General features: G+C 44.5%; 1 protein-coding gene and 1 long non-coding RNA gene across 3 annotated transcripts; one reads left to right on the top strand and one right to left on the bottom strand.

The window, feature by feature from the left end:
• The first annotated feature begins 21,366 nt into the window (after positions 1–21,366).
• Positions 21,367–21,860, top strand: LOC147625262 (uncharacterized). Its single transcript, XR_015268842.1, has 3 exons — positions 21,367–21,408; positions 21,578–21,619; positions 21,723–21,860. It is a non-coding gene; the product is annotated as an uncharacterized LOC147625262 (long non-coding RNA).
• Positions 21,861–25,388: 3,528 nt separating this feature from the next.
• Positions 25,389–66,790, bottom strand: LOC147625261 (protein CHLORORESPIRATORY REDUCTION 6, chloroplastic-like). Of its 2 annotated transcripts, XM_086818566.1 has the most exons (5): positions 66,520–66,790; positions 38,980–39,111; positions 38,610–38,842; positions 37,827–37,932; positions 25,389–25,932 (listed from the first exon to the last, which is right to left on the bottom strand). In XM_086818566.1, exons 1-5 carry the CDS (start codon positions 66,737–66,739, stop codon positions 25,826–25,828), a joined length of 798 nt encoding a protein of 265 aa, XP_086674692.1. In that variant the 5' UTR covers positions 66,740–66,790; the 3' UTR covers positions 25,389–25,825. The 2 variants fall into 2 exon arrangements, with proteins under 2 accessions (XP_086674692.1, XP_086674693.1); XM_086818567.1 differs by lacking the exon at positions 37,827–37,932.
• Positions 66,791–72,089: the final 5,299 nt, after the last annotated feature.

Raw genomic sequence — 72,089 nt, 5'->3', positions numbered from 1 at the left:
TCTATGTTATTTGCACTCTGATTTCTTTTCCAACCACCTCCACCTCTTTGCCTCCCCTACCTCTAGACTAGCCTCTTCCTGTGTATGATTGCTCTACTGTTGCAAATTATTGGACTATTGTTGTCCAAATTTCTAGTTTCCTTGTCGACCACCACCTTGGCCTTTACCACGAGCTCTACCTCTACCTCTACCTGAATTAGAGTAGAAGGCATGTTTTGATGTGTTCTTTATTTTTGAAGAAGAGTCCTCACCTAGAGACTTTTCTTCTATTATCAACATAGACACCAAGTCCCAAAAGTTGGGAATATTCTCTTTGACTACAATGGAGGCCTTGAATGGCTTGTACTCTTTGCCAAGCCCATTCAAACAGACACTCATCAAATCATCATTCTTCCACGCCGATACATTGATAGACCCAAGGGATTCAACAATGCCCTTGATCTTTAAAGAATACTCATTGATCGATATACTTTTCTTTTTCACAGTATGCAGCTCTTATTTTAGCTGCAATTTCCTTGCCTTTGTGTTGTTCTGGAACATCTGCACCAGATTCTTCCACGCAAATGTTGGAGTGTTGGCATCCTGTACGTGTCCTATCATTGTGTCTATGACATTGATTGAAAGCCAATACATGACTTTATTTCACCTTGATTCCAGTCCTTGAATGCCTTTATATCTACTAGAGTTGGCATTCTCTTCACACAACTATGGAGACTCCTCATTGTCTCCTTTGACATAGTCCCAAAATCCTTTACTCATTAGGAAATTGGTCATTATGAACTTCCATGCATGGAAGTTATTCTTATCCAACTTCTCACTAACAATCTAATTGAGTCTGTCAAACATCTTTGCCAGCACAACAATCAGAAACCTACAAACATAGAATTTATGTATGCAAAATTTTTCTATCTTTTTCTCTTCTCTACAACCATATAACTAAAAGATAAGAGTAAATAAATAAAGGGAAAGTACTCTCCTTCTGTTAACAACATACAATGGTTGGTCTATAGTGTGAACCTGACTATATGAGCTGGCACTATACCTATGACATAACTCTAGTACTCAAAAGTGGCTTTCACACAGTCTATAATCTATTGGCGACATATCAACCATAATCTCACCAACCATATGAGTGGAATAAGTGCGGAAGCTATCACCTAGGTGGTTCATCAATGTCCGGTAGCACTAGTTGAGCTCGATATCTCAACACAAACACACAAAAGCAAGTAGGGTAGGCCACCTAGTACATGGTGTACAAGTGATTTATGTTGGAAAATGTTCATAATTGCTTCTTACGTGATATTTTTCTTCCAATCATTAGTTTTGTGTTTCTTATCTTTCTTATTGGACTGGATTTGCAGGTGGAGTAGGAAAAATAATTTTCACGGTAAATTGCCTTGTCTTGCTAGCTAGAAGGTACCAACCCACAAGGATCCTTGCCTTGCTAATTGGAAGAATAATATTCATGCTAGAAGGATCCTACCCACAAAGATAGCATGTTCACAGACACCCAACAGCATGGGATGTGGGATGAGAGGTGTCGCACACCCAGGAGTTCAGTGTGGCAGTAATAGAGCACTAAAATCAGTTTGACCACCTTCCACGTCGTGAGCACCACCTCGATACTGTACGTGCAAAGATGGTGGGTTGTCACCACCGAAGTATCCATTGTCAAGATCAAGAAGACCGAGATTAAAAGGATGTTGTGAGAGGCAAGCAATGCGAGAGGAGAGAGCGCCAACTAAAGATTCTAAAAGGGCATGTTTCTTAGTCTTGTGTCGACCAGTTACTCAGTTGTGAACTTGTATTGATTCCGAAAGTAATACAAGAGTAATGTTGCTATTCCCTCTATCTCTTTCTAATCTTTGTAATGTATTGGATAGGAATGTTGTAACTCTGTCTCTTAAGAAACATATTGTGTACTAGAGAGAGAGAGAGAGAGAGAGAGAGAGAGAGAGAGAGAGAGAGTTATGTGGTAGTGTATGAGTTGAGCTTGAGTGTGTGTAGTTATAAAGCCAAGCGTGTTCTAAGTATCCCCATGACCACTCAAGAGTTGGTGTTCGAATCCAAAAGCTCGAGCGGGTGCCTATATGTCTCCCATGGCATTACATGATTGGTCCGCTACCCCGGACTGTTGTCTTGCCATTCTGCTAAGAGGAAAAACAGTGAGAAACACCTGGGGCAATCCTATTGGGGAACCACTACGGCAAATTCGTTGGGAAACACCTGCTGAAAGATCTCTACCGCGCAGAACGCTCCTTTGTGGAATACCATGGTGAAGCGAAAAAATCTCCACTAAGTAGCATTTTGCACCGTCAAGAAAAGGAAAATTTGGAAAGGAAATTCTGGTTCCACATAAATAGCTTTAAATCAAGCTTGCGGAAGAAGCCAAAGCATGCAAGGAGCACAAAGAAGACCCCCATGAATGGGAAGATATGGGAGCAGAGGCCACAGAAATTACTCAAGAAGGAGAAGCCAAGGACATGCTGGTAGATCTACCACCTTCACATGCTACTATTGTGCCAACAACCTAGGCACACCAAAGCAGAATGTGCCATGAAGAAAAAACATGATGAAGAAAGATAGGCGGAATTGATATGCAACTCAAAGAAAATTTGTCAAGTGCCAACATGATGTAGCTAGTTGACATACAGTCGGAGGTTCAAGACATCTGGGCAGTTATAAGGGCTAAAACTAATGAATCTGGTGTAGTAATAACTCCCGTGGATAAACCAAACTCACCTAAAGCCCAAAAAAAGGCAACTGTGGATTGGAACCAGCAAGAGAAGGTGAGGATTCAAACCACCAAGAAAATAGAAAGAAGGCAAGGAAAGCAAAATGAGGATAGCTCATGTGTGAAGTCATCACAGATCTCCCGGAAGCAAGCAAAAATCTACACAAGATGCGCACAGAGCATAGCAAAGAAAGATGCTTGGAAGAAAACAAGAAGGATGCTGATTCGTTGCAAATCAATGTAGTATCAATGCTACTCGACAGATAGGTTGTATTAAGATAAGTGATGGATTTGTGCCCAAGATTCAAAGCTAAAATCTTGATGGCAGGCATTGAGAAGGACTGAGCAAAGAATTGAAACACTCAGAAGAAGAAGAAACTCCGGAATGTAGTAGAATGCAAGCTGAGGAACCCCCAAAATCCAAAGATAATGAAGTAGCCAAAGTCACAATCCAATTGAGCAATGTGCTCATCAATGATGCACTGTTGGTGGATGGTGGATCCGGAGTGAATGTCATTATGGAGGAAACTGTAGTAGGATTGGGTCTCAAATGGGAACCCATTCCATTTAACATAAGAATGGTAGATAATAGAATGGTGGTTCCTAAGGGAATTGTCAAAAAATGTCTTCATGAAAATCAAACAAGTAGACTTCAGGGTCAACCTAGTGTTCATAACCACTGAAAACCACACCGGGTCCTACCAGGTGTTATTGGGAAGGCCCTGATTGAGACACGGCAAAGTGGAGCAGGACTAGGCCAGAAACAGAATCTCCATCAGAAAAGGGAAGCAAAAAGTCCATGTCGACCTTTCCGGAGTAAGGGGATCAGTATAACTTGCCCAAAGGCTAGTTCATGCAAAAATATTCAATATATCATAAGGCTTTCACGATGATGAGAGGAGGACAAAATACTCCACAAACATCCAGACTTGGTGCCTTGTACATATTACATGTAAATGAAGTGATGAGTCACTATGCATAAGCAAAGGATGGGGAAGCGGAAGAAGCAACCGAAGAAGTAAAGGAAAAATTCCGCAAGACCAGAGGGCTCAAGGAGAACCAGGCTGAGCAAAACCATGCAGGAGAAAGCTTTGGAAGAGGTTAAATGGGCTTGGAATCTGGAGCAAGAGGAAGAAATGCAAGAAATCCGTGTCGGGTGCAAAAGCAAAAAGAAAACCAAAAGGGAAATGCCGCCAAGAGTAAGCCCAGATAGACTATAAGATGTAAATCTGGGAAATGAAAAAGAACAAAAGCCAATGAAGATTAGTCTGGAACTAGAGGAATAATTCAAGCAAGAGTTGTTGTCCTTACTGAAAGAGTACCAAGATGTTTTTGTTTGGTTGTATGAGGACATGGAGGGCATTGACCCCAAATTCTTCCAGCACAACATCAATTTAAGGGAAGGAGCCATACTAGTCAGACAGCAGAGGTACAGAATGAATCCTAACTACACAAAGCAAGTCAAAGAAGACATTGACAGGCTACTAAGGGTAGGATTCATTGTGCCAGTAGAGAAAGCTACTTGGATATCCCCAATTGTGGTGGTGCCCAAAAAGAACATGAAGATCAGGATATATGTGGATTACCGCAAGCTGAATGCCGCAACTACCTCAGACCCCTTTCACTTTTGTTTACATACTCCTTGCTTGATGAGGTAGCTAGGAAGGAAATGTACTCATTCTTGGATGGATTTAGTGGGTATAACCAGGTAAAAATGGCGCTCGAATATAGGGAGAAAACAGCTTTCATCACCAAGTGGGGCATCCTCCTCATCATCGTCAAAGTGACTGTGTTTGGTTTGAACAACTTTCATCACCAAGTGACGATGTTTGATCTGAAGAATACGCTGGCTACTTTCCAAAGAATGGTGCAAGAAACTTTCTATGATTGCCTGACAGACTTCATGAAAGCCTTTGTGGATGACTTCAGTGTATCTGGAGATAAGGCGAAGCACATTCATCATCTGAGGCTGTGTTTGCAGAGTTGCAGAGATACAATGCTTAAGTTGAATCCGACTAAGTGTGCATTAGCAGTAAAATCAAGAACACTACTAGAACACATAGTGCCAGCCCAAGGATTGGCTAGAGATCTGACAAAAGCGGAGACCATATCTAGAATGTCTGCCCCTAATAACATCAAACAGATTCCTTGGTAAAGTCAAGGGACATGCTAGATTTTTGAAATATTTAGCACATGGCTGACCCATTGTATGCACTCACCAAGAAAGTTGCCAAGTATGAGTGGAATCTGGAGTGTCAAAAAGCATTCCAATGGCTAAAGAGAATGGTGTCAACAACACCATCCCCCAGATTGGAATGAAATATTAGTAACCATCCCCCAAATTGGAATGAAATATTCCATGTATATGTAGATGCTTCAAACAAACTAGTGGGCAGTGCACTAATGAAGGAGAAGCAAAGAGGGGTACATGCAACCCTTCTATTATGCTATCAAGTCCCTCACAAAGGTGGAAAGGAACTACAGCACGACAGAGCGGGAAGCTGTCTCTATGATTTATGTTGTGAACAAGATCTAACACTACCTCTCTTGGGAAACAAATCTGTTTTCCATGTGGACCATCATGCCATGATTTATCTGGTGAACAAAGCTTTTTTGGTAGGGAAGATGGCAAGGTGGATGCTCCTACTGTAAGAATTTGAGTTCACCATCCAACACACACTCGAAAAAGAAAATGCAGTAGCGGATTTTTTGTCTAGACTGGATTCTAGAGAACTAGTCCTAGATATGATCAACTCTCGGCGGATACCAACCTCTTTATTGCAGGAGTGGAGGAGAATTGGTATTATGATATGATGTAGTTTCTAGAGGATAGAACATTCCCATAAGGGTACACTGTTGACAGAAAGAAGAGAACTACCCTGAGGAGCAGAAATTTCACCATGATTTCCGGACATGTGTACAAAAGAGGCATAAATCAGATCTTGTGCAGGTGTGTCTCGGATCATGAGCAACGAGCAGTCTTAAGAGAAGCACACTGTGGCATTACCGGAGGGCACATGGGCGGGGAAATCATAGCCCGAAAAATTTTACAAGTAGGCTTGTGGTGGCCAATGGTCATGAGAGATGCCAACAATGAAGCAAAGCAATGTGATTTCTATCAACGGATGGGTCAACCCAGTGATTCTGATAGATTTCCCATCTCACCCATTCTACTGTTGTTTCCATTTATGAAGTGGAGATTGGATTTTGTTGGACCAATCAAACCACCCATGAAAGGCAGCAGGTGTGAATACATAATTGTGGCAAATTGATTACTTCACCAAGTGGCCGGAAGCTAAAGCTATAAAGAGCAATTCCGCAAAAGAGGTGGTGAAGTTCCTCTTCAAGGAATCATTGCTAGGCATGGATTGCCGATGGAGATAGTCAGACCAGGGCACACGTTTCATGAACAAAGTAATGAAAGGGTTGATGGAAAAATACCTTATCAATCACAAGAAGTCCTCAACCTATTACCCGTAGTGCAATGGCCAGGGATAGCCAGAACAGGGCACACATTTCATGAACAAAGTAATGAAAGGGTTGATGGAAAGATACCTTATCAATCACAAGAAGTCCTCAACCTATTACCCGTAGTGCAATGGCCAGGAATCCACTAACAAGTTTCTGACCAAAATTCTAAAGAAGATCATAAATGCCAACAAAAATGATTGGGACAAGAAGCTGGATGCCGCCTTATGGGCATTCCGTACAAAGTCTCATCATCAGGGCAAACACCATTCAAGTTGGTATATGGGCTAGAGATTGTAATGCCCATGGAATTTGCGATACCCAATCTGAGAGTGGCTATCCAAGAGAAACTACCAATGGAGGAATCCCAGGAGCATAGAATACAAGAGCTCTTAGCTTTAGAGGAAGAAAGGCAACTCAGCTCTTGATAGGTGGAGATAGTGCAACAGAGAAGGAAAGCTTGGATTGACAAGCTTCTCAAGCACAAAATTTTCAAACAAGGAGACCTGGTATTGGTCTAAAACTCCAAGTCGGGATCACACCCGAAAAATTCAAGATCCGGTGGATTGGGCCATTCATGGTTAAAAACTTGGTAAGTCTGAATGTTTTTACATTAGAAGGCTTGGATGGCATACCTTTCCCCAAAACAGTGTGAATGGCTTCAGAATGAGAAAGTACATGGGCCAACCGGTGGTAGTCACATCGGAAGAAGAATAAGCGGAGGACCAGGAGCCGGTCCGGAGCATCTATTGTGGCATGATCTCACTAGCGAAGATTAATCTGGACAATCCAAGAAGAAAAAAAGCCACGGAAGAATTCTGCAAGGACGGCTAGTCTACGAAAGAACAAAATTCCGCAGCCAAACAAGGCCACGTTAGCAAAGAAGCAAGAAACCAAGTGTGCGCCAGCCACATCCACGTCAGCAAAGCAAATGGCCACTATGTTGGCATAAGTGACTTCATGGAGGACAGCTATCACAACATCATTAAAGCTTCACATGCAACAGTAAGAAAGGGAGGCGGTGAGCAAATTTTAACGCCTTCAAGCCAAGACGGTGGGAATGATACAAATCAAGAGTGAGGTCACATCGAAAAGCAGGAAGGCAAAAATGACAACACCCCAAGAAAGGAAGGGAAAAGGAAAAAACATCGCAAAAAAGAGCTCAAGGAGCCAAAGTGCGCACACTCTCAACCTGCTTACTTGTTCACAGCTTTCTCACCAATTCACAACACTCTATCTGAAGACAAAGCCATGCCAAAGATCAACAAGAATCTAAGGCTAGACAAAAGGCTAGAGAAAAGCCTCTACATGTCTAAGTTAGTCCCTAACATCAGAAAGAAGGAACACCAGGAGTGGGAGAAGAAGTGCGACTTCTCAAAGCTACTTAATCGCCAATGGGAGGACCTTCAGGACCCCTGAGGATGGGGGAAAATTGATTAATCAATTTCTCGAGACAAACATGGTGCATGTAGAGGGGAAGGAGCCCATAAAAATCTCAAAGCTCGCAATGCACCACGCACTAGGACTGCTGATGGATGGTGCGCTAGACACGAACATAAAGCCTAGGGTGGAGGAAGACATCCCGAAGACAGGCAACATGCACTAGGTGAAGGATGTGGCAGACGAAACCCAGAGAGAGCAATTTGTCTTCTTCTTGTTGCAGAATGTAATGTTCATGGGAAAGCCGGAGAACATGTCGAACAAGAATTACACGCTACTCAGAGCGATAGAAGCAGCAGAGAAGATAAATTGGGCAGCCATCTACAAGGAAAATTTGGCAAAACGAGCAGCCACATGGGCCAAAGAAAAACAGCTACTGGTGACACTTAAGGGCAATTGCAGAGGCTGCAAGATGAGAAAAGCTAGAAGAAGAGAAAAGGGAAAAGGAGGAAGAAGAGAAGAGAAGAAAAGAGGAGGAAAAGAAAAAGAAAAGAGAAGGAGAACAAAAGAAAAAGAGAGAAGAGGAGGCACAGATGTACCACCAGAACTTCGACCCTAGGTGGCAGCTTTAACAAAAAAAATGTAGGAAGGTCCAACGTTGCTCGGTGAACTAGAGGTGCAACTCCCCACTCAGCAGCAGCTGAGCATGAACAAAGGGTTGATGACGGTGGCCTAGAACATTCTTTCTCAAGCCATCACTGCGGTGGATGATTATGAGTCAAAGGCCCAGAACACCATTCACAAGATGCGCGCCCTGAATCATCAACAACACGGGCTGCTCAAAAAAGCCACCAATAAAGCCAAGGATTTGGAGAACAAGGCACAAATCATGTCTCAGCAGAATGTGGAGATGGAGAACAAGCTTGCCATGGCAGAAAAGGCCTTGGTCTAGTAAAAAGAGTTGAGTGAAGGGAAGCTCAAAACCCTCACCAATGAGAAGAATATGCTTCAGGCTCAGGTGGAAAGACTCAATGCAGAATAAGTGGAAGCCCAAAAGACAGTGGCAAAGTCTGAGGTGACACCATCCAAGGGCTGAAAGAAGTGCCAGAGAGAACTACAGCGCGTTGGGAATCGCTCAGATGGAGGTCCAAGCCTTGAAGAACCAGGAGGAAGAAGAGATATTGCGCCTTCTATTGGATGCCAAAACAACAATTATAAAGACAACAAAGGCCAGACTCAGCAAGGTATGGGACCAAGCCTTAGAAACTCTGATTCCAATACAAGAACAGATGGCTTGTAAAACACAAAAGGTCATCCATGACCTAGATGAAGATGATGATGCTGACAAGGAGCAGCAAAAACAGCAGCACCAACAGCCCACAACAACAACAGCAAACACAGTAGCAACAGCCACAGCAGCATCAGCAGCCTCCAGGCCAAGAATCTCATAGGCCAAGTACTTCCAGAAAAGAGAAGCAATCGGAAAGCGAGGAGCATAGCCTAGTGTAGCCCTGAAGACTGCCATGTGGAAGGCAGCTCGTTGGGAGAAGGAGGCCAAGAAACTAGCAAACGAAAATAAAGAATTACAGCAGCAATTGCAAGATGCCACACCCTCCCAGGAGTATGCAGAAATTCTGAGAGAAACTTACAAAGACAGAGACGAGGCCAAGTCACATGCAGAAGGGTACAAGGAGAAATAATCAATGAGCTGAACACACCGGAATTAGAAATGTAACATTATCTGGAGAACGAGGATCGGCTCATAAGAGAAAGGCCTAGAGATTGGGAAGAATATAAGACAGCCCTCCAGAGGAGGCACGGCCAATGGCGCAAAAAATACAGCTGCCCTAGAAAACAAGACTGCAATGGAAACTGGAGCTGAGGGAAGCAAAAGAAGCAATCGCCAGGCTACAGCGGAAATGGCCAAGGTGAAAGATGATGTAGAGCTCGCCCCGGCAAGCACAAAAATGCTATCGATTGGCGTGCCAAGACAGGAGCGAGGAGAGCTACTAGTTGGGGTCCGGAAGTTGCAGGACGCCAACCAAGACCTAAACAAAGAAAATGAGCACCTGAAGGACAGACTAGTCAACAGCTCAGCTGCTTCATGGGCCAGCACAGATAACCCATTTTTTGAAGCCTCACATGTGATGTTCTTTGAGCTACTGAAGGCCAACAAGGAGTTACCAAAATACTTCCAAAATGCAAATAGAATAAGGTCCATATTGACCAAGAAACCCCTTCCTCCAGAACATCCATGCTTTCAATTTTTGTTCTCTTAGACTCCGAAAGGAAGAAAGATGCTCCCACCAAGGATCCAAGCAGTGCGAATGTCTGTAAGTTAAGCGCTGGAAAGCACAAAGCCCAAGAATACGAGGAAGCTGCACAGGTCCAGTGGAGGACTATTCTAATGACAGAAAAGAAAATTCTAGGCAAGACCCCACTCCAACCTGTGGTGAGAGTTTTTGACCAGTAGAGTCCACAGACTGATAACAAGGGTCTTGGGTGTTCGGAAGAGCAAGAAGCAAAACTAAAGAGGATGCAAAAGTTCACCACATACTCTCATAATGTATACATCGCGGATTGCACTCTTCCAAAGATTTTTGTGAAGTTTAAGGAAAAATTTGTCAAGGAAGTGGATTTCGGAGCAGAAGCTCCAGCACCAATAGCATGTTCACAAACACCCAATAGCATGGGATGTGGGATGAGAGGTGTTGCACCCAGCAATTCAGTGGTGGCAGTAGAGTGCTCAATTTGATCAGTCTGACCACCTTCCACATCGTGAGCACCACCTCGGTACTGCATGTGCAAAGATGGCGGGCTAGAGTAGTCGTTGCCAAGATCAAGAAGACCAAGCTTAAAAGGATGCTGAGAGGCAAGCAACGCGAGAGGAGAGCACGCCAGGTGTGAAGATTGTAGAAGGGCATGTTTCTTAGTCTTGTGTTGACGAGTAGTTGCTCATTTGTGAACTTGTACTGATTTCAGAAGTAATACAAGGGCAATGTTGTTATTCCCTCTATCTCTTTCTAATCTTTGTAATGTATTAGATAGGAATGTTGTAACTCTTTCTTGAGAAACATGTTGTGTACTTGAGAGAGAGAGAGAAAGAGAGAGAGAGAGAGTGAGAGTTATGTGGTGGTGTGTGAGTGGAGCTTGAGTGTGTGTAGTTCCAAATCCAAGCAGTGTTTTGAGTGTCCCCATGACCACTCAAGAGTTGGTGTTCGAATCCAAAAGCTCTGGTAGGTGGCTACATGTCTCCCACGGCATTGCCTGACTGGTCTGTTACCCCAGACTGTTGTCTTACCATTCTGCTGAGAAGGAAAACAGCAAAAACAAGAGTGTACGAGTCATGTCTGTTGTTCTTGGACTACCCGGAGAATGAGCACCCACTCGAGGAAAGGAATCAATATGTAGACACGACGCTGGAACTAAAGAACCAATGAAAATTGAAGGAGATAAAAGGCTCCTACTGTATTATGGCCATTCTTTTAAAAACTTTTATGTGTCAGGGGTCAATCCGACTGGCAAGACGGAATCAGTCCGGCTGAAAACCCGTCAATACCTTGTGCCCATAGGTTCGCTCTGTGCCTCACACTACAATCCTATACCAAAGATACTGTGGACAACACATACTCTCTCTCTAACAACATAAGCGCGAATGACACACAGAGGAGACAATGTTCTTCTCTCTTAATTCAGATATCAAAAGTTACAAGAAGATCCTTACTGTTGTCTCTTTCTTTCCCCCCTTGTATCCCCTTAAGTCTCCAATTACAAGATGCCTTTAGGCTGTTATGCTCGGCTATTACAAGATTGCATTACCAGTCAGTACAGTTACAACTACTCATATGATTACATAGTAGGGTGATCATTCCGCCGGATGTGTTTTGTGCCTTCATACCCGTTGAGGATCATCCGGCGGTCATTGATGTATGTCCCACTACTCGGATGGACCGTCAACACCTGGCACACCCGGTGGCTCTGCGACAGCAGCTTGTGCGGCTCTGAAGCTCTGGTATAATGGGGGTGGGGGTTCAGGATCTTTGGGGGGCTTCCAGGCAGATCTTCTGGTCTTCCTTGCCTACTCTTTGTGGTACCTCTTTGCCAATCCTGGATCACAGCCGAGTCCCCCTTGATGTTCATTGTGTTGAACATGATCAAAAACCCAGAGTGCATTAGTATGCTGGATTGTATAGTTCATGCTTTGCAAAAATATGGCAGCTGACAGCTGAATGCTTGAGTCAGCTGCTGCAGAGATTGGTCATCTTCCTTGTGTGGCTCTGCACAGCAGCTGCTAACCGTCATTGTGAAGAAGCTTTGGCAAGCTGAGGGGATGTCCTAGCAGATGCACTATTAGCAGGGAGGTAATCATGAAGGAAATCTTTTATTTTCTCCACTAACTGGTCTGCCTTCTGCAGCTGATTGTCTTTGTCCTGTATCTTCTGATGTAGCTCGATCAACTGCTTTCGTAGTAGTGACTGAGAGATTTGGATAGGGCCTCCTTGTTGCGGTACAAGCTGATTGTCAAATTGTGTTTTAAGCTCCATGGTGTCTTTCTGTGCCTGCTGCAACTTGTCCTTCAGATCTGCATTCTCTTCTTTAAGCGAACGAAGCTGCTAAGTCTTCATGTGTGTGCTGCCTCTGCCTCCTGGATCTGCAACTCCCCTCTGGCTATCAGTAGTTCCTTGTGTGTGGTTTCTACTGTAGTCTCCACATTTTTGATCATCTGTATAGCATGGTCAGTGATTTTTGTGGCCTTTTCTTTTGCAACTTCTGCGGTTTTTTCTGCTTCAATAAGTTTGCTTGTGACTCTGCATTTCTGGCTTGCATGATCATCTGTATAGCATGGTCGGTGATTTTTGTGGCCTTTTCTTTTGCAGCTTCTGCGGTTTTTTCTACTTCAATAAGTCTGCTTGTGAACTCTGCATTTCTGGCTTGCAGCATCCACGGCGGCCTCCAGCTCCAGGGCCTTGCTGGTCTACTTAGTTACTTCAGCTTGAAGCTGTTTTATTGTTTGCTGTAGTTGGAGCTGCTGCTCAGCAGTAGTCTTTTCGTTCTCCCTCAGCTTAGCCGGTTAAGGCTTGAATGTGGTTTTCAGCTTTAGCTACTTGGGCTACTGCCTCTTCATTCTCCAGATTGTCGAGCATACAATCTATGATGACTGCTAGTGAGGACAGCACCTTTTGCGCCTTCGGGCCTTCTTTGTGTAGCAGCGTGTTGAGGTGATCCCTAAGGCAGCAAAACTTGCCTGATTGGTGGGCCCCTTTGTTACTGTGACGGTTTCTGATATTTGGATGTTGTGAGCTGACATCCGAGGGCACTGGTCCTTCAACACAGTTGTTGGTTTGATCAGGGAGGCCCCTTGGGCTGCCAAGAGTTTGCCGATTTCGGAGAGTTGCTGCTTCTCCTGCTGGGTAGCGGTTGCAACTGCCCCTTTTGCCTTTTTGGTTTGCAGGGTCGTGGCACAGGCAAACCAGTCTACTTGTCTCTTTGAAGACTTCGGGCCACCTTCTATTGGCTGCTGCACTGGTCTAGCTTCCTCTTGGGCTGTTGCCTCTACTTGCTTCTTCCTCTCTGCCTCCAGCCGTCTTGTCCTTTCTTCTGCTTCTGTTGCCTTCTTGGCGGCTTCCTCCTCCCTGGCCTTACGAGCCGCTGCTTCTTCGGCTTGTTTCTCTGCTGCCTCTTTTGTAGCCCTTCTTCCTTCCTCCTATGATTTTTGAGCAGTCTCCTCTTTGGACTGTTGTTGCTCGACCGAGCTTTGTTCTTGCAACATCCCCAACTGTGCAAATGCTTTGGGGTGGCCCACCATTTTGGAGTGTCCTCCTAACAGTACTAGTTTCTATGCTTGTTGCTGTGCAGATTTCGAGCGACCACACTTGCCCAGTTTACCTTGATGCCATCCTCTGCTGCCCTCAGTAGTTTGTAGTTGGTTCGGCTGATATTTGTGTTCTTGGCCAAGAGGCATAGCATGTCCAGATAGAACCTGAGTTCCCTTTGTCTTGATTGATCCGCACAGGTGGAGATTGAATACTCCCTACCGACCTTGTCAAGCTCTTTATCGATGTCGGCCTGGTGGGAGTCGGCATTCACTATGCCTCTTCTAGGAAGATGAAGAGCTTTCGTCACGACCTCGACCGTCACTTGTACAGGTCTGGCCTCTCCCATCTGCACCTTGTTGTGCGCGGCTAGGTCAGCGATCTGGACTTCTGCTTCCAGGTTGTGCTGTAGGTCCCCCCAGTTGAGCTAGACTTCGTCGGACCATTCAAACCCCCAAGCAGACTGGAAACAAGTACATCCTCGTGGCAACAGACTATTGCATGAAATGGGTGGAGGCGAAAGCTCTTAGGGATAATTCAGCACAATTAGTAGCCAAATTCTTGTATGAAAACATCATGATGAGGTTTGGATGCCTAGTGGAGCTAGTCAGTGATCAGGGCGGACATTTCATCAATGATGTGATACGACAGCTGACTCAGCACCACATGATCATGCACAAGAAATCCACTATGTATTACCCGCAAGCAAATGGTCAGGCAAAATCAACCAATCAAGTGCTCCAGCAGATACTCATGAAGATTGTAAACCAAAACAGAACACACTGGGATCAGAAACTTCATTTAGCATTATGGGCATTCCGGACAGCCTTCAAGGTAAGTACTAGATTCACACCTTTCTCACTAGTGTATGGACTGGAAGTTGTGGTCCCTATTAAGTTTGTGGTGCCTAGCGTGAGAATGCCGTGGTAGAAAAGCTTAACCCTGATGAATCCATTAACCAACGGATGCAGCAGCTGCTTTAATTAGAAGAAGATAGGCTCTGCAGTGCATGGATTGCTAAGGCAGCCCAAAGGAGGAAGAAGCTTTGGGTTGACAGAAACACTAAGTACAAAATCTTTGAAATAGGTGATAAAGTGCTGCTTTTCAACTCAAAGCTTGGTCCGCACCCAGGGAAGCTCAAGATTAGATGGATCGGACCCTACCAGATTGAAGAGCAATTGGGACCAGGAACATTCAGGCTAAGAACACTAGACGGGACGAGCCTCCCGAAAGCCGTAAACGGATTCCGACTCCGCCCGTACTACGAGGAGGGAGCTGACACCAGGCATTGGGCAGCAGTGGCAAACAGGGATGATAATGCGGATGCATGTGCCTTGCTTACAATTTCAATTTTCAACGTCCAGAAGGAGGATGACATGCGGCAATTTGCATCCGCTGAACTAGCTGAAGCAGCCATGCACAAGAACATGCAACGCCACCTAGTTTTGGAAAAGGCGGCCAAAATAATCTCGCAGCGACACGTGGGCATAATAATCTTTTTGGGAAGATACCTCACATTTAGTACAATCATAAGGAAGCGCAACAGTCACCTCGACCCTGTTGCAGATAGGAAGAGGCACGACGCACACGCCCCTAAACAAATTATGGCGTGGGCATCACATCACAACGGGCACAACCGCCACCTCGATTGGCAAAGATCTTATACTCCCCCGCTCATTCTTGCCTCACTTTTTCTTTTGTGCTCACCTCTTCACTCCCTTTACCCTCCTTTTCACCCCTGTGGTCCTCTTCAGCAATTAACCAAGTCCACCATGGTAGGAAGCAGCAAGTCCATCGAATTCGATGCTTGCACATCATTGATTGGCCCTCTCCAATCATTGAAAAGGAGGGTAAAGGGAGTGAAGAGGTGAGCACAAAAGAAAAAGTGAGGCAAGAATGAGCGGGGGAGTATAAGATCTTTGCCAATCGAGGTGGCGGTTGTGCCCGTTGTGATGTGATGCCCACGCCATAATTTGTTTAGGGGCGTGTGCGTCGTGCCTCTTCCTATCTGCAAACAGGGTCGAGGTGACTGTTGCGCTTCCTTATGATTGTACTAAATGTGAGGTATCTTCCCAAAAAGATTATTATGCCCACGTGTCGCTGCGAGATTATTTTGGCCGCCTTTTCCAAAACTAGGTGGCGTTGCATGTTCTTGTGCATGGCTGCTTCAGCTAGTTCAGCGGATGCAAATTGCCGCATGTCATCCTCCTTCTGGACGTTGAAAATTGAAATTGTAAGCAAGGCACATGCATCCGCATTATCATCCCTGTTTGCCACTGCTGCCCAATGCATGGTGTCAGCTCCCTCCTCGTAGTACGGGCGGAGTCGGAATCCGTTTACGGCTTTCGGGAGGCTCGTCCCGTCTAGTGTTCTTAGCCTGAATGTTCCTGGTCCCAATTGCTCTTCAATCTGGTAGGGTCCGATCCATCTAATCTTGAGCTTCCCTGGGTGCGAACCAAGCTTTGAGTTGAAAAGCAGCACTTTATCACCTATTTCAAAGATTTTGTACTTAGTGTTTCTGTCAACCCAAAGCTTCTTCCTCCTTTGGGCTGCCTTAGCAATCCATGCACTGCAGAGCCTATCTTCTTCTAATTAAAGCAGCTGCTGCATCCGTTGGTTAATGGATTCATCAGGGTTAAGCTTTTCTACCAGGGCATTCTCACGCTAGGCACCACAAACTTAATAGGGACCACAACTTCCAGTCCATACACTAGTGAGAAAGGTGTGAATCTAGTACTTACCTTGAAGGCTGTCCGGAATGCCCATAATGCTAAATGAAGTTTCTGATCCCAGTGTGTTCTGTTTTGGTTTACAATCTTCATGAGTATCTGCTGGAGCACTTGATTGGTTGATTTTGCCTGACCATTTGCTTGCGGTTAATACATAGTGGATTTCTTGTGCATGATCATGTGGTGCTGAGTCAGCTGTCGTATCACATCATTGATGAAATGTCCGCCCTGATCACTGACTAGCTCCACTAGGCATCCAAACCTCATCATGATGTTTTCATACAAGAATTTGGCTACTAATTGTGCTGAATTATCCCTAAGAGCTTTCGCCTCCACCCATTTCATGCAATAGTCTGTTGCCACGAGGATGTACTTGTTTCCAGTCTGCTTGGGGGTTTGAATGGTCCGACGAAGTCTAGCCCCCATTTTTGGAAAGGTTCTAGTGGGAGTAAGGGCTGGTGAGGCATTCTGTCTGCAGCAGTGGGCTGACCCAGCCTCTGACACACATCACATTGTTTTCCATGCATCTTTTATCACTAACGGCCACCATAGGCCTGCCTGCATGATCTTTTTCCCTGTTGTGTCTCCAAAATAATGTCCGCCTGATACTCCCTGGTGTGCTTCTGTCAACACAGCGGATTGTTCATGATCAGGCACACATCTTCTAATTACCTGATCTATTCCAACTTTGTATAAGGCTCCTGCTATTTCCAGGAAGCTCTTGCTTCGGAGGGCAATCTGCTTCCGCTGATCTCTAGTCATGCTAGCTGGGAAGGTGCCTTCTGAAACAAATTGCAGCATGTCATAGTACTAATTCCTCCCGGTGTCTATGATATGTACTCCAAACAGGTCTGCATCCGGGTACTGGTTGGGTACTCCTGTTGCCTGTTCTCCTATATCTAGCAGCTGAGAAAGTCAGCGACTGCATACTGATTGCCTGGTGTGTGCATGATTGTGAAATCGAACTCTTGCAGTAGTAGCATCCACCTGGCCAGCTTCCCCGTGAGGTTTGGCTTCTTACGTAGGTCCTGATGATCAAGGTGAAATGCAAATTGGTTGCCCAACAAGTAGTGTCTGAACTTATTGACAAAGTAAATTAGTCCTAGGTCTGGCTTCTCTTTCTGTTGTGCTGTAATTTTTTTCTGCTAGAGATAGCCTGATAACATAGTAGATGGGTTTGTACCATCCTTCCTCTGTCTGCTGCATTAGCACACTTCCTATTGCAGTGTCGGATGCATCCACAAACACGTCGAAGGCCTTATCCCACTCCGGTGGCTGGATCACCGAAGCGCTGCAAGCATTCTTCTTAGGTCCTGGAATGCCTTTCGGTGTTCTTCAATCCATCTGTATTCAACCCCCTTTTTGGTGAGATCATAGAGTGGGTGTGCAATGTCTAGCGGAGGAATCTATTGTGCCATTTGATCTAACCCAAGAATCTACTAAGCTCTTTCAGATTCTGAGGTGGCTGCAGCTTCTGGATCATGCTGACCTTGGAGGGATCTACGGCAATGCCATCTTTGGACAAAATGTGTCCTGGGAGGACTCCACTTGTAACTGCAAAGGCACACTTGGCGGGATTCAGTTTCAGCTGTGTCTGCCGGCACCTTTCTAAGCATATCAGCAAGTGGTGCAAGTGTTCCATCTTTTTGGCAAAAACACTGAAGTCATCCACAAACACTCGCATGAAGTCAGTTGAGATAATCATAAAAGATTTCTTGGACCATGCGCTGAAAGGTTGCGGCGGGTGCATTGCGGAGTCCGACTGTCATTACATTTGAAGCGAAGGCTCCCCATTCTGTGATGAATGCTATTTTTTCCTTGTCCTCTGGTGCCATTCTGACCTGGTTATACACCCACTGAAGCCGTCTAAGGAGTACATTTCGTGTCCGGCCACTGCATCTAACATTGGGTCTGTGAAGGGTAGCGGAAAAGGATCCGGTATAGTTGTAGCGTTCAGTTTCCTGTAATCCACACAGACTCTCAGCTTCCCATTTTTCTTGGGCACAATTACAATCAGACTCAGCCAGTGAGCCTTCTCAATTGGATATATGAATCCCACTGCCAATAGCTTATCTATTTCTTCCTTTACTTGTTTGGATCTATGTTTGGAACATCCTCTATCTCCACTGCCTGACATTCTGCTTCTTCTGCCTGCTGATTCAGCTTTGCTCTGTGAGTGGTTAGACTCTTCTGTTCGCTCCTTGGGACTCAATAGCTTCTTGATGAGCTGCTTCCTGTAGTTAGGCACTAATGACAGTAGCTGATCAAGGGTTATATCCAGTTTCATGGTTTTGAGGTTGTCCCACAGGTCATACTGCTCCTCATTGTTTAGTTTGCTGCCTCGTTGGGCACTTTTCTTTTCTCTCCTCTCTTCCTTTGGTTTTTTCTGAGGGGTCCACCTCTTCTGAGTGTTGAGGTGCTGTTTTAGTCCCTTTTGGGGATGCTTTCCGGATTTGTGTCCCGCGAGGATCATATTCTCGCATCAAATTCTTCTGTATGAATGCTTCATCTGGGGTACCCTTGGTCTTTATTTGATCTTGACCGGGTTGTGCGGTTTCTTTCCTACCCTTGGCTTGTGCATTTTGCACTTCTCTGACTACTTGATCCCTGACCTTCCTTTGTTCCTCCCAATAATCCAGGGGTTTTTTCTTTTGTTCCACCACTTTAGGTGTCAGATGCTCTACTGCATTTGCCTTTTCATTTCCTTTTTGGCTTCTGGTGACAATAGCCACCATCAGAGCCAACCCATCATTCAATTGTTTGATTTCTACCATATTCACGGCAGGTGATGCTGCTTCTGCTGAATCTCCAGAGCTTCCCTGAAGCTCCTGCTGATGTTTTAAATACATCGGACATTCGGTTTTCCTGTGTCCTGACTTCCGGCAGTAGTAGCACTAGAATGCATTCTGTTGTTGTCCACCACCCCTTCCTCTGCCGAATCCTCCCATAGTAGGATCTCTGTGGTGTCAGCATAGCAGCCATTGGATCTGCTCCATCAACTGCATTCATTGCTACTGCTACACGATTTCTTCCATTGTATTTGCAATTCTCTATCAGATGCGTGAAAGTTTGACAAATGGCACATGTTGGCTCTGCATCTTGCATTCTTCTTTCAGATGCCCCTCATTTTTGCAGATTGGGCAGAACACACCAGGTCTGTAGTCTCTCATGCTGGAGTGTTTGTTCGAGCCTGCGGGCGGCCAAATTTTCAGCAACCCTCTTGGCTAGGACATCCACCTCGTCCCTTTTGCCTTTTTGCTTACTTTTCTTGCTTTGCTTCCTCCTCTCAGCCCCTGACTCAATATCTGATTCCTCTGTGTCTCACTCACTGCCTGAATCGTTGTTTGATGAATTGTTGTTTTTGTTCTTTTTCTTCTTGGACTTTTTTGCCAAGCCCATGTTCCTTTCTACCCTTTTGGCTATCTCTACTAGTCCATCAAACCCATGTAATGCAATGTCCGTTGCAGCCACAGTTGGTTTGATTCTCTTGTGTAGGCCATGCAGAAACCAATCCGCCAGGACAGCCTCAGATGGCTTATCCTCCTGGGTCAGTCTCGCACATAATGTGCGGAACTTTGCGGCATAATCATCCACTGGCAGGGACTTCTGCCTAAGGCTCCTAAGCTTCTCTTGCAGCTCAGAAGGTGTTTTGACTGTTCGGAACCTTCTAAGGAATGCTTCCTTCAGTTCTTGGAATGTGATGAAATGGTCGTGTAAGTACTGGGACAGCCATTCTGTAGGAATGTCCCCGAATGTGGCTTGGAACTAATCCCTCTTCCTTTCATCAGCCACATTCCCTCGAGGATGGTTCACCCTCCACACTGCTTCAAACTTTGTGACATGTGTGTTAGGGTCCTCAGACTTTTTGCCCTTGTATATTGGATACTTGTGGTTGCCTCCCTGATTGGCCATTGGACACAGCAGTTGCACGTTGACTAGCCCGAGAGGAGTGGGCTGCTTGGGTAGTTGTTAGGAGTTGCCTTCGCAAGGATTTGTGCAAGTGCTTCTTCTTGGCCGCACAAAGCTTGCGCCAGAATGCCACACTGAGGGATGAACAGAGAGCCTCCTGTGTTTCTCAGAATTCCCTCTTCCCCAGCAGGATCGCCAAAGTGTCGGGGGTCAATCCGACTGGCAAGACGGAATTAGTCCGGCTGAGAATCCATCGATGCCTTGTGCCCATAGGTTCGCTCTGTGCCTCACACTACAGTCCTATACCAAAGATGTTGTGGACAACACACACTCTCTCTCTCGCTTTCTCTCTCACAACATAAGCACGAATGACACACAGAGGAGACAATGTTCTTCTCTCTTAATTCAGATATCAAAAGTTACAAGAAGATCCATACTGTTGTCTCTTTCTTTCCCCCCTTTTATCCCCTTTAGTCCCCAATTACAAGATGCCTTTAGGCTATTATGCCCGGCTATTACAAGATTGCATTACCAGTCAGTACAGTTACAACTACTCATATGATTACATAGTAGGGCGATCATTCCGCCGGATGTTTTATGTGCCTTCATAGCCGTTGAGGATCATTCGGCGGTCATTGACGTAGTCCCACCGCTCGGACGGACCGTCAACATTATGATGTCAACTGCTATGTGGCACAATCTTGACAAGGAAAGAAATTAATCCCCTTGGTTTCAGAAGGGAATTATATGGAGGAGGTGTTTGAGGACAATAGAGAAGTGGAGGAAAGTGGCCCCTTTCACACCCAGGATATGAGTGAGGATTGTCTTGACCTCACACAAAAGTAACTTGTAGCCTCTCAGCAAGTCCTACTAACATAGGTTTGCATCACAACACAAAGGCAACCTATAGCCTCTCAGCAAGTCCTTCCAACATAGGTTTGCACCACAACACAACCTCCTCTACTAGTAATAACTTTTCTATTCAATTTATGATGTGTGAGATGTTGCTATGTGGTTTGGAGTGTGTAGCAAAGTGTGAAAAATCCACGAAAGATATAAACTTCCTTCACAATCTAGAGGATAGCCCACACTGCACGTAAGCATGCCCCACACACATCTTCTTCGAGTACACCTAACACAAGTGCTCAACATAACACTAAATAACTCGAGAAGAGTAAACAAAAGAAGAAGAAGACATAAGCCACTACAAGCAAGGGAGGTAATTATTTTTGTACCATGGAATTAATACATAAATATCATTGTCATCTAGCGTTAACAATTATGAGGATGAATTTCATAGGTGCGGCCATACAAACTGATCATCCATCCACACATGAGGTTGGAATCAGAGAGAAGAGCCATAAGCGAGATAATGGTTGGTGTATGTTGGGATTCTATCATTTGCATCATCATTCAAAACTTGTGTTAATTAAAGTTCTTTATGAAGGGCTACTACTCGTGATGGGTAGTATGTACACCATCCCCACCATCTCATGACAGTATCAAATGACAAAGGTTTTTTCCTTGACCCACCTGGTGTGCAGGTTATGTGTGGAACACCATTGGGCATCACACGCTGGATTCATGTAAGTAATATTCCTAAAATTGAAGTTTTGTATTAAGCAAAGAAAGTTATTTGAGGAACTAATCAACCTTAAGCTAATATTAAAGTTTCCTTCTATGTAACAGTCATATTCTTTGATGATTGCGGTGTTTGTAAAGAAGGATCTACCAATGAGAGCAAGCATGAGAGGACGAAATGTAATAGTAGTTGAGCCAAATGAGGAGATAGTGGAGAAATGGCTAATGCCACGTGGCAATATGTAGCTCACCTATTGAGCATGGACATATGTAGCCATAATGGCTATTCACATTTTGAATCAATACTGACCTTCTCCAAGATTATTTTGACTATTGGCCATTCTTTTGTGTCTATTGTCAATGGGATTGTCTTGCGTTGGCTACTTTTTGAAGATCCATGTCTTTGTATATAAGTGAGTTCATGAGAGAGAGAGAGAGAGAGAGCGAGTGAGCGCGCAAGAGGGAGAGGGGGAGGGGGAGGGGAAGGGGGGAGACAATGTAAGAAAAGGGGAGGAGGTGTAGACTCCTACTATGGTGTGTTAAGATAGAGGAATTGATATAGAAGGGAAGAGGGAAGGAGAGGTGGTGAGCGGCATTATAGTTTAAGTTTGCACTCTCTCACCCATTGGATGGAGAGGGATTTGGGATTAGGGAGAGTGAAAGACGAGGGCACGAGAGCACACTCTCATGCTCACTCTCACTAAAGAGAATCTTTTTAGAATCTGCTCACCCGATTCCAAAAGCGCCAAGACTTGCTCACCAAACAATTCAGCCCACTTGGATTGCAGGATCCACCAAGTGCCATAATCTGTCTTCTTGGTGGATCCTGCAATCCAAGTGCAGGCTGAATAAAAGGTCTTTTGACAAGCCACATGTGGATGAGTCCAAGTTTGTGTTGGGAAGAAATCATGTGGGATTGCCTATTAAAAAAACAAGGAAGGCTAGGTTCAACACAAAAGGAGGACACGAAAGCACATGATAACTTATTTCAAGTTGCTTTTTGTAAAGGGAAAATGCGGGACATGCAGCAGAAGGAGATTTTTAAATTATGAGAGACTAGCAAATCAAAGGTCAAAATCTCATTAACGTCAAGGGGCCACAAAGAAGCCCATCTCAGAAGACATGAAGACCACACCATGATGTACACTATCGGAAATCCAAGAGAACTTCATCGTTTTTGTGTGTTATCAAAAGTTAAGTCTAATGAAATTTCCCAAATAGGAAATGAATTAAGTCCATCTCGGTTATGACAGCTCGATCTTATAAAAAAGGGTGCCAACAAAACTATAATTTATTTTTAAGTGAACATCTACATAACCGTGGCGTTGTTTTGCATCTATAGACAAAAAAAAAAAAACTTTTCTTCATATATAAAGGATCACTATTTTAAAAAAATTAATTACAAACTTTTCTTCATATGCAAAGGATCATGATTAAAAAAACTTAATTGGTTGGAAAGATTGGGAAGAGATTCAAAGGTTCCACCCATTAAGAGATACTTCTTCCTTTCTTTTAACGTGATAAGCTTAATTTTTATTTTGCTATGTTGAATTGGATTCTAGAATCCAAAAGGAATTTTTGTTTTATGTAGTTAGTGTAGTACCTTCTTAGTACTTTGTGTTTTTCTCTTAATAAAAATATATTCAGGAATCCAAAAGTAATTTTAGTGTGCTTTTTATCTCGTTTGAAATGGTTTTTGGAATTCATAAGTAATTTTTCATTTGTCTTAGTACTTTATGGCTTTCTCTTATTAAATGGATTCTAGAATCCACTACTTTCTTAATACTTTCTGCTTTTTACTTTTAGAAACAAGATCCACGAGTTACCACCAAGACAATTGTTCTTATAGAGTTTGAGCAACATTTGAGTCACGTCTGTGAAGAAAGAAGGAGATAGTAAAGATTCAAAATGTCACTCAACTCTCAACTTACATTTGAAATGATGTTGATACTCACGAGTATAGTGATGTGTGTATGAAGGTAGAGTTGAAGATATGTCTATATTTGTAACTCCTCATGCATTATTCTTAGGCATTGTAGATATTCCTTATGGGTTTAATTTAGACAAGTCAATTAATGATGAAAAGAAATATGACTATAGCGATATAGTCAAAGTAATTACAGCCTTCAAGAAGATCACTAGAAGTGATTCATGGAGAGGATTGTTTTCTTTCATTCACATGAGCAAACAACGACAATGATAAAGGTCCTCCTACTCCATTGTGTGGTAAGTATTATTGTTATCTGAGTTTTACTATTGGAACTTGTTTTTACCATTTTCATCCATTAAGTAGATTTTGAATTTGTTTTTCAAGGCGAAACCTAATATTCATGATTACAAGTTAGATGGACTTTCCTTTAATTTTGAAATGAAGAGCATCGGTTCTCATTCAATGGAAGGAAGACAAAGTCAGGGTACCTATAATTTTGCGATAATACCAAATTGCACAAATGTTTTTAATACGGGTATGTACAAAAAACTCAAGCACATGAGCAATGGATTTCAAGGTTTCATAAACCCTTATCAAAAGCCACAATTGTTAATGATGGACATTGTACTCCTTTCATATGAGGGAGATTGGATTTTAGATATGTTTACAAGCACAAGAATTACTACATTGAATGCACATAGCTAGTGAAAGTACTCTTGAAGAATTTCCAATATTGTAGTATAATTTTCAACAAGTTTGTAGTAGAAACCACTTTGAGATTTTCATCTTTGAGTAGCGTAGTTTTTTTTTTTAATAGCATGGATTATTTACTTTTTTAAGATAAGATAATAACATTTTTATTTTAGTCTTAAATTCAACATTTCCTTTCTTTTTCAATAGTCTTGTTCATATGATTTCACTGTCACACAAAGTTCTTCCTGAGCAAATGTTAAAATCTACTTTTCTATGCATAAATTGGATGAAGTTAAATATTAAAACAAGCATTATCTATTACTTGTCTTGTTTTATTATGATTTTTTAAATTTATATTTGTTCCGAAAGTGGCTTCTAAGTTGTCTAGAGACTACTTGATGGTTCAAGAAACAATTGGTCTACCTCGTCCTTGCGTTTCACCTTCCTCAATCAACCATTGTCAACAAATTCTTGGTAAAGCCTACATTGTAAAGAAGTACTCCAAAGTAATAAAAGCAAATACTCCTACTTGCAAGAGGGGGCCTTTAAGTAGGTAGTTGGGACCCAATCTGGTGTCAACTCTTCATCTGATCTCTCTACATCTCTATCTCCTTGAACAAAGATTAAATATAAAGGTATAAAGAAGGCCTTGTCGTGTGTTACACGATCATACAGGTTGCATCTCCCAAGCCATTTGTGAGAAGTCTGTGTCACAACAGATATCTTTCTGTTTAATGTTGAAGAACATACATAGTATTGCGTTGTCCCCATAATAATGATCCTAATCTTTAGTACATGAGCCAGGGCATAGTGGCCAAAGATGTTAAGCAAGTTGCATACTGTTAATGAACCGTAGGAGTCCCTGAAAGTTCTAATCACGAATAAGGACGTTAAGTAGGCTTCCCTTTTCTTGTCACATATACTCATGCATAATAATGCTTGTACATACATACTTGAGTCAAGGTTACTTTGAGAAATACAGAACTTCTCATGCATACATGTTTCATCTCACATGCCCATTGATTGATTGAGATGATCTGATGACTCCTAAGAGTCATAATATTTAAGTACTGGTAGTGAACGGAAACATGAAGTACTGTATTGAACAGGGGGTTGAATACCGGTACTATATGCAATCATGAAGCAAGGAGAGGAAGTAGGTGAGTTTGAGCCCACATTCAGCCATTCTACCTCATATTGTTGATCCATTCAAGCTTAACCAACAAATACCTCAACATCTTAACATGTTCAGGTTACCTTGCTTTACAGACTTGCTAGCTTTACATAATCATGACCTTGATAATAAAAAAATTCTTGCTACAAGATGTGCTCCATCCCTGTATAGAATTCACCCTGATTGTTTCTCTTTTAGCTGTACAAGGGTCCAGACTATTCCAAAAATTAAATTAATAAAAATCACCATTTCAGGCACTTGGCTGCAATGTTGCTTGTATGATGTGAGACCTTTAAACACCTACCTCTTGTTATGATTTACAACAGCCCCTACGGTGTCTCCAAAAGCTCAAAGAGCTCGTCGTCAACTTTAAAGCCCAATACTTGCAACATATCATTCACCTTGGCATCAGCTTTAGCCACCTTCCAATCTCCTAGCCATGGATAAATGGTGAACAACTTGTTCATTGCAAACAATTCCAGCCCCTCTGGATTGAACACAAGACCCAATTTTCTGTTCATCTGTCACAAGAATCACGTATTTTTACTAAAAACACAATCTTTTATGTATTGTCTCATCATTGTATGTGTATGTACGCATGTGTATGGATGCATGCATGCACGTGTGTGTGTATGTATGAATGTTATGTAAGAATGGATGGATGCATCATACACGCATGCACACTCGGACGCACATGTATACGCGTTGCATGTATGTGCCCGTAGGCATGTGGATGGATAAGATGGTTGGGATGAATGCATTCCGTGTGCATCTGTGTGCATGTGAATGGATGGGTTCATGCATGTCAGTATTTACATATGGATGGATGTATGCATGGATGCATGTAATTATGTAGGGAAAAATGCATGCATGTATGAACGAAAGAGGTGTTTTGTTGGAGCTTGTTTATCATCATTTTCTATAAAGAGTGAAAAATTTCTTCCCAGCCAGATCCATCATCCAAGAGAACAGTAAAGTGGCTTGGAAGCATGTTTACTGTGGCACTCTAGATTGGCCCTTTTGTCTGGTTCCCACTTTTGGACCATCACCCTCATTGTCACGTGCACCCGCTGTATTCGGCTGCCACATCAACATCAATGGACATAGAACACCTGTCAATTGCCTTTTGGATCAACACTGAGTATGTTGTGAGCCCCAGGCCCTTGTCCAGGGAGAGGTCGCTAGTTGCCACCTAGGTCTAGGTCATAGATATGTCAGGTCATGCATTGTCCTGCATATTTTATGCGACCCACCTGAATTATTCCTTGTACGAATGTCCAGAGGCTAATTAGGCCAAGAGCTGGGCGCACCAGAAATAGTCAAGCTAGTGTCTGCCATCTGGAAAGAATCTGAAAGCATCGGGCTGATTACCCACTGTCCGGGCAGCCACATGGATGAAGGGAACAGGCGTTTGAAAGCACTGGTATGGGCAGTATGGACAGCTTTGGGACAGTCTGTGGGGACAAGCAGGTGCCCAAACGGGGCAGAAGGCCGACCGCTGCGCACCATGTGGGAAAACGCAGCATTTAAGGCATTTTATAGATATTTTTATGCATAACTTTGCAAGTCCCACCCATATATAAGGGCGATTGGGGAAATTACTTGATCATTTAAGAATCTTGAAGCTAAATGCGAGTACGTACCAAGAGAAGATCCAAGCTGTCACAGATCTACAGAGAACAAGCATTTTCATCATCCAAGGCTCTAAAAGCCTCCCCCTAGGCAGCCCGTAATGCAAGCTCGCCAACAGTCAGCCCAGAGCAGCAAAACTCAGCTCTCACAAAACCCAAACATTCGGGCAAATCAGCAAAACTTCGGTAGTATCTTGTACTTTGAATAATTAAGCATTATAAGCAAATACACTGCTTGTCATTGGGGGGACCCTATTGAGTGTTGCCTCTCTCTCTCCTTCTCCCTTCTCCCTTCAATCACGCTTTCCCAATTACATTTGAATGCAAGCCTTCATCACCATTAATGCAACATGCACTTTGCACTGTATTGCACGGTGACAAGATGGCTCATCATCACATCAGTAGGACCCTTTAGGATATGATTTTGTCGTATGCCATGGCCCCATTGTGAGCCCTAGTCCGGGACATGTTAGGCACGAGCTACGTAGGTCTTTCCTCAGCCATAGAAGGTCAGTCAGTTAGTCAAGTCCCTTACCCCACTTAAAGAGAATCATTCATGCATGTAGAAGTCAGTCTAGAAGCCTGAGTTTGCATTAGGTCATGGTCTGCATTGCATAGCATTCATCTCATGTGCACGTGAAAATTTCCTTAGCCTCACTACCCTTTAGCCATAGCATTATAACCTTTTCATAAAGCATATGACCCAGCTGGCAGCATTAAAAGCTTTATAAACACCATATATATCATATTTATCCAGTCATGTAGCATTAGGAAGCGAGCCGACCCGCTTCAACAAAGCAACCAGCTCTCTAAGTGCATATAAATACCTAGCGTTGCACTCATTCATTCATTCAAGCAACCATTCAATCAATCGATCATCATCAGGCATAGATTGTCATTCAGGCTGAAGCACATCCATACCTCTGCTCATCTCTTGCAGAAAACGCAGCACATCTCAGCCTACATATTCAGCATCTCATCGTTTTTTCTCCATCCTCCCGAGTGAAGAAAAACGCATGCATATACAGTCCCTCAGCCATAGAATAGTCCCCAATTCAGTCCCTTCTCTCAGCCACAGATTGCAGTCCTCCTACAGCCCCTTGGAAGAGTGCATTGGCATCGAGATTGGTCATCATTGGTGCTTCTACAACAGTGTGCAGTCAGCCCTACTATTGGTCTGTCGGAATGTGCAGCGGAAAAGAGACATAAATCAGAAAGCAGAAAACTACAGAAAAGCAAGAGAGGAGAGATTGTGTTGAACTCAACTATATACAAGAGTATATCTGGTACAAAACTGTGGGGGGGCAAGGGCCACAATATATATGGGCTGGGGCTGCAATCGGCCTCGTCTAAAATAGGCCGACAGCCCCAAAATGTCCCATGACTGGTAAAAAAACCAGTCGGCCAGTAGATAGGCAAGTCAGCAAGCAGATGGCAAGTCCGCCAGCAAAAAAACAATGGGCCCCTCTTGAGCAGCCAAATTCTTCAGGCCGACAAGTAAAAAACAGTACCCCCACAACTGGAAAAAATGGGAAAATGGAGAACCTCACACGAGCAAGCACACCCACATCACTGGCCCTCACTCCCTACGGTGTGATATGGTACAGACAGGAGATGCCTGCTAACACCCCCTCTCAGCTCCTCGATGAGAAACCAACCCCAGTGAGCTGGAGTGCTGACAGAGCATCTGCTGAGGTAGAGGCTCCGTAAAGAGGTCCGTTGCATTGTCCTCCATCGAACAAAAAGCTAGCAAGATGTCACCATCCAAAATCTTCTCTCTAACAAAGTGATAATGTATCTCTATATGCTTGGTCCAGGCATGGAAGACCGGGTTCCGAGTAATAGCTATACAGCTCTGGTTGTCGCGCTGGATGACCATGGGTTCCTTATGTGGAAACCCAATCTCGCCAAGTAACCTCCGCAATCACACCACCTCGCAAGCAGCACCACAAGTAACTCTACCTCAATGGAAGACAAGGCAACAGTCGGCTGCTTATTAGTGCTGCAAGAAATCGCTCATGAGCCAAGGGTAAAACCGTATCCTGAAGTAGATCTCCTCGTGTCTGGATCTCCTCCCCAATCAGAGTCACTCCAACCTCGCAGTCTAACTCGGTCCTTCGATCCCCCCTCTAGTGTCATAAAAGAGTCCAAGATCCTTCGTACCTTGCAAATACCACAATATCCGCAATTCTGTGTCCCAATAAGTCTTTAAAGGTTGTTGGGGTAAAGGCATTATGCCCACCCTTATAGTGTGTACAAGCCCATAAGTTATAGTACATAGTACACTTAGTACTTTTAATGTACTAAGTGCACTATGTGTACTAGTGCAATATACATGTGTGATAGGGGAGTCACACACTCATTCTAATGAGTTGACTTATCCCCACAACTCTCTCTCTCTCCCTTCCTTCTTCTCTCTGTGTATGTCTCCCACATGAAACTCTAACCCTAATTCTCCCATTCAACTGGTATTAGAGCTTTGGCTACAGGAGATCCCTGTGGGGGTAGAGAGTGATGTCTATGGCTGATGAACGTTGTTGACTTGAGATGCACAGGAGGGCGCAGCATAGCAGTAAAAGAGATCGATGCAGCTAGTCAAAGGCCTTGTTAGCAGGTCGACTAGGTGTTGACGGGCAGAGCTACGAACCCTGTCTTTCATGCAAAGACGAAACATGTGGATGTGAAATATCACTTCATCAGAGAGGTGATAGAGAACAAGCAAATTCAGCTTGTTAAGATTCATACGGATGACAACCCGGCTCATCTGTTGACAAAGAGTTTGCCTCCGGAGCGGTTTGCTCATTGCAGACACTTGATGGGCATTGGATGAGGCCAGTTTCAGCCTTGATATGGCCTTGTATATTATCATGTACATGCTGATTTTTCTTTTCCTTCATTTAAGGGCACTTTGCCTTTAAGTGGGAGGTTGTTGGGGTAAAGGCATTATGCCCACCCTTATAGTGTGTACAAGCCCATAAGTTATAGTACACAGTACACTTAGTACTTTTAATGTACTAAGTGCACTATGTGTACTAGTGCAATATACATGTGTGATAGGGGAGTCACACACTCATTCTAATGAGTTGACTTATCCCCACAACTCTCTCTCTCTCCCTTCCTTCTTCTCTCTGTGTATGTCTCCCACATGAAACTCTAACCCTAATTCTCCCATTCAAAGGTGTCTCCATAAATGAGCTCAACAGTCCCACTGGAAAACTCAAGTCCAATTTGGTGTTCAACAACCAAATCAATGAATCGACAAGTTTCGATACAAAGAGACATCAACCTGCTCACAAGGAGCAACTGGAGTCTCGGAAACTGCAGAAGGCATCTGATGGGTAGGACCACGCTGCCTCCTAGCATGGCTCCTCGATCTGGGACAATCTCTAGCAATGTGGCCCTGTCAATGACAAATCCGACACTATTAATCAATGAATCAGGAACAAGCACAAGGACCCGGGGTACACCATCAAGAGTGACAGTAACAGCCGCGGAAGGTGAGGCAGGAGAGCTCGGAAGGACCGGTACCTCTGAAACCTGACAAAGGATGCGCCTATGGAAGCTAAAAGCTTCCAATAGGACCGAGGAAGAGCAGGGGGCCGTAGTGAGACTGGGGTAAGGCACTGATCCTCCGCCCCACTGGATCAAAGCCCACTTGGTACTGAAAAAAGAAAATCTTCCTAGGACCAAGAGGGAAGGGACTCCCAGCATAGTAACATGAAACGTTTCAGCCATTTCGTCGTTTCATCATTTCGAAGGTTTCGTTTCGTTTCGTTTCGTTTCGTCTGTTTTAGACGAAACACAAAGGTTTCGAATGACACTTCTTATATACACATACCAAATTTATAACATAGCCAACAGAAAGAAAAGGTTTTTTGGGTCTAGTGGGTATGAAATTCATGATTTTGGGAGTAGGTTTTTTGGTATTTTCAAAATTTGGGCAAGAAAAGGAGAGAGAGAGAGAGAGAGAGAGAGAGAGAGAAGTTGGAAGGGAATAGGGAGGCAAGAAGAAAAGGAGAGAAAGTTGGAAGACAAGAAAAGGAGAGAAAGAGGAGGAGGGGTGAACCATGGAGGAGGAGAGAGGAAAAGGGGAGGAGAAGAGAGAGAGGAAAAGGGGAGAGAGAGAGAGAGAGAGAGAGAGAGAGAGGAAGAAAGAAACAAGTTGGAAGGGAATAGGGAGGCAAGAAGAAAAGGAGAGAAAGTTGGAAGACAAGAAAAGGAGAGAAAGAGGAGGAGGGGTGAACCATGGAGGAGAAGAGAGAGAGGAAAAGGGAAGAAGAAGAGGAGGCGTGGAGGAGAAGAAGTGAAGGAGCGAAAAGAAGGGGTGGACGAGGAGAAGAGGCGGAGCAACGGGTTGTGGCCGAGAAGAAGCGTCGGATGCGTGAAGTGGCAAATGGGCAGCAAACAAGGACGGAAACGACGACAGAAATCGTACTTGCAAAAAAAAACTTTCCGCTCGTTTTTTGACCTCACTTTACATTTGAGCGAAACATGGTTTCGATGGGCAAGTTTCGTTTTGTTTCGAAAAGTTTCGTGCCATTTTGAGAGGGAAAAACGGGTTTCTATGTTACTATGGCTCCCAGCCAAAACCTGAGAAGTAACTTTTGAAGAATGAAAGTCCACCTGGAAGAAGCCTAGACCAAGCAAACGAGTATATCCTGGAAGTGCACAATCAGCTTCGAAAAACACACCATCCACAGCATTCAGCCAGTAGGAGCATATCAGTACCTTGCGTTTTCAACATACATACAGTTTTCAGCATACACACATATCATCGTTTTGCTACCGCCCTATCGGTGAAGGTAAAACGCATCCATTCATTCATTTTTAGCATATATACACAGCCTAGAACAGTCCCAATCAGCCCCTTCTCTCAGCCTCAGATTTGAAGCCTTCCTACATCCATTGGGAAGAGTGCATAGGATCAAGATAGGTCATCATTGGTGCTTCTACAACCGTGTACAGTTCAGCCCGACTCTTGGTCCTCCGAGATCTTGCGTCTGGCTTATCGTCAATCCAAAGTCATTCTCTTCAAAGTAATAAAGCAAATACTATTCCGGTAACGGGATAGGGGACCCTTCAGTGGGTAATTCGGGACCCCATATGGTGTACAGTTTCTCTCTCTCTCTAAATCTCTTAAAGTTTGAAGTCATAAAAGTGGATTGCTAAACTCGCGAAACTCAAGATACAGAAGGTGATATGAGACTTGTGTGACAGGATCCTTAATTACGAATACTTCTGCGGCATGTTACAGAAACCTCAAAGCCAGGAAGTTGTAAATGAGTGCACAGAGCGGAAGCAAACAAGCACTAGAGTGTACTGAGCAGAGAGCGCAAGAGAGAGAGACATATGAAGCAACTATGCTGAATATACTGAAGTGATACAGTCCCAAGCAAGAGACATGAAGAGTCTCATAAGTGAGGGAGCAAAAAGAAAGACTAGACTATGAGAAAAGTGGGAGGCCAGCCCACCTATTTATAGGTAAGAGGGGCTGGCCGACTGGACATGAGAACCTGGCCGACTGGACATGGGTCTGCTGGCCGACTGGGAAAAAGGTACCCGACATGGGAAAAATGTACAAAAATAGGGTGGCCAGCCCACAACCAAGGGCCATGAAAAGGGACCAAAAAGGGGACTCCAATGATGAGCAGAATCTGGGGATGAATGTGCTAACACCCCCTCTCAGCACCAGATGCTGAACATACTCCGAGAAGCCGAAGATGAGGAGCCAAGGAAGCCTGAGAAATCGGCTTGGTGAACAAGTCTGTTGCATTCTCCGCTGAAGGAGAATACTCCAAACGCAAATCTCCAGCAAGAACCCATTCACGAACATAGTGATACTGTATCTCAATGTGTTTCGTACAAGCATGAAACACAAGGTTCTTGGCGATGGCGATGCAACTCTGATTATCACACCAAAGAAGAGTAGATCCGGTAGGAGGACAGCCAAGCTCCTCCAATAATCTCCGCAACCAAATTGCCTCACATGCAACATAACAAATTGCACGATACTCCGCCTCTGTAGCCACGCCATGCAGGGCTGATTGCAAACTCAAAGAACATATGAAGTGTAGTTAGGGAAGCCGTTACAAGAACTTGGGCTCAATCTCAAAAAAATGCACAATCTCGGAAGGAGTGTCCACCACAGGTACCAGAAGCCACCAATCCTCAACTCAGAACACCAAAAACTGCAAAAGCCACTTGTAGGGAAGAAAACGCAGCAAGATAGGTGCTGCAGCCCTGAAAAGGAGCAGCCAACAGGCGAAGAAGGGAATCTTAGAGATCAAACCAATGAGGGAAGACCTGAATCTGCAGTGGAGAGGCGCTGGAAGAAGCCAGCCGACCAGTAGCAGAACTGAGAAGAAAAAGCAGATGTTAAGGTGCTGAAAACTGAGGCAGATCTGGGGCAGAAAGTTAATGCTGACTGGCACAACAGATTAACGTTGAACTAGGAGCGATGATACCATGAATGAGTGCACAGAGTGGAAGCAAACAAGCACTAGAGTGTGTTGAGCAGAGAGTGCAAGAGAGAGAGAGATATGAAGCAACTATGCTGAATATACTGAAGTGATACAGTCCCAAGCAAGAGACATGAATGTACAAAAAGCCCACAACCAAGGGCCATGAAAAGGGACCAAAAAGGGGACTCCAATGATGAGCAGAATATGGGGATGAATGTGCTAACAGGTTGCTCAACATACACCTCCTCCTGCAAGTCACCATTCAGGAACGCAAATTTAACATCCATCTGATACACCAGCCACTACTGATGAGAGGCAAGGGCAAGAACTATTCGAATCATAGCCATCCTAGCTGTTGGTGCAAAAGTGTCCTCATAGTCGATGCATGGCTACTGAGCATAGCTGTTAGCCACAAGTCTAGCCGTGTGCTTGTCCACGGACCCATCGGACTTATACTTGGTTTTGTAAACCCACTTGACACCAATGACTGACCGTTCCGACGGCCTCGAAACCAACTCCCAAGTCCCATTCTTCTCTATGGCCTCTAGTTCTACTTGCATGGCTTTCCTCCAAGTCTCCTGGGAAAGAGCTTCTTTCACTGAAGTAGGCTCCTTGTCCCGAATGATACGAGACATCAAGGTATAATTTACATGTAAATGCTCCTCTGGCTGACATTTGTCACGAACCCTATGCGATCTTTGAGGTCCATCCTCCGTGGTCCACTCAGAGGGATACTCCGTCACACTAGACTCTCAAATGGTATCCAACAACCAGTTCAGTACCCGAACAAAACGCGGAGCCTCCTGCTCTACTGTTGTGGCACATCCCCAACCTCGAGCTCAACCTCTGCAATTGACTGAGGCTGGCTAGCTGGAACAATAGCCCAAGATTCATCCTCATACACACCTGACTCTCTGCGAAGCGGTGGCTCCTCAACAATGGAAGTTGGAACATGCTCATCAAAGACAACATCTTTGCTAACAACAACCTCGTTCCACTCCGAGTCATATACCCTGTAGCCTTTGGAAAGAGTATATCCCACAAAAACAAGCTTCTAGGACTTTTGAGTCAAGCTTCCCCCTTTGCTTCTTTGGAATGTGAACATAGGCATCACTCCCAAAAACACAGAAATGGGAGATATCTGGTTTCCTGCCAAAATAAGCCTCAAGCAGAGTCATTGTAGGCACTGCAATCATCGGAGATCAGTTGAGGATATAGACAGCCGTAGTCACAGCCTCTCCCCAAAGTGGACGAGGAAGGTCTCAATGCTCCAACATCATCCTCACCAACTCCACCACAGTCCGGTTCTTTCGCTCAACTACTCCAATCTTTGAAGGAAACCCTGTATTGGCCAGCTCCCGCTTGATGCCATGCTCCGCACAAAACTGCACAAAAGCATTAGAAGAGAACTCCCCTCCTTTGTTAGCCCAAATAGTCTTCACCTGCAATCTAGGCAGCCTTGAGAGTTCTTCATTATCTTCCAGGTGCTTTAGATTATGACATCACCTATTCCAGTGGTGCTAATTTGGTTAGTTTCACAAATTCTGATTGGGCAGGCTGCATTGATACTCGGAGGTCTACATCTGGATATTGCTTCATGCTTGGTACTAGATTGGTTTCTTGGAAGTCTCAAGAGCAAAGGATTGTTTTTGCTTCTTCCATCGAGGCTGAGTACAAATGCTATCTTCTCTCCTCCACTGAGGCACTTTGGATTCATCAAATTCTGGAGCATTTGTGCTGTGCCGACACTTCCCTAGTTACCGTCTTTGCGGATTCTCAGAGTGCTATTGCTCTAGCTCAGAATCCTGTGATACAGGGATGATCCAAGCATATTGAGGTGCATTATCATTTTGTACATGACTCGATCGAGTTGGGAATTCTTCGTTGGCCTACTGTTCTACCAAGGACAATGTGGCTGATTTCTTCACCAAACCACTTCCGAGAGCTACTTTGGAGGTGTTACTTCAGCGTGCTGGTATTGGACCAACCCTCTGGCACTAAAGAGGAGGTGTTGGAATATATATCATCTCTAGAGGGTTTACATGTACCTTTTCATGCTTGTACTGATCATTTTTATGAGGCCTTGCATTAGCATATTTTGCAGACATTATTTAGGATTTTTCCAACATTTTATGAGCCTTTTTTAGGCTCTTTAGGCATATTCATGCTCCAGGACAGCCATCGGCCTGCTACTACAGCTGGCCGACCAGCTCATATGGGACATATACAAGGGATCACTCCCTTCCCTTCAGTTCCCATCTCATTCTTGCATATCTGTTGGAGGTCGTTGGCTGTAGCAACAATCTCTTATGCTTGTAAGCACCTACGGGCTTCCCTCGTGCTCATTCCCCGCAATAATCAACTGTTCTCAGCCTTCTACAGTTTGTGCTTTTGCCTACAACCTGAGTTTGCTCTTTCTTTCACCAGAGTACAAATGCAGAAAACACAGCAAAATTGATGAAGCCTCTGCTCCAATCAGAAAAACGCAGCAATTTCCCGCCTGTAGATGAGTGTTTGGCTCTGATACCATGAAGGAAAGAGCAAACACAGGTTGTAGGCAAAAGCACAAACTGTAGAAGGCTGTCCCTAGTTGAAGTGCAGCAATACCAAGAAAACCAGTGCCACTTACAACACACTAGTGAACACAGTAAACAGTTGTGGCCCAAGCGACAACCACATAACCTTGGCTCCACTTCTTCCACAGCAACAGTTATTTGCTCACCCTTCCCAAATTGAACCTCTGCCACCAACTCCATTTGTAGGTACAATCAACAATTGAGAGCTTCCAGAGCTGAAAGGTAAGCACTAGGGGACTTTCCCTTAGCATGAAGTTAAGCATAAAGGGACTCTCCCTGTGCTTGAAGCTAAACAAGAAGGGAACTCAACTAGAAAATTTGTAGACCACCAAGGAAGTTTCATATGGGAAGATGCTTCTAAAGTGTACCAAGTCATATAGGAGATCGATGTCATATCTGAACAAGTCGCTCAGCAACCTCAATTGGAGTTGACTCTAGTAGACACGTCCACATAGTGCTAGACTAGTAGTGCAGAAGGTGGATTTCATGCATGATTCCATAGTCGGACCCTTAACAAATGCAGACGTGATTTTAGAAATGAGGTGGTTTCTTCAGTATTAGTTTACCATTAATTGGAACAAGCATATGTTGGTCACATCAAAGAATGTTCTTGATGCAATCATCATCATTCATGACATTGGTGCCTTGCATTTCCTCTCATTTCTAATACGCAAGTAACAAAAAAAGTTCATGCTAGGGTCTTTTGTGTTTGTTTCTTCCACCACAATCATTACAGTTTCGCAGTCCTACAGTGGTTCTAACTACTAGTTGTCATTTTCTTGTCACTCACCAAGTTTTCTAAAGATATTTTGAAGTCTAACACACCGTAGGAATAGAGCACAAAGGAGACCACCAGACATAAGCCTGAAAGGAATGTCCAGTTTTTGGACACTCCCAGAAAGCTTCATCATCCACCAAATCAGGCCAAATCCGTCATTTATCAATGGGCAGCAAAATCAGTGGAATCATTGCCCACACCTCATTACCATGAAGACATGTCTCAGTTCTAGAAGACAACAATTTTCCATCTTGGAGCTGCAAATCCTGCAGTCAAGACAGGAAGAATCTAACATTGTTGATGGTTAAACAATGCCAGCCCATCAACCAGCTGAGCAGGAAGGCATGAAACATACACCCACTATACGAGGGTGCCATGTCGACATTACTGAACATAAATACACCATCAATTACCTTTTGGATGAGCACTGAGCATGTTGTGGGCCTTTGTTTAGGGACAGGTCACAAATTGCCATATACATCTAGGTCATAGAGATGTCAGGTCAACCCACATGTTTTATGCAACCCACTTGAAATATTCCTTGTACAAATGTCCACGCAGCTTATTAGGCCGAAAGCTGGGCACCGGACATAGTCAGGACATGCTGTCTGGAAAAAACCTGCAGCATTGGGCTGATTACCCATTGTCCAGACAGCTGTGTGGACCAAGAGAAGAGGCATCTAAAATCGCTAGGCAAGGCTGAACCAAATAAAAGCATTGTGGACAGCTTTGGGACAGTCGTGTGGGGAGGTGCAAGCGCCAAAATGGGCCAGAAGGCTGGGCCAACCAGAACCATGTGGGAAAAGGAGCATTTAAGGCATCTTATACATATTTTTATGCATGATTTTGCAGGTCGTAGGCTGCAGGGCCACTCAACCTGCCGACTAGAGCAGCCCTACCCCTATATAAAGGGCGATTAGGGAATCATTTGATCATCTGGAAATCTTGAAGCTAACCGCAAGTACATACCAGCAGAAGAACCCACGCATACCCGAGCTGTCCCAAGTTTGCAGAGAACCAGTGTTTTCATCATCCAAAGCTCCACAGGCCTCCACCCTAGGCAAGGACCAACAGCCTGGACACAAGCAAATCAGCAAAACCGTGGTAGCATCTTCTACTTTGCATAATATAAGCAAATACACCGCTTGTCCATGGGGGCCCTTAGGTGGGTGATTGGGTCCCTATTAGGTGATGCCTCTATCCTCTTCTCCCTTCTTTTTAATTAGTTTCTTCCAAATATGTTTAAATGCACACCTTAATCATCATTAGCGCTTCCGCAACATAGTGCATGCAACACTACTCGTTTCTTTTGATCCAACATATAGATTTTGGGGGCTCACTGGTTTCTAGGAACGCCCTGCCTTCCAAATACCATGCCTTTTTGTCATATCTTATTGATTTAACTGTGGGTTCTTGTTGCTCACTTGGATGTGCTCATGGACTGACGAAGTCTTCATATGGCTTTGTAATGCTTATATTTTGGATGATCTTCATGACCCTCAGCCTTTAGTGCCCCTCTAACTTGGCTCCTGCCCTTTTTTTCAAGAGAAAGAAATAGTTGCTCATGCCTTTTTGAGATTTTCTTAAGTGGCTCCTAATGTAGACCTGTTTTGGATGTGCAGAGTGCTTTTGTGCAATGCCTTGCATTGTAAGCCAATTTCACTCACACCTAATATATTATAATGTCTTCCTCTCTCAAAAATCAAGAAAACATGCTTCTGAATTTTCCCTTAAAGAAATTTCGACACAAACCTGGTGTGGCACCAACATGGCAGCATACCGAGCGAGTTCTCCTGCTCGCCAATCTAGTACAATTGGGAGCCAAGGGTACACAGCATCGAGTCGAACAAACCACAACCTTACATCGGACATTTCTGAAAGCTCACGGGTGTCATATGGATCTTCTCGCTCATAATTTATGACAAATCCGACCATCCGTTGCAGTAGCTCTTTTGGATCTTGCGGGGGAGAAGTTGCATTGTCACCTGCAAGTCAATGGCAGACCTGCAATGAGAACCAAACAAGACCTCAATCCCTAACATCTATGTTAAATAAGAGAATCAAATTAATGGCACTATCAAACATCGTGTACATGAAGATGTCTAGAGATAATCTTTCTCACCTGTTTGATGCACATAGCCTCTAAGAACTTCATGAGCAGGTGACAAGTCCAACCGCTTGATTATATCGTTATCAATAACTATGTCGATGCGACCTTCTGTGGGAGGAGGTGGAGGCGTTACCTCGGAACTAACTAAAACAGAAAATAAAAAGGCAGCAGTCAATTGCAAGAACATAGCAGCAAGAAAGTGAGTGGCATTTTGCCAAAGAATCAGCTTTTTGTAATTCATAAGGAACGTTTATTTACTGAATTAGATTGCTGCCTTGAAATACCTTTTTTGCAATAGTAGGCATTGCTCCCCTCACCTAACTTGCCTAAATGTCCTCTCATGCTTGGTTGCATGCTGAGCTAACCTGCTGGCTGGTCTTCATGAGCTGAAGAGCTCCTCTTGCCTTCCTACGGTGTGACACACATGCACCATGTTCACAGGCATGAGCTGGGCAGCAGACAATACCAGCCAGGCGTCAGACAACAGCCGCAAAGTGCCAACCATGGGCAGGGGGGAGGGCAGGCTAGGTGACCAGATTTGGGTGAACAGGAAATCTGCATGGACAGTGGACAATTGGTCAAATCTGCGCCAGCCAGCAGGTGCATCTATAAAAGGTGGGTCATGATCGTAAGGTTATTTTGGGGGGCTTTAGCTAACCAACCAGCCAACTACCTGAATGGAGCAGCCAACCGGCCCTTAACCTGAAGATTGAGGAGGATGTTTGTCCTATATATAGGCCCCTCCCCTACTCTATTTAGTCATCAACCGATCAGCTCCCTTCTTAAGCAATTGGGCAAACCAATGCTCTCATCGTTCATTGAAAGACAGGAGTCCACAGAGAGCAACTAGCATTTGGGGAAGCATGGCGTTTTCGTCAACTTAGGTTTACATTAGTTATGGGAAATTTATTCGTGATTTGGAGCATTTACTCCCAGTGGTATAGATAGTGGTCGAATTGTTGTATGTGCTTGTAGTGCGTTTCGATCGACCATTGTGTTTTTGTCTCTATAAAACGCTTGCATCCAGTCAGTAGTCTTACATTTGGTTTCAAATCTCCTCAAGCCTTTCTTTGGCTAAAATTCCACCCGAGTACCTAGCTCGACCAGCGGGATAAGTGGACAGTCTACATTGGGAATGCTACCAGTTGGTTCTTTTTTTAGCCTAGGGCTTTTCTTTTCCAACATTCCTTTTGTGTTAATTGCTTGAATCGGGGGTCAACTCATAAAGTCTGAAAGCTCAGTCAGGCATGTCTTTGTTGATGCTACTACCCCCTTGAGCTCGGGGGTGAGCCTGAATGGCTCTATGGTTGGGCGGTGAGCTAAATGCCTAAGTCTGTGTGTTTTTCCTAATTGCTTAATTGCAAGGTCTGCTAGCCTGGGAGCTTGACATTGGTATCAGAGCCAAACTTGCTCGGATTAAGCTTTGGAAAAATCGAAAAGGAGGAGAAGAGAAAATCCATTGCCTGGATCTTCCAAAGCTCAAGTTTTTGCATTGTTTTTTTTTGCTTTCCAAGGTTAGGTGGTATGGGATGGTTGGACGAAAAGCGGGGAGTAACCGGGCTTGAGGGAGAAGATCGGTGTGGTTAGGTGTGGGAGTTTTGCTAAGAACTCCATATCCATGAGAAAAAGCAAGGAAAAGCATCACACTTTTTGTTGCTTTCTTTAGTTCTGTGCAAGGAATTTGTTCACCCTAAACCCTTATGCCTATGCCTATCATTGTGTGCTTTTTGGCTTCCCGTGATGCTCTATATTTTTATTTCCTTGTTGGATTGTTAGGGTTGAGCAGGAGCTGGCTGCCATGTTCATTTGTGTTTATGATACACATACATGGATATGGGGCTGATTTTAGCTCTTTGTTGGGAGCCCTTTTGCTCACCAAAAATAGGGAGTGAAGGAGAGCATATAGAGCACAGCATGCATGCTAGCCTTGGCATGACAGAGAGGGGTGTGTGGGCACTATTGCATCGAGTACGACCAGCCCGTCCATTGCTTCAAGGATTGTCCAAAGAAGAAGTCTTTGGGGGGTAAGACCTTGGTACACATTATGGAATTACAAGGTAACTCTTTGATCTCTTTTGAAATTCATCATCTGAATAGTAGTAGCTTCCAGGAGTGTCAGATTAGTGAGTTTGCCTTTGGTTCAAATGATCTCCTCTGAGCTAAGAAATTTATAGGCAGCCATGGGGTGTGGATTCTATTTGACAACAGCTCTACTCACGATTTTATTTCTTCACATTTGGTGCAAATACTCCGGGATGTAAACCCACCCCCTCTGTCAGTCCTAAGAACCATGATAGAGTGTGCACAGAGCAGAAGCAAAGGGAACACTAGAATGTGCTGAACTGAGAGTGTAAGTGAGAGAGATATGAAGCCAAAAGGCTGAAAATAGTGCAATGAATACAATCCCGAGCAAGAGACCCAGTAGTCTCATATGTGAAGGATACAAAAGGGAGCAAGTGTGTCAACATATGAACCACACACAATAATGAATAAGCATGTGAATGGGAGAGGCCAGCCCACCTATATATAGGTATGGGGCTGGCCGACTGCCCATGAAGACCCGACCTAGGAAAAATGCCAAGAAAATAGGGGGAAAATAGGGGAAAAAATAGGGTGGCCAGCCCACAATCGAGGGTCATAAAAAAGGGAATAAATATGGGCAGCATACAAGGATGAAATGCTAACAGTACATCATCATCTTTTTGTACCATATAATACATTGAACACACAGCTCCACTCTTCTTTCTATCTTAGAAAACCCTAGCACATAGGCACAAGTGTTCTACAGCTACTCTCAAGGGGCTGCCCTTAGAATTGCGCACAGATAGAACAATAGCAAGGGGGAAAACAGGGGAAAATAGGGGGGCCAGCCCACAATCGAGGGTCATAAAAAAGGGAATAAATATGGGCAGCATACAAGGATGAAATGCTAACAGTACATCATCATCTTTTTGTACCATATAATACATTGAACACACAGCTCCACTCTTCTTTCTATCTTAGAAAACCCTAGCACATAGGCACAAGTGTTCTACAGCTACTCTCAAGGGGCTGCCCTTAGAATTGCGCACAGATAGAACAATAGCAAGGGGGTTCGTACAGTTGCTACAGAGGAAGGAGCTGAGCCGAACTAGGACAGAGCAGCCCAAAGGGCATTAATGGTGTCGTGGTTCTACAAAGCCCCACAGAGGGAGTTCTTCAGCGATATGGCAGAGTGACCACCCTCCTCTCCTAAAGTGATGAACCTTGTTTTGAAGGTAGGAGAGTATGCATGCAAGCACAACCCACCTATAAATTGTTAGCATATTCATCCCCACATTATGCTCTTTATGGTGCCCATTTGGTCCCTTTTGCATGGCCCTTGCTTGTGGGCTGGCCACCCCTTTTTCTACTATTTTTCTAGGATTTTTCCCAGCCTTTCTAGCATTTACTAATCGGCCTGTTTTGCAGCTCCAGTCGGCCAGCCTTCCCTTACTATAAATAGTGTCCCCCACAATGGACTTCGGCATTCCATGATGCTTGAACACTTGTGCAAGATATATTTTAACCATATGCTCAGCTTTGATGGTCTTTTTGACCGGCAAGAAATGAGCTTGCTTGCTAAACCTGTCCACAATTGTCCAAATTGCATGGGGCTGGCCGACTGCCCATGAAGACCCGACCTAGGAAAAATGCCAAGAAAATAGGGGGAAAATAGGGGAAAAAATAGGGTGGCCAGCCCACAATCGAGGGTCATAAAAAAGGGAATAAATATGGGCAGCATACAAGGATGAAATGCTAACAGTACATCATCATCTTTTTGTACCATATAATACATTGAACACACAGCTCCACTCTTCTTTCTATCTTAGAAAACCCTAGCACATAGGCACAAGTGTTCTACAGCTACTCTCAAGGGGCTGCCCTTAGAATTGCGCACAGATAGAACAATAGCAAGGGGGAAAATAGGGGAAAATAGGGGGGCCAGCCCACAATCGAGGGTCATAAAAAAGGGAATAAATATGGGCAGCATACAAGGATGAAATGCTAACAGTACATCATCATCTTTTTGTACCATATAATACATTGAACACACAGCTCCACTCTTCTTTCTATCTTAGAAAACCCTAGCACATAGGCACAAGTGTTCTACAGCTACTCTCAAGGGGCTGCCCTTAGAATTGCGCACAGATAGAACAATAGCAAGGGGGTTCGTGCAGTTGCTACAGAGGAAGGAGCTGAGCCGAACTAGGACAGAGCAGCCCAAAGGGCATTAATGGTGTCGTGGTTCTACAAAGCCCCACAGAGGGAGTTCTTCAGCGATATGGCAGAGTGACCACCCTCCTCTCCTAAAGTGATGAACCTTGTTTTGAAGGTAGGAGAGTATGCATGCAAGCACAACCCACCTATAAATTGTTAGCATATTCATCCCCACATTATGCTCTTTATGGTGCCCATTTGGTCCCTTTTGCATGGCCCTTGCTTGTGGGCTGGCCACCCCTTTTTCTACTATTTTTCTAGGATTTTTCCCAGCCTTTCTAGCATTTACTAATCGGCCTGTTTTGCAGCTCCAGTCGGCCAGCCTTCCCTTACTATAAATAGTGTCCCCCACAATGGACTTCGGCATTCCATGATGCTTGAACACTTGTGCAAGATATATTTTAACCATATGCTCAGCTTTGATGGTCTTTTTGACCGGCAAGAAATGAGCTTGCTTGCTAAACCTGTCCACAATTGTCCAAATTGCATGGGGCTGGCCGACTGCCCATGAAGACCCGACCTAGGAAAAATGCCAAGAAAATAGGGGGAAAATAGGGGAAAAAATAGGGTGGCCAGCCCACAATCGAGGGTCATAAAAAAGGGAATAAATATGGGCAGCATACAAGGATGAAATGCTAACAGTACATCATCATCTTTTTGTACCATATAATACATTGAACACACAGCTCCACTCTTCTTTCTATCTTAGAAAACCCTAGCACATAGGCACAAGTGTTCTACAGCTACTCTCAAGGGGCTGCCCTTAGAATTGCGCACAGATAGAACAATAGCAAGGGGGTTCGTGCAGTTGCTACAGAGGAAGGAGCTGAGCCGAACTAGGACAGAGCAGCCCAAAGGGCATTAATGGTGTCGTGGTTCTACAAAGCCCCACAGAGGGAGTTCTTCAGCGATATGGCAGAGTGACCACCCTCCTCTCCTAAAGTGATGAACCTTGTTTTGAAGGTAGGAGAGTATGCATGCAAGCACAACCCACCTATAAATTGTTAGCATATTCATCCCCACATTATGCTCTTTATGGTGCCCATTTGGTCCCTTTTGCATGGCCCTTGCTTGTGGGCTGGCCACCCCTTTTTCTACTATTTTTCTAGGATTTTTCCCAGCCTTTCTAGCATTTACTAATCGGCCTGTTTTGCAGCTCCAGTCGGCCAGCCTTCCCTTACTATAAATAGTGTCCCCCACAATGGACTTCGGCATTCCATGATGCTTGAACACTTGTGCAAGATATATTTTAACCATATGCTCAGCTTTGATGGTCTTTTTGACCGGCAAGAAATGAGCTTGCTTGCTAAACCTGTCCACAATTGTCCAAATTGCATCATTACCCTATTGGGTGCATGGCAAGTCCATAATGAAATCCATTGTAATACTTTCCCATGGCTGCGTGGGAATAGGCAATGACTGAAGCAGACCTGGTGCCTTTTGCCTATCAAATTTCACCTTTTGACAGGTGATACCTGCACGTACATGTGCCTCTATGTCCTTCCGCATACCTAGCCAAAAGAAATACCGCTCAATCATGTGCGTAGTAGGCATTATGCCTCTATGACCAGCACATGGAGGAGCATGGCACTCATCCAAAACCTTTTGCCTCAAGTCAGATACCACACATAGGCAATTATCTTTCATGAGATAACCCTCTTTGATCACATATGAGGCATGTGCATGACCAGCCATCAAATCAGCCCAAATAGTAGCAAAATCAACATCCGTATGATACAAATCACGCATGGCAGACAAGTCCCCATGAGAGGCAACCGATACAGCTGCTACATATGGCTTTCGTGACAATGCATCTGCCACTACATTCTTCTTTCCTAGGGTGTGCAAGATCTGAAAATGAAACATAGAGAGGAAATTGGCCATCCTCATATGCTTCTCTGACAATTTAGTTTGAGTAAGAAAATACCTCAAACTCTGGTGATCTGTTTTCACAATGAAATCAGCCCCAAGAAGGTAATGTTTCCATATAGTAAGTGCGTGAATTACAGCCAAGAGCTCTTTCTCATAAATGCCAAGAGATAGCTCTGCATCATGCAATCTACGGCTCTCATAAGCCACGGCATGTCCCTCTTGATTTAGGACAACTCCTATGCAATTTCCAGATGCATCACATTCCACACTAAAAAGCTTTTGCAAATCCGGAATGATCAACACTGGACCATGAGTAGTTGCATCTTTCAATTTGAGGAATGCATCCCTCTCTACATTAGTCCATTTGAATGTGGCCTTCTTCTTTGTCAAATCATGCAAAGGAGAAGCAATCCATGCAAAGTGCCTAATGAACCTGCGGTAGTAAGAGCATAATCCTAGAAAATTACGGATTTCATGCACCGAACTCAATTCGGGCCAATTCCAAATTGCATAAATTTTTGCAGGATCCATCCGCACTTCATCTTTGGACACAATATGCCCAAGATAATGTATCTCTGACAAGAAGAACTCACTATTCTTTGCATTTATAAAGAGTTTATGCTTACGGAGTTCTTCAAAAACAATGGCCAAATGAGCTCTATGCTCTTCTTCGGTCTTCGAGAAGACTAGGATGTCATCAAAGAAGACACCTGTAAATTTTCTGTACCCACGGCATATGCGATCTATCATTCTATTGAATGTATCCGGGGTATTCGTAAGACCAAAAGACATAACAAGATACTCATAAAGCCCAAATGCTATCCTGAAAGCAGTTTTGTGTATATCCTCAGACACTACACGCACTTGATGATACCCACTCTTGAGATCAATTCGGCTAAAGCATGCCGATCCATCCAACTTGTCAAGGATGTCGTCTATGCATAGAATCGGAAACCGATTTTTGATGGTAAGCTTATTCAAAGCTCTATAATCCACACACATACGAAAGGATTCATCCTTCTTTTGAACCAAGAGGACGGGTGAACAATATGGGAAAAAGCTTGGCTGAACCAAACCCTTCTCAAGAAGCTCATTCACCTGCTTCATGATCTCCTCTTTTTGGGATGCATTTACACGATAGGCTGGCCTATTAGGTGGTAAGCTACCCGGCACAAGATCAATGCGATGATCTTCCGGTCGTACGGGTGGCAACTCATTTGGTAACTCATCGGCAACACAATCATTGTGCTCTTGCAAAAATTTCAGCCTATCATTACTAAGAGTGTTTACATGTACATTATTTTCCTCAACATGATCTCGTACAAAAATCGAGTACGCAAAAACACTCTTTTTAATTACTTTCTTAATTTGTACATGAGATACAAGGGAAATGGTAACACCCTCTTTACCAGCATCAATTACATGCTCTCAGTCTTTATGCATGAAGGTGATCTTGTTGGTCTTGTAAGCCTTGCACGGATCAATACGTGTATGCCAAGGCTTTCCAAGCAATACATCACAACCATTCAAAGGCGCCACAAGAAAATCCTCATGATCCACATAGCCTTGAATGTGTATGTGCAACTTGCCAATAATAGGCATGACCTCCACTTCTCTACCAGCAAAGGCAGCCCCTGCTTCAATTTGAGGACCCATGTCCTCCACTTCAATACCCAAAGCAACTGCCATCTGTGTGGATATGAAATTCTCAGATGCACAATCATCAAACATGAACAAAGCGGACTGATCCTTGAGCTGTCCCAAGCTTTACATACAACCCTGTCTTTGCTATCATGTGAAGTGTTGCTCTGCACATCCGGAACCATATGCACATTAGGCTTTGATGCATTGCATTATCACACTTCTTCTTGTTTGGGCATGCCTTTGCAATATGCCATTTGCATTATCACACTTCTTCTTGTTTGGGCATGCCTTTGCAATATGCTCGGTGCTACCGTAAGTAAAGCATTTCTCCTCACTCATATATTGCTTTTTCTGCTCCGGAGTGAGACCATAGTCTCTCAGTTTGAAGGGACGCTTCTTGGTAGTGTTATTTTCAACCTTTGGACCATTTTTATCTTGGTTTTGATCCTTTTTAGGTGGCTGTCCATTATTTTTGCAGGTTTTGGATAGCCCTCTCTTTGCCTTGAAATGAGGGTTTAGCCTTATTGGATCGACTCCATTTGAGTTCCAATTGCTCGGTGACAGTGGCGGCTGCAATTAGTTGGTGTAAGGTATAACCAGGATACATTTGTAGTCCCGCTTTGTACACGGGTTGCGATCCCAATTGAAACCTTCTCTTTCTTTCCACCTCGGTGACATGCATAAATGGAGATACCTCCAAAAGCACTTTCCAAAACTTTTGTACATATGCATTCATTGATTCCCCCTCATTTTGCTTCACCCAATTCCACTTCATTGTTATCTCATTCAATGCATTAGGAGGCAAGAATTGAGCATAGAACCTCTCCTTGAACTCTTCCCATGATCTAACAGGATTCGGTAAGAGCTTCTCCGTGAGCCACCAATGGGCAGCAGTGCCTTTCATTAACATGCTTACATGCCGGATCATGGAATTCTGAGTGAAATCCTCATTACTGAAAACAATATCAAATTGGGCAATAAAAGCAAGTGCCTTTGATGCATCATATTCCCCATGATATGCATCAAACTTCACAGATTTGTCTCCAGCTTTGAAGTCACGAGACTTTGATGCATATGCCTGCATCTCAACATGTTTTCCTCCATGTTTGTCCATTGGGACAGCCCCTGTATGGCTGGCATCATTTTAGGACCAAAAGGTGATGTATAAGGCATAGATACATGTGCCCTGTAAGCATGAGGCATGGCTGGCCCCTCAACATGCATTGATACATTTTCACCCATAGCTTCTCCATCACAAGAACACTCTAAGGCATGAGTGGCATGAGAGATACGCGGAATACCTGCACCAACAGAAAATTGTATCTCATTCAATGCATTGGGAGGCAAGAATTGAGCATAGAACCTCTCCTTGAACTCTTCCCATGATCTAACAGGATTCGGTGAGAGCTTCTCCGTGAGCCACCAATGGGCAGCAGTGCCTTTCATGAACATGCTTACATGCCGGATCATGGATTTCTGAGTGAAATCCTCATCACTGAAAGCAATATCAAACTGGGCAATAAAAGCAAGTGCCTCAGATGCATCATATTCTCCATGATATGCGTCAAACTTCACAGATTTGTCTCCAGTTTTGAAGTCACGAGACTTTGATGCATATGCCTGCCATCTCAACATGTTTTCCCCCATGTTTGTCCATTGGGACAGCCCCTGTGAGACTAGCATCATTTTAGGACCAATGTATAAGGCATAGATACATGTACCCTATAGCATGAGGCATGGTTGGCCCCTCAACATGCATTGATACATTTTCACCCATAGCTTCTCCCTCACGAGAACACTCGAAGGCATGAGTGGCATGAGAGATACGCGGAATACCTTCACCAACAAAAAATTGCCGCCCATGTTACATGTGTTGTGCATGCACATTTTCAGCCGGCAATGACATTTGACATACATTTTGACCACTACCATAAACATTGTATCCTTCACGGGCTACATAAGGTATTCCTGCATGGCGTCGTGAAGTCACTGATTGTTCCTCTCCCATAGCATGGAGATTCATCCTCTTAGACATAAGTTTTTGTTCGGGCACCTGTGGGGATTCCAAGACATATGGGATGGTTGCCTTTTCTACATAGGCATCCTTGGTACGAGCCAAGTATGCACGTGCTGCATCCCTCGATTGCATGTGCTACTCTTGAGCAATCATTGCCATTGCATGATCCATATAAGATTCAGCTTTCTTGGCCTTCAAACGGTCATGTACCAATGGATCCTCGCAACAGCCAAATCTTTTGTTTTGAGTTGTCAAATCTAGTTAAAAAAATAACATTACTAGTATATTAAAAAAATTTGGACTGTTTTTTAGTCCGTTTCTCAAATTGGACTTTACACAAGTCCAAAAATTTTGAATAGTGTGTTTTCTACATAAGTTCATGTTGGCACAGAGTCAACATACTCCCAGATCCATTTTATTACCCGTCCTCGTGTTATGGCTGATTGCGAGCACATACCTGGGTTGCCATGCTTTTTGTCCAGTGGTGGCTGTGGAACTTGTGTCGTGCCAGTCGATCCTGCTGTAAAGCCTTAGCACCATACAATTTTTGTGCAATTTCCAGGTAGCCTCTTGGAAGCTTGAGAAACACCTTAGCAAGCTTGGAAATGGAGTTGGGAAGGAGAAAGTGCAGAAAATGCAACCCAACAGCCCTCATGAAGGAGGCGCCAATCTCTAGAGCCGGGAAAGCTCGCCGAAGTGCATCCACATTTAAGTGGCCAAACCAAAAGTGCCACAAGTCACCGATCTGAGTGCCTGTAAAAGAGAGGAGAGTGCTGAGAGTTTGTAGATACCATTCTCCACTCCGCCTTCCCAAACAACCTGGCATGTTTCTCTGTCCCATAGAGCAACAGAATGCTCCTCAAACTCCACTCGAAAGCCACTCACAATAGATGAAAACCAAGTGTGGGGACGTAAAGAACACGGGAGGAATGCTTCCCCCCTCTGCCATCGGGAATGATCTCCATCTTGCCCTCACTATGAATCGGTATGGTGGAATTGTCGCCAATGAAAATGCGACCTGACTACCGTTTAAGATCCTACAAGAATTCACGGGAAGGAGTCATGTGCCTGGAAGCACCACTATCAAGAATCCACTCCCAAGTATCCCTGGCGGTGAAGCCAACTGCCTCCTCGCTCGAAGAAGATGAAGCATCTATGTCCAAAATCTCCAAGTGCACAAAAGCTGGAGTCTTTGCAACTGAAGCTGAAGAATCAGCACTCTTTCTGGTATCCGCTTGGGACACTTCCTCCAATAGTGCCCTTTCTCGCCACAATTGTTACAAGTCCACGCGGCCTTTAGTTTCTCACGATCTGAATCGGGCTTCTTCTCAGAAGACTTCTCCGACGAAGACTTCCCTTTGCCCTTGTTATTGTTATGGCCTTTCGACCGTTGGCCAGTCAAGGCCTCAGAACCTCCGCCCTGTGGAGGGTTCGTAAAACGCTCTTCTTGGTCCAACCAAGTGATGGTGTTGAGCCTACCACTGGTGATCAAAGAAGAGTAAAATGCTGAGTACTAAGAGGGCAAATGGGACAACGACGTGATGGCCATATCCTCTCACGATATCTCTTTCCCTGCCTGAAGAACCTCCTGCTGAAGAGCTTGCAACTTGTTGATGTGCTCCCGCTTCGTCAACAACTTTGCAGGATTCATAACCCGCATCTGAACTTCCAAGGAGATCCTCTTCATGGCTGATACCCTATTGTACTGAGAGGCCAAATCCCTCTAGCCAACGTCATATACTTTATATGGTTGATCACCTGTGGTGTGCAATTTAGAAAGATGAAAGAATAGACGCCGCCATTGACACGATCCCATAACTGTGCCTGAGCCTCCCATTCCTTCCGTATAGAGGGTAACTCCCCGTCTTCCAACTCCAGCCATGGAACACCAACAACAGTGAAATCAGCCAAGTCATAAGACTCCAAAATGGACTCCATCATTACGTTCCATATGCGGTAGTTGTTCCCGTCCAACTATCGGTCCACCGGGAACGTGGGGAGCGTTGGGATCTTCACGTGCTTCTCAGCCATCTCAAGCAAGTCTGCCATCTCAAGGATTCACAAGGTCTTGTGAAGGAAGGGTGGGTGGGAAAAAAGAAGAAGAAGAGGCTACAAATAATATGCAAGGTGGCTATCCAACGGTGATGGCCGCCTTCTACCCGATCTCCAAGTCCCGAACAGCCCAAGCGATCTCCAATCAGCACCTCAAATCAGTAAACCCTCGACGTCCCACTGTCTCCAAGCATCAAGCCACCTGGGGCTCTGATACCATGTCAGAATGCACAACAGAAACGAAGACAACTGCTGTAGAGAGCAAAACACAGATGAGAGAGAGAGAGAATAAGAAAATCCCGAATACACAACGAAGAGTGGGGGGCAAGGGGCCATTTTATATAGCCCCAGGCTGCTGGTCAGCCAGTCTAAAACAGGCCGATAGCAGCAAATGCTCACGACCATCATAAGGGATGCTCACGACCAGCAAAACCCTGGTCGGCCAGGTCACCAAAAGGAGTAGGGTAGCAAATCAATCCAATCGGCCAACCAACTGAATCAACCGACAGCCCATCCACACCTTAGGAAAAATGGGAAAAATACATGGAGAGAGGAAAAATGGAAAAACACCAAAACTGGGCGGGCACACCCACAACAGAGGCCCTAGTGTAATATACAGACAGGAGATGACTGCTAACATCGGCCTGCTAGACATGGTGCTAAGGGAAAATCCCCAAATTTGTTGCGCTTAACTACCCTGTTGCTCTTCCTTCTAGCGCTTGGCTGCCAACTGGTTGGGACCTTCTGTTGTGGCTGCCAACAGCACCCTGATGGCAACCAACAGGGTTCCACCTCCCTTGATGGTGATGATGATGATGATGTGCTGCTACTACTGATGCTTATGTTGATGGTATGCTGACGATGATGAAGATGATGCTAATGATGACACTTGATGATGACCTACATGCCGACTTAACTGATGATTAATCATGGATTAATGATGTTCATGCTGAGGTTTAGCCATGGCACGGGCGTGCACGTGACAAATGATGCTAAGCATCAACCCAGGTATGCCATTTGATGGGGCCTATATAAGGCTAGGTTAAAGCATTATTTTATTCATCTGATCCCCAGTTGGGGTTAGGTCATGGATAGGAGAGTAGGTCTATAGTCTCCTTTTGGGAAGGCCAAAGGCAATAGACTTTTGTACCATATGAATATACTAAATACACAACCATCTCTCTATGGGGTATTGTTCAAATACAATAAGTGGAAAGGCCATACGGGCATGAGAATGTGTTAGATCACACCCCCATGGGTCTTGGTGCTGGTAAGATGCATATTTGACTTAGATGTAAACAGGAGGAATTGACCTTCATTTTTTGCTGTTAGTATTAAAGTTTATAACTAGTAGGTTCACATCTTATGCAAATGAAAGGGTGGACATGTAATAAAAGGGAGCACCTAATTCAAGCATGTGTGCAGCACAAGAGGAGGGGGTTGCCCATTTTTTTGCATGCTCAGGTGTGTGACCACCATCATGGGTAAGGAACCACCCTATGCATGGCACCCACGCCACTTATGAAAGAGTGCACAGAGCGGAAGCAGAGTGGCACTAGAATGTGCTGAACAGAGAGTGCAAGAGAGAGAGAGAGAGAGAGAGAGAGAGAGATGGAGAGAACTATGCTGAATATACTGAAGCAAAACAGTCCCAAGCAAGACACAAATAGTCTCATAAGTGAGGGAGCAAAATATGTACAAGATTGAATGGGAAAAGAGAGGCCAGCACCCACTATTTATAGTAAGGGAAGGCTGGCCGGCTGGAGCTACTGGAGCTACTGGACATGGCCGACTGTAACTCGCGGCGGGTGCCCGGGGGACTAGGGCCTTTGACACACTTGTTGATACCATCAATGCATATTAAAACATTTAAACATTTAAAAGCTGAACAAAACATCCACAAATGCTGAAAATGGAGCTTGCACACGTGACACCACATAGAGGCCGGAATGGGCCGACCCCCCCCTTGAGTATTTTATTACCCAAGGAGAATAATATCATGTACAAGCTTTGAGGGCCTTACTCTCCCCACGGGAGATGCCAGATTATCCATATACAAATGCCATAACACAGCCCAACACGAGGCTACCAAGCCGGAACATAGGCTGTAGAAATGCCGAGCCAACAATATAATCCATATACCTCCGTGTGGGTACTGATTCTTCCCCAAAAACCACGGGTCTTCATGCAATAGAGCTGGTACAGCAAGTACAACTCTCCATTCAGCCGGTACAGCAGGTACAATGGCTGGTACAGTCGATACGGTGGCTGGTACAACAAGTACAACAAGTACAAATGCTGGTACAGCATGTACAATGACTAGTACAATAGGTACATTGATTGGTACATCAAGTACAGAAGCTAGTACAACCGGTACAATGGGTGGTACAACAAGTACAAGGACTGGTACAGCCAATACAAGGGCTGGTACAACAGGTACAAAGGCTGGTACAACTAGTACAATGGCTAGAAATCATAATAAATGATTAAATACCCTTGCCTTCAGTATTTCTTCGCGATGGAAGCCTCCAAAACAGTCCCCAACAGCCGGTATTCTTCATGGGCAGCCTGAGAGAGAGAGAGAGAAAGAGAGTAGCCATCATTAGGGCAGCCTGTAACGGTGGTAGAGGCTAGTGTGCAGCAAGAGAGCCTCCATTAATGAAGAGAGAGGGCTCCAATTTATAGATTTGGACCTCCCATGAGCTAAAATGGCAAGAGAAGGCTACAATGACAAGTGGAGAGCCACACAATAGCCAAAGTGACAAGTGTGAGGCCACTTGTCTCACTTTGATCCATTTTCTAACAAGTGTCAGCCACTTGTCTCACTTTGGTCCACTTTCTTGCCACATGTCCGAATCTAAGAGATGGGTCCTTCCATAATCTTTACCTCTAAAAATATCCCAACTCGTAGACATTCTGTCATAGGCACTTTGCCAACTCTTGGTATCTGCTCAATTCCAGATGTAATGACGCGAACAGAATTTCCATCGGAGTCCGGCCAAAAATAGCAACTCTCCTAAATTTTAGGAGTGTGGTCCCTTTGTATTCTAGGATAATCCCCCATTCCCAAAGCTTATACTTTCCAAATATTTAGACATCCTGGAGTCTACCAGACCCCTTTCATACTGCGAAATGTCCAGGCTACACCGCCAATGCTGTTGACGGGGTTTGGATGAGAAGGAACTCAATAAACTGACTACGAAGCATATGTCTAATCGGGAGTAGGTCAACCATAGCAAACAACCGACGAGAACCAAATACTGTCCCTGATCAATCCTTGGAGAAGCATCAAGTGAAGAAAGCTTCTCACCAATATCCATAGGAGAAGATACTAGTTTGCACCCAGTCATCTGAAATCTATTGAGAATCTCCCGAGTGTACTTCTGCTGAGAGAAGAAAATGCCCTTCGAGGTCTGCCAAATCTCAAAGCCAAGAAAATAATGCAAGAGGCCAAGATCCGTCATCTCAAACTCTATCTCCAAAGCATCCATAACAGAACGGATCCACACAAAATAAGAACCTGTAAAGATGAGGTCATCCACATAGACCACAATGATAACAATCAACCCCCTCTCAAGGAGGATATAAAGGTTCGAATCTGTGTGAGAACGACGCAGGCCGAGCTTCTGAAAGAACTCATCAATCCGCTGGTACCAAGCCCGCGGAGCCTGCTTTAGACCATATAAAGCCTTCTTCAGCCGGTACACATGATCCTGTTTGCCCGGAACAACAAATCCTGGCGGCTGATCAATATAAACCTCCTGTGTAAGCTCTCCATTCAAAAAAGCCGACTTGACGTCCATCTGGAAAACGGGCCATCTATGATGTCCTACGAGTGCAAGAACGGTGCGAATGGTAGTCATCCGGGCCGTCGGAGCAAAGGTCTCATCGAAGTCGACACCAGGGCGCTGAGCATAACCCTTGGCAACCAACATCGCCTTGTGCTTGTCCAAGCTGCCATCAGCCCGGAACTTTGATTTGAAAATCCAACGCACACCAATCACCTTACGTTGCAGAGGCTGAGGCACCAAAATCCAAGTGCCCTTCTGTTCGATAGCATCCAACTCTGCCTGCATAGCACGACGCCAAGGCTCATGTGAAAGAGCCTCGTCTACAAAAGTGGGATTAGAAGGACCATTAATGATTGTAGACATAAGAGCATAATTAACAAACATGTTGCCCTCATGAATTTGTTTCCCCTGTAACTCTGGAAGAATGCGAAGAAACCAGGCGGAGGAGCAAAAGGAAGCTCACGTAACCCAGAATCACGAACTGTCTGATAATACCAACTAGGTACAGATTTTCTCGAACTCGCCGAAGGAGGAGCAGGGTCATCATCATTTGACTGAGTATCCTCAGCTGAAGATGTAACAAAAACAGCGGGAGTAGGAAAAGGAGGAGAAGGAGGTGGAGACAGAGACGGAGGTGAAGGAAGAAGAAGCTCACCACCCCCCTCTCAAGATGTAGGAGTCTCGTCGAAAACCACATCACGGCTCACAACAACTTTACCGGCCAGAGGATCATAAAGACGATATGCCTTCGACACAGTGCTGTATCCGAGAAAAGTCATGCGCTTAGACTCCGAGTCCAACTTGGAGCGGTGTTCCTTAGGCACATGAACATATGCCGTACACCCAAATATCTGGAAATGAACAACGGAGGGCTTCTCACCATGGAAAGCCTCATATGGAGTTTTGTCGGGAAGAGCAGTAGTAGGAGACCTGTTCTGAATGTAGACAGCAGTGGAAGCCGCCTCAGCCCAGAAACGTCGAGGTAATGAAGAATACTCAAGCATAGCACGGGCCATCCCCATAATGGTCCTATTCTTCCTCTCGGCAACTCCATTCTGTCATGTGCATGATAAATGCCATGGACATTTTCAGGGCTAAATCCAAAAGAGGCAGCCAGATAAAGAGTATGAACCAGTAAAAGATAACTAGAACTAGGATTGTGGAGCACAGAGTGCAGATTTGCTAGGGAGGACTTGGAGAAGACCAGAAGGTGCTGTCGGCTGAGAACAAGAGTGTCGCTGCATGGTGGAAGACAGGCGCATAAGCGTTTGTATGGTTTGGTCCAGTCGGCCAGCACTTCAATGTTCCAAAGAGACTATATAAGGCCTAGTTGCTCCTCATTGTATTTATTCAATCCTCTAGGGATTGGGTCATTAGGAGTCCCATAGGGGGACAGAATTTTGGGTGTTATCACCTTTTCTTCAAGGCAGCCTATGGCTATAGACAAGTACCTTTTTGTACCATATGAATATACTGAATTTTCCAGCACATCTCTCTCTCTACTCTCTCTCTATATCTGCGTTTTGCATCAAATGGTTTCCAAGAGTGTTTAGGGCGTAAGAAGACTCCCAGAGCTTCCGCGTGTTACGTTGGTATCAGAGCATCAGGCTCAGCAAAGCTAAATACTGATTCAGTCCCATATGATGGTGTACAGGTCCAAGGTACAGGAAAGTACACGGATACGAAGCCCAAGGCAAGGAACACAAAAGCGGGAAGAACTCCCAGGAGGTTTGTTGGTGGTGTTCCACAGTGCCAAAGGGGATGGCAGTCCTGTGAGCCAGATAGGTTCTCGGGCAACGGTCCCAAGGGAGGTTTATCCTCCAAGGGTAATGTGAGAGTGCCAGACTCATTTCTCAGGAATCAAGACCAAGACGGTGTTCAGAGTCAGGGCAAGAATGGATTGTGGACTAGAGGGAACAGATGCATAGATCGACAGAGTGGTTTGGAGAACATGCCGGGCTTTCAGAGAAAAGGGATTGCCAAGGATGGATGGATGACAGAGGGACTTCAGGAAAGGATTGGGATGATGACAGTCATCCAAGAGCAGGTTGGATTCCCGTCATCAAGTTTAGCAGAGGGGGATGTCATGGGCATGATAAATGCCATGGACATTTTCAGGGCTAAATCCAAAAGAGGCAACCAGATAAAGAGTATGAACCAGTAAAAGATAACTAGAACTAGGATTGTGGAGCACAGAGTGCAGATTTGCTAGGGAGGACTTGGAGAAGACCAGAAGGTGCTGTCGACTGAGAACAAGAGTGGTCGCTGCATGGTGGAAGACAGGCGCATAAGCGTTTGTATGGTTTGGTCTAGTCGGCTGGCCGATTGCTGGTCGGCCAGCACTTCAATGTTCCAAAGAGACTATATAAGGCCTAGTTGATCCTCATTGTATTTATTCAATCCTCTAGGGATTGGGTCATTAGGAGTCCCATAGGGGGACAGAATTTTGGGTGTTATCACCTTTTCTTCAAGGCAGCCTATGGCTGTAGACAAGTACCTTTTTGTACCATATGAATATACTGAATTTCCAGCACCTCTCTCTCTCTACTCTCTCTCTATATCTGCGTTTTGCATCAGATGGTTTCCAAGAGTGTTTAGGGCTGAAAGAAGACTCCCAGAGCTTCCGCGTGTTACATATTCTATGATGGAGTATATGATGTAGTAAGCTGTCTCCGAATGCCATGTGTCTTGCAATATTGCTGACACTCCTGGGATGTGAACTCACCCCCTCCATCGGTCCTGAGAGCCTTGACCGAGTGACCAGTCTCTTTTTCCACCTCAACTTTCCAATCACAGAAGTGCTGAAAAGTCTCATCCTTGGTCTTCAGAAAGAAAACCCAAGTATATCTAGTAAAATCATCCACCATCACGAGCATGTACAACGCCTTACTCAAAGACGCGATACTCATAGGACCACATAAGTCTACGTGAATGAGAGCAAGTGATGTCGAAGATCTGTGTGTCGCCTCCTTCGGAAAGGCGGCTCGGTGTTACTTCCCCTGTAAACAAGAGGAACAAGCAGAAGACGGAGCCTTGATGGTCGGTAATCCCTCAACCAACCCATCCTTCGAAGCTCGTTGCAGAAGCTGATAGCTCAAATGGCCAAACCGAGCATGCCAAAGAGCAGAAGAAGCACCAAAAGAAAGCAAAGCGGTCAACTTGTAGAGACCACTATCTTGGACTCCCTGAGCCAAGATGCTACCAGTCGCCTTATCACGAATGGTAATCTCATAACGAGAAAAGATCACCTCCGCACCTTGAGCTATAAGAGCACTCACTGACAAAAGGTTAAAAGCCAAATTTGGAATATACAGAACGTCAGAGAAGTACCTCTTGTCCTCGTCAGAACGGAAGATGGGGATAGTGCCATGTCCATGCACTGGCACAGAAGAATCACCCAGAGTGATCTCGCCTGATCTAGCAGTGAAGTCCTCGAGCCAATCTCGATGGGGTGTCATATGAGCATAGTAACAGGGGACGGAGGGGACGGAGGGCCGAGACGCGGAAATGCCGTCCTGAATCGGCGATTCGTTCCGACGCCGGCTCGGGGTGGAGGGGACGCCTCGGGCAGATGCGTTTGCGTCACAAGGGGACGCCATCCCGGGAACGGCGGAACGGGACGAGCAGGTCGAGAACGGGACTGGAACGGGACGCCCTTTTTTTTCGCTGTTTTTTTGCGCTGTTTTTTTGCTGTTTTTTTACCTTGTTTTTTTGCCGTTTTTTTTTGCTTCTGCCTGTTGCTTTCCTCCCGTTGGTGGCTGGCAGCTGCCCGTTGCTTTCCTCACGCTAGCTGGCCTGGCTGCCATCACCCGTGACCTGAGCCTATAAGGCTTGTGCTAAGTGCTCTCCTCTCTCTCTCTCCCACTCTCACTCTTGGCCAACCGCCCCACTCTAAAGCTTAAGGCTTAAGCAACAAGCGCTCTAGCCTCTCTCTCTCTCTCTCTCTCTCTCTCTCTCTCTCTCTCTCCCTCCCAGTGCCCAGGGCCAGGCCCCACTCCCTCACTCTCTCTCTCCCACTCCCTCCCACGGGCCACTCTCTCTCTCTCTCTCTCTCTCTCTCTCTCTCTCTCTCTCTCTCTCTCAATGAGAGGAACAGAGTGATGAGACAAGACATATGGCAGCACTACATACAGGAGACATGGACAGCACCAGAGAGCCCACTACCACCGAAGATGCTGTATTACAGAGACCACTTTATGAGCATCTCAGGGGATGGGTTTATACATCGACCGCGGTACATGGATGTATACATGCCACACAGCTCTCGCGTTGCTATTGGACAGCTACGAGTCTCATCACATCAGCTAGAGATAGAGGCTGGGAGAGCGGCACGGGTTCCCAGAGCTGAGCGGATATGCAGATTGTGTCGCGAGGAGGTGGAGACTGAGGATCACTTTGTATGTAGATGTAGAGCCCACCAGGGGGTCAGAGATAGATATGCAGGATTGTTTGAGGAGCACTCTTCACTACATCAGTTGATGGAGGCCTCCGACCAGCGACGACAGCTTGGCAGACTACTACTAGAGCTTCATAGTTCTCGAGAGAGACTCCTCCAGACACCCGCTCCCACTAGGGGTGGGAGACAGTCCCAGCTCACAGATTTCTTCCAGAGAGCTATGCCAGTGCCAACTGATGTACCACGTGGGGTGACCGCACAGAGAGCAGAGGAATTGAGAGCCAGGAGGAGACCTAGACAGACTGGACATAGAGCACCCCGACTCCATCACCGAGAGATAGCAGCTATCCGAATGAGACACCAGATGGAGACACAGGAGAGGGTAGCTCGCTTTCATTCAGACTCAAGGTACATGTTCACGCCATTCACAGCCTCAGCATCGGCGATGTATGATATCTTATATCCCTCTTATGGCACTGGATGGAGTTAGACATAGATCTGCATAGCATGCTTGTACTACCCCTTCAGCATATAGAGATGCATCTTGCCTTAGCACTCCATCCACATCCCCACCCCACCTTATATTGTTTGTATATGGGCTCCACCGATCCATGATGATTCACAGTTGTATCCAAACACATGCACACTTTTTCTTTTCTTTCTTTTCTTCCGATGACCGGAAGAACACAGTTGTATTATCTTTTGTCTCATAGGCCGACTTTGGCCTCTCGTAGACGTTAATATATCTTTCTTTCTTTCTTTCTTTCTCTCTCTCTCTCAACTTTCACCCTCTCTCATGGATGTTGGGTTTTACGATGTGTACGCACCCAAGGGAGTGCTAGTGATCATCAGTAGGTTACTGGGGCACTTTTTACTTCAGTTAGTGGAGGTTTTTTGCCCCAGTTTAGCTTAGTTTCACTTATAAAGGTTTATAAGCGATTTGGTCCACCTGGCACTATTTATGACCGGACCATGTGAACACACTATTAGGTCACATCTTTTATGTGACTATTGTACTTCACTTTATCATTATCAATATATGAGAAAACGTGTTCCTCTCTCTAACTCACGCCTCCTGTTGATGTGCTTTCCAAAACCCTAACCCTAACAGCTCAACCCCACATTTTGGTATCAGAGCAGGTTTGCCCAACTGTCCGTACAGGCCCTCGCCATCAGTTCGCCTGCCCGTTCAGCTGCAGCTCGACAGCAGTCTGCTCCGACCACTCTATTCCGTACAGCAGACAGCTGCCCTGTTCCGTACACTGCTATGTACTCTGCAGGCGCCTGCCCTGTTCCGTGCACTGCGCCTGCCCTGTCTGTACTGGTCCTCGCCATCAGCTGCAGTCACTCCAGTGCAGACAGCCGTACAGTCCTGCGCAGCCAGCTGTCGTACACTGCTCCGTACAGCAGTCGACCAGCACCTGTTGCGTATACTTGCAGTTCCGTACAGTACCTGCAGCTCCGTACAGTCGCCGCTTCTCCTCCGTACACTGCTCCTGACAGTCTGTTCCGTACAGTCGACCAGTACTTGTTGCTGCTGTTCCGTACAGCCTACAGCCGACCTGTACCTGCAAAATCACATGGGTAAAGTTTAAAGCTTTACACAGGTACAAAGCCCATCTAGTTGCAAAGGGCTATGCACAGAAGAAGGGCATTGATTATGAGGAGACATTTTCTCCTACATCCCGTATGTCGACACTTACGAGTGTCATTGCATTGGCTGCACATCGTGGTTGGGTTGTTCATCAGTTGGACATCAAGACTGCTTTCCTACATGGGGACCTCGAGGAGGAAGTTTATGTACATCAGCCCATAGGTTTTGCAGAACATGGTCATGAAGGGAAAGTATGCAGGCTAAAAAAGGCCTTGTATGGTTTGAAACAAGCTCCACGAGCTTGGTATGCAAAGATAGATGCTTTCTTGCTCACTCAAGGTTTTGTGAACAGTCCATCAGAAGCCACTTTGTATGTAAAGAAAGAAGAGAAAGATCTGCTATCTGTCAGTCTTTATGTAGATGATCTTTTGCTCATGGGATCAAATGATGACAAAATTGCAGCTTTTAAAGAGATACAACAGACATTTGCCATGTCTGATTTGGGGCTCGTACACTACTATTTGGGCATACAGTTTGTGCAGGATAATAGAGGCATTGGGTTGTTGCAATCTCGGTATGTTGCTAAACTTCTGAAGAAGTTCAAATTTCAGGATTGCAAGCCTACCAGCACTCCTATGGAGCCTGGGATGAAACTGTCACTACAGGATGACAGTATTTTATTTGATGCCACTACATATGCTCAGGCTGTTGGGTGCCTTATTTACTTGTGTACTACACGGCCAGATATTCAGTATGCCATATCTCAGTTGAGCAGATTCATGCACAGCCCGCGATTGTCACATTGGCAAGCTGTGAAGCGTGTATTTCAGTATTTGCAGGGTACCTTGTCTCTTGGATTGCTTTATCCTAAGGGAGGTGACATGCAGCTATATGCTTACAGCGATTCAGATTGGGGTGGTGATTTTGATACCAGACATTCCACTAGTGGAAATTGTTTCTTTCTTGGCTCTTCATGTATTTCTTGGCTAAGCGAGAAACAGACCACAGTGGCCACTTCGTCTTGTGAGGCAGAGTACAAAGCAGCCTACACTACTACCGTTGAGTGTGTCTAGCTGCGTCGTCTTATGACTAATATAGATATTTCAGTGGAGGAGCCTACACCTATCTATACTGATAGTCAGAGTGCCATTGCCATGGCCAGGAATCCTGTGTTTCATGCTCGCACGAAACACATTGAGATTCACTATCACTTTGTTCGGGAGAGACTCCAGGCAAGTGATATCAGTCTGATTTACTGCCCTACGGATCAGAATGTGGCAGACATCTTCACCAAGGCACTACCACGTCCGAAATTCGAAGCATTCCGCACTGCTTTGAATTTGTTTCCTTTTGGTGGATGATGTACAGTGATCACATATCACTCCAGGGGGGGTTGTTGGGTTTTATGCTGTGTATGCACCCAAGGGAGTGCTAGTGATCATCAGTAGGTTACTGGGGCACTTTTTACTTCAGTTAGTGGAGGTTTTTTCCCCCAGTTTAGCTTAGTTTCACTTATAAAGGTTTATAAGTGATTTGGTCCACCTGGCACTATTTATGACCGGACCATGTGAACACACTATTAGGTCACATCTTTTATGTGGCTATTGTACTTCACTTTATCATTATCAATATATGAGAAAACGTGTTCCTCTCTCTAACTCACGCCTCCTGTTGATGTGCCTTCCAAAACCCTAACCCTAACAGCTCAACCCCACAATGGCATCTTCTTCACAAGCAATCTTCGGCTCCGCACATCGTGGTGGTGCTAGAAGAACCGATGGTTGGTCATGGTGGGAAGAGATTAATGCCAACTGCCTTGGAAGTGGAGGAGGTTCACGCCCGTGGTCTTGCAAGCTTTGCCCCTATAGGCGGACGAGTGGTCAGACAAAGTGAGAGCCCACCTTATTTATGAGTCCGGGCACGAGGTTCGATTTTGCACGGGAATCACATCGGAGAAGAGAAGGGAGCTTCTTGAGCGCATTGCCGGCCATGAGGCTTTGAGGGCTGCAAGGCCGACACGTGTGGCTGTGGATCCTGCAGCATTTGTGACACCACTTGAGGGGTCTGTTTCAAGGTCAGGGGGTGCATCTACCACATCTACACCACGGCCACATGGTGTAGATTCCTTTGCAATGCCCACACCCACGCGGCGACAGAGTACACTTGAGGGAAGTTGGGATCCTAAGAAGAAAGAAGAGGTTGATACAGCTGTGGCTCGTTTCTTCTTCCATGACCATATTGCTTTCCATACTGCTAGGTAAGCCTTGAAAGTTGACTCTTCCCTCTTAACATGATTTTTCTAAGTTTCATTCTTGAAAGTTCACTTGTTTCTTTTTGTAATCAGATTCGAGTACTTCAAGGCTATGGTGAAGAGAATTGGGGAGTATGGTCCAAACTACCCCCCCATCATCAGTCTCTGCGCACCACATTGCTCGACAAGGAGAAGCGCCTTGTCAAGCAAGCTACAGAGAACACAAAGTGGCTATGGGCAAAGAATGGAGTGTCACTCATTGCAGATGGATGGAGTGACACACGAAAGCGGTCCATCCATGGTCTCGTTGCATATTCCCGTGGCGAGATGTACTTTATTGCTTCACATGATGCCTCAGGGACAGGGAAGAGTGCAGACGTGCTTGCAGCAAAGTGGGCAAGTGGCATTGAGCTCATGGGCCCGGAATGTGTGGTGGGTTTTGTTGCAGATGGCAAGGCTGCAAATAGGACAGCTGGAGCTATTATTGAGGGCATGTATCCACACATGACTGTGTCATATTGTATGGCACATTGTTTGAACAATCTTTTAAAGGATATTGGAAAGAAGTCATGGATTGAGCCAATCATTCATGGTCACATTTGTCTTGAACCACCAGTTCCTCCGCCACGAGTTCTCCAAGAAATCAAGGTTCTCACTTCTCAAATACTCAAACACCCGATTTGCCTTCAACTTCTTGATGCTGGCCCGCTTGAGGGAGTGCAGTGGTGCATTGAGGCAGCTCTTCATCAGTGACGAGTTCACCACTTCTGCATTGGCTTCAACAGCCAAAGGCATATTATGCAGGGAGCATGCAGAGAACCCTTCCTTTTGGGAGGATGTGAAACGCATTGATGCTATGGTGAGGCCTATTGTCCACTTGTTGAGGCTTGTAGATGCTATACAGCCATGCATCGGGAAGGTGTATGAGGCAATGGATAGACTGATAGAGAAGTTGCAAGAGTTAGAGCTCGATGAGGACAAATACGAGGAGATTCGTTCCTTATGTGTGACGAGGTGGAACTCCTATGCCTCTCCTATGCATGCAGCTGCATATATGGTGGACCCTGAGTTTCAGGGTAATGGACAGGAGGGTGACAGAGAGGTCAGTGATGGTTGGAGGCGTATCTTGGATCGTCTAGTGCCAGATGGAGGCATTAGGCGCAAAATCAGAGACCAGCTTGCTGCATACAGGTCCTTTCGTGGTGCTTTTGGTTGTGCGGATGCACAGGAGGATAGGTTGAAGATTGGGACACCGCCGTTGAGGAAGAGTTCTTTGCTGCTTCATTACGCTTCTTCTTGTGACATTGGGGTGACTTGTGACCCTTCTTGCCACAATAATGACATTCAATGTCCTTATTCTTTGAAGATTTGTTGTTGTCTTTATCCTTGTCGGAATCCTTGGAGTTCTTGTCAGAACCCCCTTTTCCTTTCTTTTGTTGAGTCTTCTCTTTATCTCGTGCTGCCAAAGCTCCATCGGGGCCACCAAAGGTGCCAGTCCGCTCCTCAAAGCGAGACTCAATATGCATAACGGAGGGGAGAACTTCCTCCCAAGTAACTGGAACAGGACGAGGAGAACTTCCTCCCAAGTAACTGGAACGGAACGAGGAGAAGAAACAAGAGACTGAAAGTATGCATCAAACCTCTCTGGAAGTTTGGAGAGTAGCCGAATAGCCATATCCTCTGTGGAGATGTCCTTGCCACAAACAGCAAGCTCGTCTCGGAGATCTTTCATCTTTGAGATGAAAGCAGATAAAGATGGAAAGGCAAAAACTGATAAGTTCATAAGTTGCTTTTTCAACGCCAAAATCCGACCCGGAGACTTAATCTCGTAGAGATCTGCAAAAGCCTTCCAAACTTCATGTGCAGCATCTGCTGTACGCACATGAGAGAGAACAGCATCCTGTGTCATGTGCATGATAAATGCCATGGACATTTTCAATGCTAAATCCAAAAGGGGCAGCCAAGAAAAAGAGTATTAGAACTAGGACATGGAGCACAAAGTGCTGTTTGGCAGTGTACGGATTGGAGCAAAGGCATGAAGAAGGACTGTTGGCTGCGTTGGAGGCTGTCGGGAGCAGAGGAGTGCTGTTTATGGACATAGAGAGGCCAGTCGGCCAGCAGCCCAATACTCCCAAGTGACTATAAATAGCATGGATGCTCCTCATTGTATTTATTCAATCCTCTAGGGATTGGGTCATTAAGAGTCCCATAGGGGGACAGAATTTTGGGTGTTATCACCTTTTCTTCAAGGCAGCCTATGATTGTAGACAAGTACCTTTTTGTACTATATGAAATATACTGAATTTCCAGCACCTCTCTCTCTCTCTACTCTCTCTCTATATCTGCGTTTTGCATCAGATGGTTTCCAGGAGTGTTTAGGGCTTAAAGAAGACTCCCAGAGCTTCCGCACGTTACATTGGTATCAGAGCATTAGGCTCAGCAAAGCTAAACAGTGATTCAGTCCCATATGATGGTGTACAGGTCCAAGGTACAAGAAAGTACACGGATACGAAGCCCAAGGCAAGGAATCCAGAATCGGGCAGCCAAGAAAAAGAGTATTAGAACTAGGACATGGAGCACAAAGTGCTGTTTGGCACTATACGGATTGGAGCAAAGGCATGAAGAAGGACTGTCGGCTGCATTGGAGGCTGTCATGAACAGAGGAGTGTTGTCGGCTACATGAGGACCAGACGGCGATGATTATGGACATAAAGAGGGCAGTCGGCCAGCAGCCCAATATTCCCAAGTGACTATAAATAGCATGGATGCTCCTCATTGTATTTATTCAATCCTCTAGGGATTGGGTCATTAGGAGTCCCATAGGGGGACAGAATTTTGGGTGTTATCACCTTTTCTTCAAGGCAGCCTATGGCTGTAGACAAGTACCTTTTTGTACTATATGAAATATACTGAATTTCCAGCACCTCTCTCTCTCTACTCTCTCTCTATATCTACGTTTTGCATCAGATGGTTTCCAGGAGTGTTTGGGGCTGAAAGAAGACTCCCAGAGCTTCCGCACGTTACATCCTGACAGTTCAACATCCGAAAGGAGAAAACGCGTCGATCATTCGACTGCCAAATATCAATCTATGCTTGAGTCGCACCACCGGAAGCAAGGGTGGGAGGGGTGGCATTGGCTGGTGTAACAAGCCAATCCCAAAGATCCACGCCATTCATTCAGTTCGCAAACCTTCGTCTTTCCATTCATTCCATGTAGCGCCTATTACCTACAAAAAGTGAACTCTCTAGTTCATCTCAGGGTGTCCCAACATGAGCACGATTCCCATCATTATCATACAGGCCTCCTTGGAAAAAAGCAAAACTTATATCATATCTGTATGAAGCGCATAATACTTGCAAAACGAACCTAGCTACAGGCACCAGCCATCACATGGAGGGATTAACATGCTGCAAAAATACATATAGGAAAGACTTATATCCCCACACACACCACAAAAAACGAAGCCAGACAAAAAACGTTCTTAGGTTCTCAAAGTAAGACTTGCCCCAGAAGGGAGCCATACAGATAAAGGTTCCATTTCTTCAGCAGCACAAAGGCTAACAGCATAGCTATGGTTCTTTCTAATGCGTTGGTGACATGCGTTTGAGATACAAAATGTTAATTAGGATCCACAATCTGCAACTTGGGTGCAGTAATAACTGAATATTTGAGTTCATGAAGATGCTGTTAATTACCTTCTTCATCTTCAAGTGAGGGGAAGTCGACTTTCTTGTAAGGGTCGTAGATGTGAGCATGCAAGGGCCTCTTGAGCCATGGCGCCATCTTGAGCTTGGGACTAGCTTGGAATGCAGAGGGGGTAGTTGCTGACAGGGTAGCAGTGGACACCGCATTGGCGAAGGAGGTAAGAGACGTGCAGCTGCAAGAAATGAGAGTCACACAGGGCACACCCGCCATGGCAGGTCCACGTACAAACACTAACGTTCAAACACACACTCTCTAGTAGTCTCACCCTCCCTTTGAACCTTTAACTTAACACCCCCTAAAATGTCTCACTTTGTTACATTAATTAGTTCATAGCTACTCAAAGGAGGAACTCTATGAGAAAAAATTTAAAAACATTCATATGGGTTTTAATTTGTTATGAAAGAGTTCATATGGGTTTTAAATTAGTTCTGAAAGAGGAAAATGCTCCACAAAATATGATGAAAATGGTATACATATATATATATATGTATATATGTATATATATATGTATATATGTATGTATATATGTATATATGTATGTATATATGTATATATATATGTATATATGTATATATGTATATATATATATATATATAGAGAGAGAGAGAGAGAGAGAGATTAATTTGAAGTGAGAAGTGCAATTTGATCTATTTTCCCTCTCATCAAAACATGGGCAAGTGGCATTAAAGAGCTCATAAGATTGGATGAGATATCTTTAAAAGGTTCGAATGAGCTCTTTTGAGACCATATGAGCTCTTATGTCAATACTGTCTATTAAGTATAGGTTTTTCCCCTTTGCCATGTGTCACTCTCTCTAGCCATCTCCTTTGCTCCTCCTCTAGCTCACATGGCAGCAGTGTACAAAGGGGCCAACTGTGCGCAGGTAGGGGCAGTGCCAGCAGTGCGTGGGTGCAAAACTTTTACTCCCTTATTTGGAGCTCGTGAAAGGCATGCTCATGATTTGATAATTAAGTTATTTTGCCTACCCTGCTAGGATTTAGTATTAAGGGTGTTCTTCATTGTGGGTTAAAGGCCCTATTTCGACTTGTGTCATTTCCTTCCAGCAATCTGCCTAACTTGGATCATGGATAGGGTTACATATGTTAGCCTTAGTGGTGTTAACTTTTAGTTGGTGTGATTTTGGAGGCTATTGGTGCCACATTCAAGGGATTCAAACTAAATTCAAGAGTGCTCAATACTAGCGACGACTTGGTGTTACTCACTAATACCAATATCTAATCTCTATTGAGTAAGGCACTTTTGAGACTATCCTCACCCATTGAAAAAACTACCGCTTTTGCCAAAATCCTATGTTGATGGGTGGGGAATGGTAGAGCAATTATCCCCATACATCTCTTACACTCCCCACTCGTCACAGTAAAGGGGCCCAATAAGATATTATGTGTTGACTTTTAGAGGAAAAAACAAGTGTGTGAACCACTATTGACTACAACTTGCTTTTTCACTACTTAAGTGCTTGCAATAGCTTAATGCTCATGATCTTCCTTATCTGTGCCCAACCTATTAAACCATCAACCAGCTTGCTTGTCCATGCACTCATACTGTGTATTTCTCATTAATGTTTTGATACCTTAAACCTCAAGTTTGTACCAATAGCTTATAAAGCACTCACAATGTGTATTTCTCATTAATGTTTTTAAACCTTAAACCTCAAGTTTATACCAATAGCTTATAACGCATCATACATGTTGCATCTTGTTTCACTCCTTGCTATGACTCTACTCTACTCTCCTTTGCTCAACCCTTCTCTTTAATTTTGCTAGACATTACTAGCCTCAATCATCTTTACTTCCTACCACTCTTTTACAGCTTCATGGCCATAGTTTAGCTTCTCTCTCTCTCTCTCTCTCTCTCTCTCTCTCTCTCTCTCTCTCTCTCTCTCTCTCTCTCTCTACACTTTAGCACTTGATGATACGTTGCCCATACCCATACTTGATCATACATCAAATCCCTTCTCCATGCATGACTCTTTTTGTGCTAGCTTCCCTTATACCTCCAAACCCAAATGATCATAGCCCACAAAATGGGCGGTATAATGACAATGCAGAAACACACAACTTTAGCTTATGCAAAAGAAGACTCATCTTGGCATGTGAAATGTAAATAATCTTCCATCATTTGACTTGCAACAAGAAGAAGTGTGCACTCCTAGCCAAATTGAACAAGAGATAATACGAGTTGTTTTTTTAGCAAGGATAACTTGGATGCATGGTGCATTCACAATGAAAAGAAAAACCCAACTCCCGACAATAGATTCTCTCCTTTGGGAAGCCTATACATGATAGCTTTATGATGTTCTAGTTTAGCCCGCACCTCATATGTCCCACATCTCATCTATCCTCTTGAACATTATCAATGTCACTAAAGATGCATAATGGAAGGGCAAAGATCATGAAGATCTACATGCTTCCCCACCACTTGAACCACAAACAACACTCTGTGGATCCGAATAATTACAAGACTAACATGATTGCAAGACTAACATGATTGGCCAATAATGGCTAAGATTTGTGGGGTGGTACTAGATTTTGAGATCAACTTTCTAGAGATTGGCTTAGACACAAAGGGGTAGCCTACTCCACACTTGATTGTATCTTTATTGTATGGGCCACCATCATAGATGATGTAAGACATGGAAACAACATGTATATTATTGTTTTATGTACTTTTTCAAAGCCTTTAACATTGTGCCTTGAACCTACTTATAGGGATGACTGTAGGAGCTCAAGTTTCCACCAGTCATGATATGGGATGTAGTGGCTTTATATGAGGCAATGACTTTAGTAGAGTGTGGGTAGTAAGGGGTATATGTAGTCATGGGCACTGGGGATATATATAGCCCTATTAGGGTCAAATAGTGCCTACTCTCTCCCACACTATTTAGTTTTGTACATGTATACATATTGATGAGATCTCACTCTTTATGGACAGATTTGGGGATGTAGGCTTACGAACAGGCTCATGTGTAGTGTTGCCTATTATGTTATATGAAAATGACATTGTTCTAATCTCATCCTCTATAGAGTAACTAGGAGACATTTAGATTCACTTTAGAAGTTTTATGATGTTAGAGAGCTCATGATCAATATTAGCAAAACTAAGGTCATGGTCTTCAAAACACATCATAGTAGGTTACATCTAGCCTACAAGGGACTCAAGGTGGAGATTGTTTAATTATATGCGTATCTCGGGATTAGTTTAACATGCTCAATCATTTTTATGAGACTAGATACATGTTCGCAAAATAGGATATGTATCCCTAGCCCTACTATACCTACTAGAGAGGTAGTATTTCTAGGCCCATTTCCAAGAACCCCCCACCACTATTTGATACCTTGGTGCACCTAACAACAATGTATAGGGCCCCTTTTAAGGGATTGAATCTCAGTGAGACAACTTGAAGGAAGCGCATAGAGAGACATGTGATGATGAGCTTATGAATGATTATGCCATTACCTATATTCATCATGTCTACACAACTGATAGTGAGCACCTCTTGAGATTGGCCCTTGATTCATCGATGGGGACATGCAAATCATGGAACTCTTAGGTGGATAATTGGTTTGATGGGCATGACCTCCACATGGATCATCTTCTTGCCTTCTAATACAACATGGATTCTCCATTTTGGATCTCTTGTTAAGGGTGTATTTTTTTAGTGAGCATTTTTGAGCGAGCGCTTTTTGGTGTTTAGGCGAGTGGTTTCTCTCTCTACCCTTCTTGTATCTGTCTACTCCTCTCCCTCTACTGTCACACCTACGAGATGTTGAGCACTAGACATCATGGGCCACTATCATTGCAACTCATTTACAAAGACACCATATTATGATCTAAAACTTCAATTATATTCCAAAGCAAATTTATAAGACCACATCATTACATGACAAACACCTACGAGATGTTGAACACACGCAACAATACATGAAAGCATGCGTGTACACAATGTTCTTTACTTCCATGGGCCACTATCATTGCAACTCATTTACAAAGACATTATATTATGATCTAAAACTTCCATTGTATTTCAAATAAAATTTACAAGACCATAGCATTACATGACAAACTCTGGCCAAGATGTCGAACACATGCAACAATACATGAAAGCATGTGTGTACACAATGTTCTTTACTTCGATGGGCCACTATCATTGCTACTTCTTCACAAAAACACCATAGAGAGATGCAAATTCCATTATATTTCAAAGAAAATTTGCAATACTGTAGCATATTATGACAAACACCTACGAGATGTTAAACACATGTCTAAATGAAGACTACCATCCACATGTGGTGGACCCTTTGCACTTAGCTCTCGGCTCCAACATTGATCACCTCCGTCTCGCACTTTTGGGAAAGCGAAAACATAGGTATGATCTCTAACCCGTGCTACTAACTCTCTCCATTTGTCATCATTATATAGTTTGCAGTCCACTTATATGCTTTGTTGTTCCAGAAATCTTGCAGTATTGCAATTCATGGGATGTCTAATGAGGTGGGGAATCATGGATGCCTTCAACAGCCTTGGAGGCCTGCGCTTGGTTTGGGGGCCGATTTTCCAGCAACTCTCTCTCTCTCTACAAGGACGAGGTTGTGGTTTCTTGATGGAATGTTTTTTAGGGAGGTACTTATGGCGTTAGCTTTTATACTTGTTGTAGAGTTCCTACAGAGGAGGCCGATGGCACTATGATGTGTACTCTACAAGTGGAGCACTTGGGATTACTGTGCGAGAGGCAGGGACTTAGAATTTGACAGTGCGAATGACTTTGTTCTTGTGCTTCCCGTGTACTTGTATGTCATGTTAGAAGATGGCAAAGAAGAGGTGAGTGAAGAAGTGGTTTTTATTAAAGTGAAGCTCAATGATTTCCTTAACGTACTTACTAGTGTGTGCACGTAGGTCACTGTTTGGTCATCACCATCTTTACGCACCCCAGTGACAGTACGTCTAATCGTCCAAAGTATGACAGGAGAGGGGAGGTGAGGTAGCTGTAGATTGTTCAGATTTCAAGGCGGACAATGATATCTTCCTAGAGCCAAAAGCGCAAGAGGGAACCTCGCCATACCCAGTTGGTACGCGAATCCCATCTGAGATGTTGTTGAGCATAGTGAGCCTTTGGCAAGGTAATTACAACACTCACTTCATTACAATTTGTGTAATCATTATATAGTCATTGTCTTTTATATTGTCGTCCATTTATATATGCCAATTGTGAGCTTGTACTACGGAAGTTGGTCACTCGGGACGCTCACCGATCGAGGGGATGCAATCCTAGATTGCTTTGCCAGTACTGGGACCCTTGCTAGAGCATGCAGGATACTACATCAACATTGCATCAGCATCATGGAGAGCAACGAGGTGTGCCTTAGTTCGTGTTTATGACCATTTATGTATGTTCATGTGATGATTTGGGTAACCAATTTTTGAAGGGTGAGGTAAGTGGAGAGGAGCGAGGGACGTGGGGGTATCATCTCCACATGTTCCTCACCCATACCATCCACCGGCCCCAGTACCCATGAGCCCAACACAATCAAGTGCCTCGTCA

Source organism: Cibotium barometz, chromosome 24 (assembly GCF_041138505.1).
Source record: "Cibotium barometz isolate CiBa-2024 chromosome 24, ASM4113850v1, whole genome shotgun sequence".
Classification (NCBI taxonomy): domain Eukaryota; kingdom Viridiplantae; phylum Streptophyta; class Polypodiopsida; order Cyatheales; family Cibotiaceae; genus Cibotium; species Cibotium barometz.
This window is presented reverse-complemented; position numbering and strand designations above follow the sequence as displayed.

Excerpts from the sequence above, each read along its gene's own strand:
- LOC147625261 (XM_086818566.1), bottom strand. The coding sequence starts at position 66,739 with ATGGCGGGTGTGCCCTGTGTGACTCTCATTTCTTGCAGCTGCACGTCT. Across the intron at positions 38,843-38,979 it reads AGGCTATGTGCATCAAACAG|GTGACAATGCAACTTCTCCC; the intron begins GTGAGAAAGATT and ends ATTGACTTGCAG. Across the intron at positions 25,933-37,826 it reads ATGCGTGGGTTCTTCTGCTG|ATGAACAGAAAATTGGGTCT; the intron begins GTATGTACTTGC and ends TTCTTGTGACAG.